Consider the following 72,089-nt stretch of genomic DNA (forward strand, 5'->3'; position numbering starts at 1 on the left):
TCTCTGATGTGGAAGGTGAAAAGAGAGACTTTCTCGTGGAAGGGAATGGTTCTGTATGCCTTCTCTCACCTTCCACTTATTCCAAAACTCCTCTCCAAGATTCAGCAGTATTCTCCAAAAATCTTGCTATTTACTCACTTTTGGCCACAGCAGTATTGGTTCCCTCTTCATCTCCACTTAGCCAATTGCCATCACCACAAGTTACCTTATAGGGCAGACCTACTCACACAAGACAAGGGATCTCTCATCCATCCTCCCTTGTCCACTCTTTGGCTAACTCTGTGGGTGATAGGATTTTGATTCCACGTAAACATCTTTTTCCCAAGGATGTGCTTAGGATCCTGCAGGAGGCCAGGAAGCCGAATACCAGGAAATTCTACTTATCTAAATGGAAGAGGTTTTCAATTTGATGATGTTCAAGAAACCTAGATTCACTTACTTTAGATGTTCCTTTGGTTCTGTCTTGTTTGTGTGAATTGCTCAATGTTGGTTTGGCCTACTCTTTGGTTAAGGCTCATTTATCAGCTATTTCTACTTGTTTGCCTTTTTCTCCTCCTCTAGCTTCTACATTTGAAGCTAAACAGTTTCTTAAAGACCTCCCAGGAAGCCGGTTTCCCCCTCCCTGGAATCTTAATTTTTTTTTGGAGAAATTGACGCTGGTTCCGTTTGAGCCTGCTGCTTCAGCATTGTTCCTGGATTCTTCTGTTGGACATTACTTCTACCAGATGATTGTCTGAGCTTTAGGCTCTTATGACTTGCCCCCATTTTCATATTTTTCATAAGGACAGAGTGTCCTTGCATTAATTCTTTATGCCTAAGATGGTGAATGAGTTGTCCTTGAATCACTCTATTCAACTGCCTACCTTTTTCCCTTTTCCACAGCCTTCTAGTGAGAAGGGTTCTTCACACCTTAGATGTGCATAGACAACTCATATTTTACTTGGATAAAACTATTAGATGATAGTCTGATCAGTTTTTTTCTTTTCACCAGAGGTTTTTAGGGGTGGCTGTTTCCAAGCAGACTATTTCTTCTTGGATTTCTAAAGCTATTTTTGTTATGTTCATCATGGTAAAAGCCTTTCTCATTCTGTTAAGGCTCATTCCACCAGAGCTGTTGCTTCCTCTGGTGCTTTTTTCAAGGGGTTAGACACTAACTCCATCCCTGAAGCAGCCACTTGGACATCAGTGCGGGCTTTCAACAAACATTACAAGCTGGATGCAGTATCTAGAACTAGGGCTGGTTTTGTAAGGGCCATTTTGCATGGGTTCATTGAGAGCTCTGCTGGTCCTCCTTTCACCCCCCTGGGTTCTTGGCATGCTCCCATTTCTTTAAGAATACTGCAGTAGTGAGTGGAAGGACCATAGTACAGGTGTGTAAAATCTTACCATAATGGTAGATATCCTTCTCTTCAGTGGTGCAGTATTCACTCCCACCCTTCACCCCTCGGTACATTTCCTTTCTTCTGGATGTATTGCTAAGATCTTCCTTCCTTGGACTGGTGTTCCTGCTGGGGCTCTCTTTTCTGAGGCGAGTCCATCCTGGCATCCCTTTTATGCCCTATGCTACAGGAGAAATGTACTAATGGCATACAGCATACTCTACAGCAACCTAAAGGCTTTGGTATACTGGCTGGGTTTTGGTTTGCCTTGTGGGCTATATCCCATGTGTTAAGAATATTGCAGCAGTGAAGAGGACATCTACCATTATGGTAAGGTTTTACACAACTGTACTTTCTTATACACTGGCATGAGTATGCTTATTCTCCAGTCATCTGGGATATGCTTTTCTTTCCATACTGCTATGAGTACACTCAGGAACTATTTCTCCCCATCTCACCCATCATCTTTATTATATCTGCTGTGACCTTATCTGAGTCTGTTGCTTTTCCTGACTTCATTTTTCTTAGTGCTGTTCTTTCTTCTAGGGTGAGCTGCTCCTCTTCTCTCATTGTAAGCTGTGTCTGGGGCAGTATAGCTTTTGTGGGGTTTTCTTCATTCAGAAGCTGCTGGAAAGTCCTCCTTTGATGTCCCAGGGACTGATGAGCATAAGGGTGTCTGACTATCTTCTTTATCTTTCTGTCTTTGCCTTGCAACCTGATATAGTTTCTTTGTGCCACCTACTGAGTCACTTTCCAGAAGCTGGTAGAGTGCCTCTGATACCAAACTCTTTGCTGTTGCAACTCCTTTCTTAGCCAGACAGTATTCCTTCCTAGTCTAGTCTGTTTTTTCTATCTCCCACTTTTTTCTACACTTCTCCTCTCTTTTGATGACTTCCTGGAATTCTGCATTCCACTGGCACCTTTCTTTATGTACTGTGTTTCCGTACCTGGGTCGGTCACATATCTGTTCTGTAGTTCTCACACATGCTGGTTTGAGGCACTGCCATTCTTCAGCTCCACCTATTTACTACTCCGCTTGCCATGTTAGAGCCCTGAGTAATTCATTGAACTGTTGTACTGTCTCTCTAGTCAACTTCCATTTTTTCAGCCTAGTCTCTGTTGACCTTAGAGCCTTGTCTGAGCACTGATTGTGGTAACCAGTGGTTAATACTGTGGGATGACTTTACAATCACTGATACTTCTTCAGTGCCCTTTCCTTACTAGGAGGAAGTCTACCTGAGTTTGCACGTTGGTCACTCTTGTATGTGATCTTGTGACTCTCTCTTTCTGAGCCATGTGTTGGCTACTATCAAGCCATTTGTCAGAAGTCTAGAATGGCCTCTCCTTCATTATTCCTGTTACCCCATCCATGTGGACTCATGCAGTCTTCATATCCTGTTCTGTCTGTCCCAATATGTGCATTCAAGTCACCCATTATCAACACCAGGTCATGTTGTTCTGCTTTATCTAGCAGATCCTGCAACTGCTGTCTGAGTGTACTCTTACTATCCCTGTGCGGCATAGGCTGAGATTATGAATACTACCGTATCATTAGGCTCGAGTCCAATTGCCATGAGTCTGTCACTAATTCTGATGATCCTCACTGCTTTCTGAAGCCTCTCTCTCTCTCACCACAATTCTCACACCATTTCTAGCCTGCCCTCCTGAGTAGTAGACTCTGGATCCCGAGCCCAAGTGGCTTTGCTACACTGCCTGTCAGTCTGGTCTCTTGGCTACATGGGATGTCCAGCCTCCTCCGTACCATCATGTTATCTACTTCCATGCTCTGTCCATTCAACATACCTACATTGAGTGTACCAATTCTTAGTTCATATTTGGCAGGTTAATTGGTTTTATGTCCAGCTTTTGCTCAACAAGGCTCTCACAGGTAACCCAGGCTTGGCAACTGGCCAGACAGTAGTTTATTGGACCAGGGCTGCTTGGACCAGGGCTGCTGAGCTTTATGGCGGGCACACACTGGCAAGTAGAGGCACATAACCACTAGCATGGGTCTCTGGCATGGGTTGGAGTAGGCTGGGTCCTCAACCCACTTATCACCAGCAAATGCCCATGCTCATTTGGCAACATTAGTCAACAAGGCCGAATCACCTAGAACCATTTTTACACCAAGTGGCTAGCCCTGCCATGGTGTGCAGTCTGTGATCTGTGTTCTCCTGTCATGAGGATGCTGTGCACCACAGTAGATGCCCAAAGCGGTTGACCTGTACAACTCATCCCCCTGTAGGGCACCATGTAGAGCTGCTGCTGCTGCTGCCCAGAGCTCCATTCTTTGCTGAGTATGAGATGAAAAAAACAGCATGCTTTTCAGAGGTGGGAGGAGCCCCACAGAGACACAGGGAGAACATGCAAACACCAGCCAGGCATTGGCCGGAGGTCAGGATTGAACCTTGTGCATGGTTGGCGAAGACCTTAACCATTATGTCAACTAGTACTAAAAATCTGTGGAATTTTTAAAAAGCAAAAACATGAGGCTAAAATACTCCCCAAACACATTCAGCTTGTTTAAAGTGTTGGGGGGGGGGGGTTTGCAGGATTTAGAAATGTGTGCCTCCTTCGAGGCTTCTGTTTTAAAAGACGTAATCAACTGAATTTGAGAAACTCAAAGCTACTCCCAGCCCTGAGGCTTTTCCATTAATTTCTGTCATCTTGTCTGAGCCTTTGAAGACCAAAAGAAAGCAAATTGCTTCTGAGCAGGAGGTTTCTACCCCCAGCAAGTAGCAGCATCTAGGAGTTTCTTCCCTTCCTTGCTGGTATTTCTCTCTCTATGGACATCAGACACAAATCCACTAGTATTTTATCAGTCGCTTCTGCACCAGAAATGAAAACACATAGACTGTGTTCTGTTTAGTCTAAGGAAGTCCTTTACCATTGGTTTAGATTATAACTAAATGCGGGAAGACGTCTTGTCATTGCAGCGAATGTGGTTCCCAATTCTTCGCCCCCTGTTAACATTGGGATGAGAAGAGCTCCTTGTATTACATTTTGTTTCTGTTGTTGGACTCTGGGTAAACCTTGCTGATCTTGTCAAGGTTGACTATAGTCTCGTGACATGGGTTCTCTGTCTTCAACCTTCCAAATGTTGGCCACACCATCAGAGTTGCTGAGCGTGAGTGCTTCAAGGCTAAAGAAGCCTTTGGTGTTGAGGGTCAACCTCTTGGAGCTGATGCAGATCTTAGTGATTCAATCTCTGGAGTTGACTTTTCATCACCTGAAGTTGATATCCTTAAGTTTGATGCTAACACCACTCATGTTTTGGCAGTTGAAGGTTGAGACCTCAGCAGTCCTTGATGCTGTTGGTGAGGCAGTAGGACTTTATATCTCTTCCAGTTTATTTATCCATCCACCCTTTGCTGACCTCTGATCATATAGGCCTCCTTGCATACATCCCCAACCCAGCTTTGATTGTGACCTTTGGCACCTTGGGATCTCTGTTACCTTTTTTGATGGCTATTCCACCTCACCCCCATATAGGATGTCCAGACTGTGGATCCTGCTTCTTGGACATGTTCTTTCTTATTCACCTTGGGGAGGATGAGCACAAGACATAGCATGTGAATTCACCCCTTTAATCCCTCACACCAGCTGTCAGTGAAGAAAAAGAAATGAAATTCCCTGCTGAGGATCATAAATTTGGTGAGTTCCTTGAAATGATGTGGATCCAGGCAGGGTGGACTCCTGAGTGTGTTCCTCTGTCAGAGCTTATGCTGGAGGAGGCTTTAAATCTTGGGTAGTCTCTGCATCAGATAAGGTGGCAGAACAAGCAGGGGTACTGCAGTCCTCCTGTGGGGCCCTCAAGTATAATCCTTGAGGACTTGCCCAGCTGCCATCAGGATGTTTCTTCCTCTGTTTATTCTAGTGAATGGTCATCACAGGACAAGTGGATGATTGTTACATCCAAAAAATGTTCTATTCCCTTGATATCCCCATGCAGCCCATGTATTCTGCCTTTTCCTGATATTTCACCCCATCAGAGAGTTGTAGTTAGAAGGGAGATGTTAAGCCTGTCCATAAAAAGAGCTGTCCAGGAAATCCCACCACAACATTGAGAGCCAGGCTTTTCTTTGTTCCCAAAAAGCAAAGGATTTCAGGCCCATAATGGATCTTGGTGGCATAAAGTAATGCATTCCAAAAGACTCCATTGATGGTTTCGGCACAGTCTGTTCATTCATGTTTACAGCAAGAGTGGGTGTGCTCTTTTGACCTCTAAGACACCTAATTCCATCTAAAAATGACAACAGAATCTTTGAGGTTCCTGCCCTTTTGTATAGGGGCCATTTTCTACTAGTTTCATGCTTTTCCATTTGGACTCGCCTCTTCCATGTCATGTTATTCAAATGTGTGACAGTTGTTACAGTTTATCTCAGGCTGATGGGAATCTTAGATTTCCAATATTTGTATAATGGTTCCTGATAGCTGCAACTATGGTGAATCATTTGGTAGTCAGGAACTACCCTTCTTCCTCGTTTTAGTCCTTAAGAATCATGGTGAACCCAGCAAAGTCCTAGCTGTACCGTATGCAGTTTATAACATTCATCATATGTACACCAGACACTGTCTTGTCCAACCTTCTTCCCTCCTGACTGGATATTTTCTTTTCAATAGATAGTAACATGGAAAATTGAAAACCAATTGTTCTAGCATGTCTGTCTTAGGGTCCTAGTTTTGATGGCTACTTCAGTTTGTACGATAGCCAGTGCATGCTTTTACATGAGGGTGTTGCAGTGGACTGTGAGGATTCAGTGGAACCACGTTGTATTCCTTTTGGATTCAGAATTTCCAAATACAAGGGCCATATCCAGTGGTAAATTCAGTATGCCAGTTTGTTTCTGAGCAAGCCCTTTTCTAGCCCCCATTCCAGTTACGACAGTTATTACAGGGTGGGGTGGCATTTCTAAAAGCAGATGGTCCAAGTAAACTGATCACAGTTGGAGGCCTCACAGCAGATCAGTGTTTTTGAAATGATGATGGTATCAAGCATTACAATACTCCTGCCAGGTGGTATTGCTATTCACACTAACAGCATTGTTTTGGTTCTTCCACAAGCAGTGGGAAACTTATTCCAGTCCCTTCTGTCTGGAAGCCATAAAAATGAAGAATGGTCCTTTGCAACCAAATGGTTTGAGTGCAAGTCACATTTCAGCCCTGGCCAGTTCTTTACTGGATAGGCTCAGTCCTTGTTTTCTGATGCCTCAAGTGTTATCTCAAACTACCAGTAGTCAGAACTCTATTTAGGTGTTGGCAAAGAAGCCTTGCAACAATCTTTTTGCATCTAAAAGCAGCTCCAATTACAGCAACTTATTTTCTATTATTCCTCCCTTAGGAGCTTGCTCTAGACATGCAGTTGTCCTGAAATGGCCTCTGACTCTCCTTTATATTTCCCATGTTCCTAAAGAAAACTAAACTGATGACGTCATCCTGATTGGCTCCCTTTTGGCCTTGACAAGTCAAGATATCCTTCCATATCACTGTTACAGTATTCTTCACTGAAGGGATCTCCTGCTAAGGATAGCACAACATCCATCCAGTATACCAAAGTCTTTAGATCTTATAGGCACTGTATGTCACATATATGGTCTTTGTGTAGGGCATGAAAGTGGCATGAATGTGAATACTCAGAACTATTTTGCTGCCAGTACAAATGCCATTATCAAACGTTGGTCTATACACCCTTCTGTTGCATTAACCAACCCATTTTCAGATAAGTACCCTGTTGGGATTTATTTTTTTTTCCATTTTGTTGCTTGCTTGTATTCATGTCATCCAAGAAGGGAAGATATCTGTGTGGGAGGTACATTCCCCATAAAGACCATCACAGCCAGTGTCTTTTTTGCCTAGGTGCTATCCAGAACCATATGAAGTGCTTTGTCTATCAAAGGTTTGTCCCTAAGACCAATGGTAGTCACTTATCTTCTCTCTCTCTCTCCGTATACCTCGAGAACCAACATCTTAAATTGTTGGCTTAGGGTGCTGTGGCAGAATCTTCCCATCCCAAAGGACAGCCGTCTTCTAAGAAGAAGGTCAAGAAAGTGTAGGCCTGATCCTTTTGCTGTTCTGCCTTCATTGGACTTCTCCGTACAAGGTAGTGAAGGTGTCTAGGCATATTTCTCCTGCTAAGTCTACTCAGACTGCTAAATCTCAAAAACCTTCCTATCAGGTCAAAATATCTCTATATGACATTTTGCCTCCACTCTCCCCCTTGTCCAGGTCCATTTTGTCCCTCTGCCTTTCTCTGTCCCACCCAAATTGGCAATTGATCACCTCAGATTTTTGGGTACTATCATTTTTCAGGGATATTTTATGATATTGAAGTCCCTTCTCCCTTTTCAGGAATTCTGAAACTCCTCCAGATGAGCTCCTAATTTCCCAGACGTTTTGCAGTTCCCTTTTGGATCAAGGCACCATTTAGCCTGTTCCACCCACCCAAGTGGGAAGAGGTTTTTACTCCAGGATGTTTTTTGTTCCCCTGAAGGAGGGAACTTTGTAGACCAGTTCTGAACCTTTCTCTATTCAACGCATTCCTCAAGGTCCCTTCTTTCAAGATGCTTTCTCTTTGGTCCTTTTTTTCTTTCCTTCCTCAGGCCTTATTGGTCTCTCTCTCTCTATCTCAGAGATGGGCTTACTTCATATCCCCATTCACCCTCTGTTCAGGAATTTTTCTGTTTCTTTCTCTCATTTCGTTCTCACCTTTTCCCTTTGGCCTTTTTACTGCCCCACGTGTATTCACAAAATACCTTGCTCCTGTCATTGCTTTTTGCGGGCTTTGAGTGGTACAGATATTCCTCTATCTAGATGACTTGCTTTTTTAGGATGTTTCTCCTGACAGTCTCCTTGTAAGATCTCTACTTTACCATTTTTCTTTTACAAAGTTTGGGGTTCATCATCAATCTCAAAAAGTCTGTCCTTATGCCCTCCCAAGATATTTTTCTTGGTTGCAGGATTCAGACCATTCCCGTATGGGTTTCTCTTCCTGCTGCAAAGATTTTGTCTTTGGCAACATTCTTCCATTCTCTTCTTTCTCTGTCCTCCATCATAACCAGAGAATTTCTCAGGGTTCTGGGGTTTATGGCCTCCACTATCCCCATAATAACTCTAATCAGGCTCCATGTGAGAAAGCTGCAATAATACCTCAAATCAGTATGGCTTCAACATTGCCACCTTCTGGAGTTCTCTCTTCCTTTCCTTCCTTGTCTCACTCTATTGTTGGATTTACTAATTTTTTCTCAATCTGGTCAGGGTGTAGTTCACACCATACAGTTCACGGATGCCTCAGATCTGGTGGCGTCGTATTTGTGTTCCTCTGAAAGTCTGGAGTCTCTACTTCTGGCTTCACAGGCCTTTTCATTCCTTTTTTCTCCCTGTGCCCCTGAAAATCTTCACAGACAATAACTGGTGATGTAGTATGTCAGCCAGCATGGGGGTACGAGGTCATACCTTCTCTGCAGACTAGCTCTTCAGGTCTGGAATTTGGCTATCAGTTATCAGGTGTTTCTTCAGGTAGTTTACATTCCTTCAGAGCACAATCTGGTGGCAGACTCTGAGCAAGTCCAGAATATAGGCTCACAAATGGATGCTTCACAGAGCTGTGTTTCTGGACATAGTCCATTGGTGGGGTATTCCTCAGGTAGATCTTTTTGCCCCCCCCCTCCCCCTGGACAGATGACTTCCTCTATTCTGTTTGAGAGTACCAAGTCCTCTGACATGGAAAGTGGGCTCACTGTCTCTTCCTTGGAAGGGAATGTTTATTTGCTTTTCCTGCCCTTCCTCTTATTCTAAGAGTTCTGCACAAGATAAGGCAGGACTTCCAAAACCTTATTGATGACTACCTTATGGCTCAGACAGCACTGGTTCCCCCCATTCTTTTTCATCTGGCCAGGGGGAATCACCACAAATTATCTCAACGAGTGGATTTTCTTACACAAGACTTATCCATCCTCACCTGTCCACTTTTCAGGTGACACTGTGGATAATAGGTATTTGATCCCCTTTAGGCAACTCTTTTCTAAGGATGTGTCTGGGTTCTGCAGGAGGCCAGGAAACCCACTACCAGAAAATCATACATGTCTATAAATGGAAAAGATATTCTGTTTGATACCTCTCATCAGTATCCCTTTTCATTCCGGGGTTCCCTTGGTTGTATGATCTGCTCCATACTGGCTTGGCATATTCAGTTAAAGTTCACCTGTCAGCAATCTTTGTCTGCCTTTGAACTCCCTTTGTCCAATCAGTTTGAGGTCAAGCAATTTCTTAAAGGTGTCTTTCATGTCAGGCACATGAAAGAGCCTATTCCACCTTTTTGGGGCCTCAATTTTTTAATCAAAAAATGGACTCTGGCTCCTTGTAACCTGTTAGTTTAACTTCCTTCAGCTTTGTACTTGGAAGACTGTTCTGCTCTTGCCTCTTACTTCTGCCATTACAGTGTCTGATCCTCAGGCTCTTGTGGTCATTCATCCTTTTTTAATTTTTCTCTCAGGTTGTCTCTTCGTATTAATCTTTCTTTTATACCAAAGGTGGTTAATGAGTTGTCCCTTAATCCGACTTCCTTCATTTTTCCTTCTCCACAGTCTGCTGGTGAGAAGGTTCTTCACAACTTGGGCCTCCATAGACAGCTCGGATATTATTGGATAAAACAAAGGTTATTCACAAGTGTGAGCACTTTTTTTCCATCCCAGAACTTTGAGTTTGGCTATTTCCAAGCAAATAATTTCCTCCTGGATCTCTAAGCCCATTTCCTTTTATTGTTCATTTCATGGCAAATGTCTTTCATCATCTGTAAAGGCACACACTCTACAAGGGTGGTTGCCTCTTCTGGTGCCTTTTTTCAAGGGTGTGGACACCGATTCCAAACCTGAGTCTGATACTTGCTCCTCTGTTTATACTTTTACTAAGCATTATAAATTACATATTTCCAGGGCCATGGCAGGTTTTGCCAGGCTATTCTGCATGGATTTGTAGAGGGCTGTTCTTGTCCCTTCCTCCCTCCAATCTTCCTCTTAGCTCTTGTATTCTTCCCTTCAGTGAAGAATACTGTAACAGTGATATGGAAGGACATAGTACAGTTGTGTAAAATATTACCGTAACAGTTGATGTCCTCCTCTTCACTGTTGCTGTATTCAGTCCCTCCCCATGCCCTTGTGGTTTTGTTAGCCTCCTGGCTGAGGGACTCTTGCTTCTTTTTCTTTAAGATTTTTTTCTTCTGGATGTGCACATTCTCCTTTGTCCCTGGGGCAATTTAGTTCTGAGAATTTGTGTCCATACATCAACTTTATGCCCTATGTGGGGAGCATGTGGGTGACATACAGCAACTATGAGATTTAAATGATTTGGTGTACTGGCCTGGCTTTGGGCTATCATTTGGAAGGAGATCCCTTCAGTGAAGAATACTGTAACAGTGAAGAGAGGGACATCTACTGTTATGGTAAGATTCTACACAACTGTACTTTCCCATTGCTGTAGTCTCATCTCCTGGCCCAGCTACCACATCTGAAAATTTCAAGCCACTTGTCTCTCACCTGTTTGGCAAGCCATGCCTCATCCTTCATTCCCTCTGCCTAACTGCTTGGGTTCTCCCTTTCCAGTGATGGTCAGGAATCCTACTTAACCAGGTAGGCAGTGTAAATCCTGTCTTTTGCCAAATAACCTGGTACAAGAAAGACACACAGAAGTACATGTTTCTCCACTTTGGCACTGGCAAAGAGTATATATGTGTCGTTTTTTGGCTGTGGGCTCAGCTGTTTTGACTGTCATTCCAATATTTTTAACTTTGGCCATTGTTATTCTGTTTAGGTTTATTTGTCAGTAATGTCAGACTTTGATCAAAGAGCCAATTCTCTTTCTTTGGCTTCATTAAACGTCTGTAAAACAATTCTTAAAAGCACTTTTATTTCCACTTAAGGATGTTGTAGTCATGGGATTTTTGCCCTGGACAGTTTAAGCAAACCTCTTTTTTTTAGCAGATTTGAGAATTCTTTCTTGGAAGACCTTAATAATCTTCATAGTCAGTGTTGCAGTCATGGCTTTTGTGTCCATACATCACCAGGCCATGTAGAAGCCCATGACTGGCCTGATTTCCAGAGTCTTTGCATCATCCCTAGACAAACGGATATCTGAAGACTGACATCTGGATGTCAGAGTATAAGAAGAATGTCCACCAACACCACCTTCAGTTCTTTCTACCTGTGCAGTGATGCACTTCATGTGTGTTAAGAACACTTGCAGTCCATTGGTTGTTTTTTTTTTTGTTTCATTGTCTCCCCCTTCCTGTCAGAGAAGTACCCCATTGGGGATTTTCCAGTACTAATTTAATGTTTAAAAAGGTCAATAGTTGCTTGAAGTGTGGGAAGCAAATCTGATTTGCACTCATTTTGTCTGTTCTGCTTGGGGCATCAGCACATCTCTAATTTTCCTGACACTGCAAAATTCCAAGCTAAACCCCACAAACATAGGGCCAAGGTATTAGCCTCCCATACTGAATCCTTATCTTTGGTTACCCTGATGGCTTTGTGACCCACAGCTACCACAGGGACTTTGCAAACACCAGCTTCTGCTAGCATCATTCCGAAGAAACAAAGTCCAAATTACCAAGGATCTTGACATTTCCAAGAAAGCTCTGGCTCTAGTCCCTATGTCAACAAATGACCAAGGTGAGGGCACCTTTGCAGCCCCCTGGTCCAGCATCGCCTAAACCTTTTGGTGCAACCCCATCAGAAGGTCACCATGTTTTCTAGCCTACTATCACTGTTAACATGTCACAGATGTCAGTCTGGTCTGAGGTTGTTCAGCAGGCCTCAGCTTCTGACATCATGTTGTGGATGCTGAGGGAGGCACCCTGTCTGCCTCTGCTACCAGAATCTTAACCAAAGCCATGGTCAGATGACCATAACCTTAGGCCATCCCTTCTAAATGGACACCTAAACCAAAGCAAACCATTTGCTTTTCTTTCCCTTCGCCTTTAGCTACTACTTCTCAAGCTGAAGCCCCAAACGACCTGAAAATAGCTTAGGAATTCATGACATGCCCCCCTGCTTATATGTAGGGTAGGTTTGTGTTGTGTTTGTTTGTTGTAGTGTGGGGAGGAAGGTGTATGTGTGTTTGTGTGGCAAAGGGTGTATTTAAAAGGCGCACTTTTGGGTTTTTGGTATTTTTAATTTTTGGCTTTATAGTCTCGAGATATGACATTTGAGATTTCAGTACTTCGAGATTATAAAGTGAATCCCTTCAAAGACATCATCCAGTACTACATGTACAGGAGGATATAGCCAGTGACCTGGGGGAAGGCAAACTTACCAGTTCCCTGCAATGGCTCTGAGCTTGTGAGAACTGTTAACATTCCCAGTTGAAAGCCTCTTTCATTCTGTGCAAGGTATTACCGAAAAAAATTCCTCAGGGAGGAGGCAGAAGACAGGGTGTCATCAGTCTTAATCCGGATAAGTTTGTAGTGGCAGGTGCCCAGATGATGCCTCGTCTTTTGAGCCTGACTAATCAGCTTCTACCTGAAAGACCACCTGACTGTGTCTTTTGGATGGGGGAGGCTTCAATAGCAGAAATATTGGAGGGCTCTCTGGATTTCATCCCTGTTACTTAGTATAACTCCAAGGTTGCAGTAAAAGGACAAAGACACTAAACCCACCACTACACACACTACATTCCCCTCGCACAAACCCACATCACATACTTACACACTTACACTCTTACCTACACACCGTAACCTACAACTTCCCAACACACTAACATACACTAAAATCCCTACCCAAAACCCTTAACATATAAACACTTACCTGAATCTCCAGCTATCCATTAACACAGCGCACCACCACAACCACTGATTCGACTTTTCTGGATTCGGTTATGTGGACTTTTGCACTACTGGGCTTTCAATATTTTAGTCTCAAGATACTGAAATTCGAGATTTCAGTATTTTGAGAATGTGAAGTGCACCCCTTTGAAGATATTGCTTTACATCCCAATTCTTTACCACCTGTTCCTAGGAAACCAGACAGGTTTTACAGAATGTTTGAATCTCGCAAACACCTTTACAAAAATTCCAAGGCTGACCCATCAGTAATCTGCAAAATCCACAAAAGGTGCACCTAAGAGACCAACTAGACACACCTTACCCTAATGATAGGGAAAGAAGGCTGTTAGATTTGTGAAAAAAGCCTCCTTGTGGAAAAAGCTTCATCATGGCAAGAGACCCAGACACCCCAGGAGGAGGCAACCAGAACAGTTCCACAGAACAAAGCTCTCCAAATAGCCCACTAAGAGACCAACTGTGCCTTTCTTCAACCCCAGCCTCCTGTACCCTTACCCACCCTCCCCTCCAAACCACTGACTGTAAGACTGTCCTTCCTACATCAATGAAAAACCACCTGGGACCAATGGGTGCTCAACATTATAGAAGGGTATTACTACATCCAGTTCAGTGAAATCTCACCCCTCTTGGGCATTCCAAAACCAACAAAAGAGCAGAAAAGCCTCTTGCCATCTATCCTCAGTAAACTACTTCACTAAGGATCTATTGAGCCTGTCCCTCCTGGTCAGGAGGGAAAAGGCTTCTACTCAAGGATTTTTCTAGTTCCAAGAAAGGAGGGCACCTAGAGGACCATCTTGGACCTTTCAAAACTAAACAAGTTTCTCCATGTACCAAAGTTCAAAATGCTTACTTTGGAAAAATGACTTCCTATGATCTTCCAAGATGCCTTTGTGGTCACTTCAGACCCAAGAGATGCTTACCTCCATGTCCCCATAGCAGAAAGTCCCAGGAAATACCTAAGACTTGTAGCAACAGGCTCTCAATTCCAGTTATGTGCTTTACCATTTGGGCTGTCCACTGTTCCCAGGGTTTCACCAAATGATTAGCTCCTCTGATAGGACATTGGGGAATCCTGGGAATGTATATTTATCCCTATTTAGATGATTGTCTCATTCAGGGAAAATCCACAACAAAGACCCTAGGTGCCTTGCAGATCACCATAGGCTGCTTTCAGAAGGTAGGTCTCACCTTAAATCTTGAAATGTCACAAACACTGCCTCAAACAAGGATCCTCTTTATGGGAGCCAACATAGATTCAGCTAAACAGAAAGTCTTCCTTCCCCAAGACAAGATATCTTTCCTGACAAACTACCTGACCAGCCTATTTCCAAAACACCACATCTCAGAAAGGGAATTTCTGAGAATTCTGGGTTACATGGTAATCTGCATTATCATGATCCTGTTTGCAAAGTTACACATGAGAAAACTTCAATGGTTCCTATAAATGCTTGTAACAGTAGTCTCAACTCACCTCTCCTTACATGCCTGAAGAAGGAGCTCCTGTGTTGGAAGAATACCCATATTGCAGATCCTATTGGCCATTTTCTGTTTACCAGAATCAATTAAGACTATTACCATGGACAGTTCAGACATAGCTTGAGGTGCTGCCCACTTAGGTTCCCTGAATGTGCAGAGCATCTCGACATTACATTAAAGAAAACTGCATATAAATCCAAAGAAACTACTAGCAGTCTACTTGGCCATAAAGGCTTCTCAGCAAAATTTAAACCCAGGGACCTTGCAGAACTGGACAGTGATGTGATACATAAACAAGATAATACCCTGTCCCACCCTTTGTGCAATATCACAAGGAAGATTCAGATGCTGTCTCAAATAGGAATAACTCATAGCATCTTGTATTCCGGGTCAGAACAATAGCTTGACAGTTTGTCTAAGCATGGACCTTCTAGACCCCAGTGAATGGACTCTGAAGAGAGAGGTGCTCCTGGACCTAACTCTACAATGGGGGGCCCCTCAATAGACCTATTCAAGTCTTACCAGAACAGAAAACTACAGAAGTTCTACTCTAGAAGTCAACAGACAGGACTTGAAAAATAGATGCTCTCTTTTTCACTTGGACAGATGTTTCCTGTATGTATTCCCACCATTGCCTGTGCTCTCCAGGGTACTGATAAGTCAGGGTGGATAGACCCAGCATGATCCTAGTTGCCTCTTCTGGCTGAGGTAACACTCCTTCTCCCTTCTGTTGACCCTCAGTGATGGGAGATTCTGCTCCTTACCAAAAGAAGTAGATTTCAGCCAAGCCAAGGGATCCGTCTTTCATCCTTACCTAGCCAGACTCAGATCAACAGCCTGGAGGATTGGGTTTTGATGCCAAGGAATGCTTCTTGTCCGATGGATGTGCTTTTCATTCTAAGGCAACAAGGCAACCCAATATCAGAAAAAATCATATGGCAAAATGGAAGAGATTTCTCATCTGGTGCCACATCAAGAACACCAACTCTAAGGCAGACATCAACTCAGCCTTGGAGACCCTTTCAGGCCTGTTTAAATGAGAACTTTTCTACTCCAGTATTAAGCTGCCATCTCAGCTTGTCTGGACAGTGCTTCACCTATATTCTCACACTCCCACATGAAGCTTTTCCTTAAAGGGGTAATTCAATTGAGACCATCCAGAAGAAACCCCGTTTCTGCCTGGGATCTAAATCACCTTGCCACCCTTTTGAGCCTGCCCCAACTGCTTCTCTAAATATGCTCACTTGGAAGACCACTTTCCTTATAGCTGTCACATCAGCAAGGAGGGTCTCAGAGCTACAAACCCTCATGTGTAAAGAGCCTTTCACTGTCTGTCACAGGGATATGGGTAACCCTTAGAACAAATCCATCTCTTAGGCCTACAATGGTATCTGAAGTTACACTAAACCAGGCTATCCACCTGCTAGTCTTCCCAAATCTGTAGATCGAGCTATTCATCCCCTGTATGTGCCTAGGCAGATAAGGGATTATCTAGACAAGACAAAAAAACCCTAATAGAGCAGAGCAATTACTGGTGGCTTTCACAGAAGGTAAACAGAGCAGGCCCATCTCCAAACCATTTCAAAATAGCCAGCTGCATCAAGTTTTGTTACTCCCACCATGGAAAATTTCCACTTGAGCATATTAAACCCCATTCCACCAAGCATTGGGTAACTACCACTGCTTTCTTCAAAGGAGTTGCTACCCATGCCATCCTAGAGAAAGTCACAAAGAACTCCATGCACACCTTCATAAAACACTATAGCCTAGGAAATGTCACCAGGGTTAGAGCAGGTTTCACTACTGCCATCTTGGTCATACAGATGATCACTCACCCAGCTGTTGGTTTTGAGTCCTGCCAAACATCAGTAATGTATCACTGACTAAGAAGAACATAATAGAGTTGTATTCTAATGGATCATAATTGTAAATGTTTGAGTAGATCAATGTTGCAGTACCTAACACCCACCCTCCAACCCCTGTATCTGCTGACAACTTTACACCCTCTTGCTGGGTGCAAGGGATAGAGGACTTCTCTGAAGATAGTATCATCTCCAACTGTACCTCCTTTGATTTTCCTCCTCCTCAGTCAAATTCAGACAACTGGGTAGGTTGTGCTGTCAGGCATCAGACTGCTTCTTCATTGCTTAGAAAGACCTGAACATGGCACCAATGAATACTGTTATTTTACCCTGATATCTAAATGTCTGTCTTTGGATGTCTGTCAGCTAGGAATGATACAATGTCTGCTGAAATTGGGCTCTGTCACTAGCTTATGCAGGGCAGGAAGACCCAAGAATCAGTACTACAACATTGATCCACATGAACATCTACAATTATGGCAAGTGGAACACAACAGATGTCTTTCTATTCACTTGCAGCAGTATTCTTAACCTGAGGGATCTCCCACCTGAAGGTAACCAGACGTCAGCCGGTATACAAAAGTCTTATACTACTGTAGGGTACATGGGATTTCACATGTAGGCTGTTGTTGGACATAGGAAATAAAAATAATATACACACATACCATTCTCAGAACTTTTCTGCTACCAATCAGAATGTCATTCCGAACATCAGTGTTTGCAGTTTCAGCGTTTTGCTAGATAAGTGCCCTGTTGGGGAATATTTTCTCTTACTACTGGGTTGGTTATGTCATCCAAGAAGGGCAAATTCCACATAAAGATAGCCGTTCTCAGTGTCTCTTCTGTTTAGGCCCTAACCATGACCACAAGTCCTGTAGCATTTGCCAGTTCTCCGTTCCTAAGACCCTTAGAACTAGGCTTTCCTCTCTTGCTATTTATTTAGCAAACCAGCTCCTTAAGCTGTTAGCTAAGCATTTAGAGGGTGCCTCGGGGTTCGACCCTGAGCCAGTGAAGCACAAGGCCAAGAAACCTTGGGCTGTAGCTTCCGCTGCACCTCCACTATCAGATGCTTCTCCCAAGGTGCTTGTCAACCCAGAGGCTCATCTGATGTCAGGCACAAGTTCACAGGCTGAACCCAGTTCTGAGGCCGCTTTGACTTCAGCCACAAGCACATCTGTGGAAGTCAACCAGACATCTGATCAGGATGTTGTGGAGGAACCTAGGCTCAAAGGCACAGAGGGTCTTAGGGGGGTACCTCACACTCAAGCAAGAGAATAGATACAGTCAGACACTTTTGAATCTAGCCTTTTGTCTGGTCCTCCGATGTTGCATAGGATCATTTCTCCTGCAAAGAAAAAACATAAACATTTGTCCCCTATCGGAGAGGCCCCTACAGATTAGCAACCCTTTTCTCAAAGCTTGTTTCAGGCCTTCATGGCACTCAATCCACTCTCTTCTCAGCCTTCTCCTACAACTCCTCCCCAACCTTCTCAAAAAAGGATTAAGGACAATGATTCATCTGATGAATTTTCCTCCGATTGAGAGCAATCTTTGGATTATTCTGCACAAATCCCCTCTCCCCAGGAATATTTTTCCCTTGAAGAGTCGGTTGCTGCTGACTCCCCTGTGGAAGTGATTTCTTTTGGTGAGACTCTTCTGAAAATGGGAGAACACTTTAAGTGGGATACTTCCCAAATTTCTGATGTCCAGAAAATATACTATCAACTTCTACAAGTTGATGTTTCTGGCCCCTCTGCAGTTCCACCTGTGCATCCTGCATTTCTGGATGCCTTTCACAATGTTTCACAAACCCAAAACTCCAAGACCCCAGCCCCCAAGAAGCCAGACTGCTTCTACAAGGTCCCGGAGGATTGTAAATTCCTCTTTAGGTACCCTGCTGCTGACCCAGCAGTCATTTCTGTAGATACAGATAAACTTTCTAGGTGCTTCCATCCTCCAATCTTCTTCCATCAGACAGAGTAGAAGCCTTGAGAGACTAGGTAAAAAGGCCTACACATCAGCTACCTTGGACCTCAGGGCCATCAGTTATCGGACACCCATGACTAAGTACTCCTTAGAGCTTTTGTCTCAGGCATCTAGTGCCACAGCAGACCTTCCAGATTCAGAAGGAAAAGCCTTGGCTCTATCTATCCTGGGAGCTTCCTCCCAGGTGGCTAAACATTCCTTTAAGTACAGCTGTGATGCTGCAGAGCTTGTGCCAGGGCAGCTACTACTGGTTCAGTGCTTAGAAGATTTTCCTGCCTCAGGTTGCAGCCCCTCCAGGATGACTTTAAATCAAAATTAATGGATGCACCATTAGACAATTCAGCCTTATTTGGTAAGGCAGCAGCCTCTCAAGTCCGTGCAGGAAAAAAAAAACAAGGAACTCAAGTTGAAACACATCTTGGTTTCTCCTGTGCCCAAGTTTCATAGGAATTTCCCATCTATGCTTGTTTTCATCCATAGCCGCACTTAACACCCCTCCAGTAAATCTAGAGGAGGCAAGAGACAACAAAAGCCTAGGAGTTCTCAGCCCTCCTCACAACAAAGGCAGTCCTTTCGTGATAAAGCAGGGAGTCTATGACTACCCTGCAGATGCCTTTTTTTTTTTTACCTCTTCCCCTTTCAAACACTCAGGGTCTGAGAAAACATGGTTTGGCACTCCACCCCACCTTCATGGGCAACCCCCATGAGAGCAGTCACCCCTCTTCTCAAAACTCCCTTGGAAGCTTTATCACAGGGCTCCATTCAAAAGGTTTCTCAAACCACAAGAGGGAAAGGCTTCTATTCAAGAATGTTCTTAGTCCCCAGAAAGGATGGCCCTTGGAGACCAATCCTGGATTTATCCCATCTCAACACCTTCTTAAAGGTTCCTACCTTCAGAATGTTGACACTCCAAACTCTTTTCTCCCTTAAACTTCCACAAGGATATGTGGCATCTCTAGATATAAAAGATGCTTACCTTCATATTCCCATTAACCCCATGTTCAGGAAATTCTTACCTTTTTGTGGGTTCCTGGCATTTTCAATTCTCTGCCTTGCCCTTTTGTTCTTTCTACAACACTGAGGGTATACACAAAATGCCTGGCTCCAGTGATTGCACACTGCAGACTTTTGGGCATCCAGATTTTTCCATACCTGGATGACTGCTGTTCCAGGCCCCAGCTTTCCCACACTCTACTCCAAAACGTGGAGACCACCATTTCCCTCCTCAGAAAACTGGGATTCGCCATCAACTACAGGAAGATGGTCCACACCTCTTCACAGGACCACATTTTCTTGGGTTGTCGAATCCAGACAGATGATATGAGAGGGTCACTTCCACCTCATAAGGTGCAGGACCTTCGGTCCTTCTTTCAACCCTTCTCCTCTTGCCTCACATCCCGGCCAGGGAATTCCTCACTGTGCTGGGATCCATGGTTTCAACCATTCCCATGATACTGATAGCAAATCTCCACATGAGAAAATTCTAGTGGTTCCTCAGATCGATATGGACCCAGCATTCTCACCCACTAAAATACAAAGTGCCCCCTCATTCCATGCCTAAAGAGGGAACTGCTCTGGTGGATCCAACAGATAGACCTAAATGCAGGTCTACCCCTGCATCCTCTCACACCAGTCCTGGAACTCTGCACAGATGCATCAGACATGGGCTGGAGAGTGGCCTTGGGCAAATTCAGAGTTCAGAGAATTTGACTCCTTCCCAAATATCATAACATATCAACATCAGAGAAATGCAAGCATTGCTACTAGCTCTACAAGCATTTCAACTTCTACTTTGCCTCGGTCCTCTATAACTGTTCATAGACAACGCAACAGTCCTGGCTCTTCTGGTATGGAAATTTCTTGCCCAGTACCACATGACTATTCAGACAGTGTACATTCCATCCAACCAGAATCTCGTGGCAGACTCCTTAAGCAGGTCCCCTGATTCAATCCCATGAATGGATGCTTTATAGGGATATGTTCTTGGGCATACTCCACCAATGGTGTATACCTCAAATAGACTTACCCCCCCCCCCCCCCCGAATGGACAACTTCCAAAATTTTGTGCCAGAGTCACAATTCCTCTGGTTTGGAAGGTAGATGCCCCCTCCTTCTCTTGGAAGGGGATGTTTCTGTATGTATTCCCTCCCCTTCCTCTAATACCAAAGGTCCTGTTCAAGATTTGACAGGACTAACCAAAACTCTTGCTGGTGACTCCCTTTTGGCCAAGACACCATTGGTTCCCTCTCCTTCTACATTTAGCTTAGGGCCATCACCCTAAGTTACTCTACAGAGTGGACCTACTCACATAGAACAAAGGATCCCTAATACACCCACACCTGTCAACGCTACAGCTGACAGTGTGGGTGATAAGATTCTAATCCCCTTCAGACACCTATTCTCGGAGGGCATGCTCAGGGTTTTGCAGGAGGCCAGGAAACCAAATACCAGAAAAATCTTATGTTTCCAAGTAGAAAAGATTTTCACTCTGGTGTCTGTCTAAGAACCAAGACCCACTGACATTGGGAATTGCAGGGGTTCTGTCTTACTTTTGTGAATTGCTCTCCGCTTGCCTGGATTACTCTTCTGTCAAAGCCCCACATCAGCTATTTCTGCTTGTCTGCCTCTTTTTCTCCCTCTAGCATCTAGATTTGAGGTGAAACAATTCCTTAAGGGCATCCTTCACATCGGACCTGTCAGGAAACCTATTTCTCCTCCTTGGGACCTTAATTTTGCTCTATAAAAGTTGACCTTGGCCCCTTCTAAGCTTGCATCTTTGGCCTCCCTCAAACACTGCTCTTGGAAATCTGTTTTACTAGTGGCTTTGACCTCATCCAGAAGCATGTTGGAGCTTCAAGCCCTTATGGCGGCCCCCTACTTGGTATTTCATAAGGATAGGGTATCCTTGAGAACAAATTCTTCCTTTATGCCAAAAGTGGTTAATGAATGATCCTTAACCAATACATTCAATTTACCTACCTTCTTCCCTTCTCAACAAAACCCCATTGATAAGGTTCATAGGTAGGTACTGGGCTATCTGCCCAAAGGCGTTTATAAGCCTAGCCAGAATGTGTTGGCTTTCGCCGCCCCCTTAGATTGGTTCCCTGTGCCTCTGTCCAGCAGAGCCACTGAAGTGATCCCTGGGGTAAACTTTGTTTCCCATCCACTCGTCAAGGTTTCTTTTTAAGAGTGTTAGCGAGGAGCTCTGCCTAATGTAGATTGGAATCTTGTTCCAAAGCATGGGAAGTCTTTGGGACAGGAATCTATCCCTCCAGCATGTCCTATTTATTGTTGTGGTGATTTTTAGATCCCTGTGGCTCAAGGGGATAAGGTTTTCTTTAGGTGGAGCATGTCCATCAATTCTGGGTTGGACATGACCTTGTATGTCAGGCAGAGATCACCTCTGAGTAGGCAGTATGTAACCGAGTACAGCTGGAGTTTCTTTAGTTGAGCTGCATTGGGCATCTGTTTGAGGCCAATGATCCTCTTGGCGAGGTACTTCTGTGGTCTTTCCAGCTGTTGCAGGTATCTTGTCAGGTACTACACTCTTTGGATGTACACAGATGAGTTAGGTTTTACCTGGACAAGACTCCTATGGTGACCATCAATCCCAAGACAAGAACTTGAATTTATCTGTTTACACGGTTCAAGATAAATTGGCTTTCTGCACCCAGAGTCTGAATTCTATGCTATCTAAAGTGTGCAGGTTGTTGAATTTAAGGACAGTTAATCTTGGTGGTTTAAACACACTGGCAGTTAACTGCACGGACTGTAACAGTTCACCAACTTGCATGGTTAATCCAACACATGGACAGGATTGAAAATGGAACTCACTGGTCTTTCGTAAACATTTACCAATGGATACATTTGGGAGAGGTTTCAACACTGAAGGGACTAAATGGATTCTAAACCATGATTCATTTACAGCAACAGAAGGTATCAGTACTGACATCAGTGATTGTATTTGCAATGTTACAAACCCATTTGTCTGCAAAGATATTTCAAATATTTCTGTTAGCTCTTGCAGAAATTATGCTTTTTCACTTGAAAAAATGGTCCTAAAATTTAAAAATTACAATACGACGTACATTATTTAAATGAGTGTATTAAAAGGGAAGAAGTTCCTTTTGGTTTAAAGATGACTAAATTTCCCAATGGTGTTTTACCTCGTGACAGTTTAAGGAACTTGATAAACTATTTAACAATACAGGTATTGCCATTATGAAATTCCTGGTGGAGGAGTATATACAACAAAAATTAGGAAACTAGAGTCTGATATTTTGACACTGAATGAAAGTGTCATTAAACATGCTGATTTTAGTTGTTTCAGTAGTTTCTGTTACTGCATTAGTGCCAAGGTATCAAGAATGGTGTCCACTATTATTAATTGTAAACAGAAAAAACTATTGAGAGACCCAGCAGCATCTAATTCCTCCACTGCATATGTTCATAAAAAGCAGCTCAGGAAAATGGCAACTTATAACTAAGACCAACAACAAGGGAAATTTTGTTAAATTTAATAGTAACAAAGAGGATGGAAACATCAATTATCAGACTTTTGCAGGACCACAAACCAACATTTCCAACAATCGTAATGATCTTCCACCAATTCTGTCACCAGCCCCTTTGGTCTCAGATCCCCCGCACGTAACATGGACAACACCAAGCAGCAACTGGTGTTGAGGCAAGGGGAGAAAAAGATGATAAATGGAAATATTGCGAATTTAAGTATTTTTTTTTCATTAAATATATTTCTATGTTAAATAAGGGTTCATGTTTATACCAACTTAAAAAGCAAACCCCACAAAAGTGCTCATTGACTTGAAACTGTACATGCGTAAACTTAACTTGAAGTATTTGTTGAGCAACATTTCTTTTTCAAGAAACACCAATTGTACAGTCCCCCCACAGGAGCACTTACAATCCTACCTTTCATAATGTGTCTGTTAACAATCTACAATGTGGCTTAAATTAAAAAAAAAAAAAAAAAGTTTTGCAACCTCTCAATTCGAGAAAGGGAAGCCTGGTGGGATCTCTCATCTGAAAAATCAATATGTATTATGAAGGCTGATAAAAGTGGGACTGTGGTTATCATGAGCACAGACTTGTACAATCAAGCCATGGATAATCTTTTGGCTGACCAAAATTGTTATGAGGAGGTCTCCAAGGCTAATGCTGACACATTTTCGTGATGTGGATGCCGATCTTTTTGACTTATGTCAGAATGGGATACATGATGAAATTTACTGGTTTCTTAAAGTAGAGGAGCCAAAATGGAGTGTCTATTTAGCATCCACAAGTTGCATAAAAATTCATTGAATCCACCTTTATAAAACAGAGCCTGCATCCATTTATTTAGATCTACTTTTAAATCCTTGGGTGCAGAAATCTGAATCTTACCTAAAAGACTTATGGCATCTTTTAGAGCTTTTAAGAGACATTGACATGATAGATGCATCTTATGCCTTTGGATGTCATTTCTTTATACACCTGTACAGATCAAAGGACAGTTGCTGAATGTCAGACATTACCTGTCAAAGTTTACCAGCATTAATGCCAATGCTGTTAATACCATCTGTTTTTATTGGATTTTGCCAAAACCGCTCATAGTATTGTTTTCACTAAAACATTATTTAGATTTAAGTTTGAACATCAACAACACTGGTCAAATTGAAAGTAAGGTACACAGCAAGGAGACCTTCATTACCAATTACGTACACTATCAAAGTTTACACCCACATCATATGAAAAAAATGTGTGAAAGGGAAGTTAATAAGGTTAGGTAGAATGATTAGCACAGAAACTATTTTTAGGTCAGATGTAGATTATTTCAAACATTTATTTTTGGAAAAGGGATATTCTTTGAATTTTTTGTCAGAGATTATTGAAGAGGTTTTTAATCTTAGACACGATAAAGCTATACCCATTTTAAGAGCCATTAGTCTTAGCCCACAAGGTTTAAACAGTGATGTAATGTGATGTGACCAAAAACTTAGCAATTTCATTCTCTTTATTTCATAAATCAACAAAACTTCATTAGAAATAAAACTTTACATCCCAAGTTGAATTTAAAAAGACTATTAATTATGAAACTGTTAATACTTCTGCAGATTTTAGAAGTGCTTTTCCTTTACTCATTATTACATATGTGGGTATCATTAACTACACAATTAATAATTGGAAAATAATTATGGACAAAATTGTGGGTGATAGTCTGACTTTTACTTTCAAAAGGTCTATCAAGGTAATGTCTTTAATTTTTTCAAACATTTAGGTCTTTCTTTTAAACAAGAATGGTGTTGGTGCATTTAAATGTGGCAGATCTAAGTATTACCGCTTTATAGCAAACTGCTCTAGTATCTACACTGAAGCCATTAACAAGACCATAGTAGCAAAAGAAAGATTTAGCAGTGAGTCTAAAGGGGTTTGTATATATTGCTCATTGTGAAACTTGTCCTAGGTATTATATTGGGAAAACTTTACTTAAGTTAAATAAGAGAGTATACGAGCATACATTGACCATCCATAAAAAAAAGATTTGAACAATGCTTTGGCTAAGCATTCCACTACCTGTAAAGATTTCAGAAATTTTTTTTTTTTTTGTACTTGAAGTGAATTTAAATAATCTAATCAATAGTCATAATGTATTGGTGGAATGCTGTGAAGCGGCGTGGCAACTATGTTTTGCAATCTGATACAAAAACAAGGACTGAATGAGGATATAAATTTAAAATATCTCCTTTTAGCACAGAGACTGTAGGTTTTTATAGAATATTCACTTTATAATGAAGTTTAATTAATTATTGTTGTTTTTATTAAAAAAAAAAAAAATCAGAGTAACATTTTTTTCTTTTTCCAAAAAAAAAAAAAATAGTTTTACAAAAAGTGTTTACTCCCTTTTTTAAATGGATTAGATACTTGATTTGGTATTAATATTCATGAGTTGAACTACTGGCTTTTATTATTCATCCTAAAATCACTTGCCTTGTAAACAGTCTTTTTAAATTCAGCTTGGGATGTAAACTTTTATTTCTGATGAAGTTTTGTTGATTTATCTAATAAACAGAACAAAAGTGCTAATTTTTGGTCACCGTGCATTGCCTTCCTTTTTGGATTATTTGTTGTTACTTTGAGATTGTTTTTATCGTTTGATTAATGAGTTATCCCTTAACCAATCCATTCAATTACCTACTTTCTTCTCTTCTCCACAAAACCACAGTGAGAAGGTACTACATGCCTTAGATGTACACAGGCAACTTAGGTTTTGCTTGCACAAGACTAAAGCTATCAGGTAATCTGATCATCTGTTTGTAAACTTCCAGCCTAGGACTCTGGGTTTACCCATTTCCAAGCAAACTCTTCTTGGATTTCAAAGACTATCTGCCTTTGTTACACTCTCCATCTCTCCATGGAAAAGAGCCTCTCTTCACCTGTGAAGGCCCACTTTACCAGGGCTGTGGCTTCCTCCAAGGCATTCTTCAAGGGCTTAGATAACAGCGCCACCTTGAAGCAGCCACTTGATCCTCTATCCATACCTTTACCGAATACTACAAACTGAATGGCATTTTCAGATCCAGAGCCAGATTTGCTAAAGCCATTTTACATGGCTTCATTGAGAGCTCCTCTGCTTCTTCTTTCTTGAGCTTCGGCACTCTCCCTCATGTTAAGAATAATGCAGCAAATGAAGAGAAGGACATAGAATGGTTGAGTAAAATCTTACCATAACCATAGATGTCCTTCTCTTCACTGCTGCAGTATTCTATCCCTCCCTCCTTACCCCCCTGGTCTGTTTTCCTTGGATGTACTGACCTTTTAAATCCTTAGTCTGGGATTCCTCCTGGGGCATTTAGTTCTGAGGATGGTACATGCGTATGCCGCTTTTATGGTCTACATCTGACAGCAGCCTATGTGCAGTGTCCCACATACTCTACAGTAGTGTAAGACTTTTGTATACTGGCCGACAGTGGGTCACCTTTAGGTGGGAGATTCCTCAGGTTAAGAATACTGCAGCAGTGATATGGTTATGGTAAGATTTTACCCAACTTTTCTTTCTTCTTATAGCCATCACATCTGACATGAGAATATTAGAGCTGCATGCATTTTCTGTTAGTTATTCATATTACACAAAGGCAGTGTCATGAAGACTAGTTCCTAATTCATGCCAAAAGTTGTTACTGAAATTAATTTTACTCTCAATTAATTTGTCAGCATGTTTTTTTCAAACTATTTTAGTAACACACAGTATCTGTTAGATTGTATAGATGTTCACAGGCAGTTCAGATTTTATTTGGAAAGAACCATTGTTTTTTTTGTTTTGTTTTTTTTAAAGTTTGCAATACATCAAAACAATTAAGTTTCTCAATTATTTGTCTTTTATTCCAAAATCAGTGGGCAAAAAGGCATCAAAATGAATCTTGTTTAAGTGGCTAACTAAAGAGTTGCAATGAAAAAATACTGTAAATCTGTGGCTGGTGTACACAGAGCTGCAACTACTTCACAGTCCATTTTCAGAAATGCATCTTTGGATATTTTTGCAATGATGATATGCACATCACTGAATACTTTTACAAGACACCTATAGATCTAAGTCTTTCTTGTACACCATCATTGTTTGTGACATCCTTCCATGAGGATCCAATCAAGAGTATTATCTTGTGTCTCTGTTCTACTGATCAAGAAGATGGGCCGTAAAAGTTACATGCTTACTGTAACAGATGATGTACTGACTGAAATCAGTGGCCTTCCATAAGCCATATTTCTGATGTATGACCTCACCCCGTTAGTGTAGGGGTACATAAGCAGATGTGTGAGCATAATTCCACAGGCTATCTTGCCTCCAACCCAAAAGCAGGTCTCACATTTGGCCACATAATCTTTGTGTGATCGTTTGCACCATAGCATTCTTGAGTTCGGATAAGTGCCTCATTGTGGAACCTTCCTTTCTTGTTTATACTGTTTATCTGTGATTTTGTTAGATGTCAGCTAAGAGAGGAAAGTGTGAGTGCGGTAGGCAGATAGCCTACAAAGACCTTCATTTTCAGTGCCTTTTCTGCTTAGGCACAGAGTGCAACTACAAATCATGTTCTATCTTGCCAGTATTTTGTGCCCAAGACTTTGCAATCCCATTTGTCTTCATTTAATAAATTCCTAGAAACCCAGCATCTGAAGTGCTTGGCCTAGTCTAAGATGGTAGACATTCCCCAGTCCTGACATACTTTCCGCTCCAGAGAAAAAAACTGAAGAGGCCCAGGCCTGATGTTTAGTGTGCCCAATCAGATTCCAACATACCCTTTGAGGTTGCAGAACCCACGGTACATCCATTTCTTCCTCAGCCACTCACGACTGTGACCCCGTTGGAGGCTGGTAAGGTGCCTGAGGACTGTGCATCTGAAGTGACTGCTATGGGGAAGGGGAACTGTGGATTGTTATCTCTTGAGAGCTTGGAAAGTAATCCTCAGATTTTAGTATGGGAAGTGATCTCGGGTTTGTTGATTGAGGTACATCAGGGGTTGGAGCCTCCATACTTCGTCTATGCAGATGTCATCCCTAAGAAAAAAACAGAACACCAAGCATGTCCCCTTCTGCAAACTTCTACTTTTTTCAAGGCCTTTTTAAGGCCAATATGGCCCTTAAAGCTCCTTCCCTTTCAGCCCCTCCATCCACTCCACAGAAGGTTTCTGTGCAGACTTCCTCTGAGGATGAGGCCTTCAACTTGTATAATCATTTTTAGCATATTCCTCTCAAATTCACTCATCTGGACAGGTGCCTCAGATGATAAGCACTCCCTATCCCCAGATTCCCCTGTGTAGGTTGCCTCCTTTGGACAGACCATTGTGAATATGATGAAACACTTTGAGTGGGAGTCAAAACAAATATCTGATGTCCAGAAAAGTTACTTCAGACTTTTAGAAGAGGGGACTCCAGACCATTATCCTGTCACTGCAGTCCTGGAGGCCTTTCTTAATGCTTTTGAATCTACATCATTTTCTCTAGACTCTCAGCCTCCAGCTCCCAAGAGGTCTGATAGGTTCTGCAAGGTTTCAGATGAACTTAAGTTTTTGTTTAAAAATCCTGTAGCCAACTCTTCTGCTATCTCATTATCCTCAAATAATTCTAAGATACCAAATACCAGCTCCTTACCCTCAAACAAGGCAGTAGAACCATGGACGAGTGAGGAAAAAAGGTATATGTTTCTTCTACTCTGGTTTTCCATGCGATCAATTACTATAGACGCAGATGACCAAATACCTTTTATTCTTGACTATCTGAATAATGTTATTGACATGGTAGTGTCAGGCTCCAAACAACAGATTTTGTTTTTAGTAAATCAAGCACCCAGGTGGCCAGACAGTATAAAATCCAGGTATAATGCTGTTGAGGCATCTTGCAAAGCAGCGGCTACTGGTTCAGTTATTAGGAGATAACAGTATACCTCTCTACCAAATGCTGCCTTCTTCCTTAAGCTTGGTAGATCTTATCACTTTCTAAATGTTTTATTGTGTATTGCTAGCTGTGTTTAGGGTACCATCCTGAGCAGACATCACAGATCTGGAGCCCAGCATTATGGAAAAAGGGAGAAAGGTTTACTAGCCTGGGAAAGTTTCATTCAGCCAAGCTAAGATCTGCTAGCCTTCATACTACTGGTAAAGAGGATGGAACTACTATTCTATAGCTATTCACACAGTAAGTGTGTAACTTTCATTTATATTCCATAACAGGTCAAATTAATGACCTGAAAATGTTGCACAGTACTGTAGGATCTGTAGATGCAATTGCCTTTTAAATTAAGCTGTCAGTTTCAAAGCACTAGTAGGTACCACATATAAAAGATCAGCAAATTGAATTACTGCTTATAGTAATCCTTAGATCGTTTGTACTGTTTCGAAAGGGAATGTTCAGCCAAGCTCCTTTTAATGTAACTTTACCAAAGTATGCAATCTTTAGACATGTAACTAAAAGTGAGTCCTGCCTTTCTAGCTTAAGTGTTGACTTCACTCGGGTACAGATTAATATTCATATAGTCTTTTCCAGAAGATTAGAGTCAGTCTTACATCCACCAACATGTTTGTAGATCTAAGTTCTTGAGGTTTTTGAAAAAGATTAAAATAAATAAGTAATATTGGGTCTAGCACCAAACCCAGTGGTATAACAGATGGAAATGGTACCTAGAGTTCTGACTGTACCAGCACGGTGACCTTTAACTCTTTTCATTGAGCTAGTTTACAAACTAGTACATTGTAAGCCCACTGACAACCACCATTTTGCAAAAGCAGATTGTGATGGAGTCAAATGCTTTAGCTAAATCCAAAAATATTCCCACAACAGATGAGCTTTTCAATCACATATTTTAAATTGAAAATAACGTGTCCAGGCAGATAGTCTGGACCCATGCTACATGTTCTGATCTTACTCAGGGCCTTATTAACTGTTGAAAACCACCAAAAGAAGAGTAATGAAAACCAAACTACTCAGCCAGGAAAAAAGCTGCACCACGATCTGTATTTGTAGAACTTTTTAATAAAAAACTCTTGACGCCTCGGCACAAACCAGCCTTCCAGGAGTAATAGTATAATCACCATACAATACTTCTATATATATTACATATAATTACACTTAATTGAATCACTTAATTAATTACATTTAAAAAAAAACTTTTAAAGGAAAACCTTCCAATTACATTCATTATTCAAACCAGATGGAAACAATGTGTTAAATTTCAAAATATACAATGTTTCTTTGTACAATAATTTATTTTTTTACAATCCCCTCAATCCCATCTGAAATCTGTTCTAGAATACAAGCTTTTAAAACAGAAGGATCATTATTATGCCTAAGAATAAAATGTAGGCCAACAGGGCTTATAAGGTTCTTATTTCTAATGTCCCTAGCATGTTCTTGAAGTCTCAGCTTAAAAATTCTCTGTTTCCCCTATGTAAAATAAATCACAAGGGCATGACAAGGCATATACTACTGATTTAGTGGTACAAGAATATACAGATGTTGGATAAAATTAGATTTTATTAATTTTGTCAAAAGATCTAATAATATTAGAACAAACTGAACACCTTCCACACGGGAAGGTACTACAACTGGCGGGATGTATATAAAGAAGAGAATTTTTAAGCTGAGACTTCAAGAACATGCTAGGGACATTAGAAATAAGAACTTTATAATCCCTGTTGCCCTACATTTTAATCTTAGCCATAATAATGATCCTTCTGTTTTAAAAGCTTGTATTCTAGAACAGATTTCAGATGAGGTTGAGGGGATTGTAAAAAATGTATTATTGTACAAAGAAACATTGTATATTTTGAAATTTAACACATTGTTTCCATCCGGTTTGAATAATGAATGTAATTGGAAGGTTTTCCTTTAAAAGTTTTTTTTAATGGTGATTAGTTATTTAATTGATTCAATTAAGTGTAATTGTATGTAATGTATATAGAAGTATTGTATGGTGATTATACTATTACTCCTGGAAGGCTGGTTTGTGCCGTGGCGCCAGCGTTTTTTATTAAAAAGTTCTACAAATACAGATCATGGTGCAGCTTTTTCCTGGCTGAGTAGTTTGGTTTTCATTACTCTTCTTTTGGTGGTTTTCTGGTGTATATACGGCTAGTGAATCTTTATAGCAGCTACCACGCATTTTCCAAGAGGATTCATCGGTTTCTGCTTCCTTTTGGCTGTCTGGTTTGTCTACTGGGGATCGTTCCATGAAAGCTACAGTAGCTACTTCAAATAATGGCTCTATTAAGTCTTGGGAATGTCTCCTGAAAGAAGGGAGAATGAAGAGATCTTCTAACCCATTTCAAGAGGTGGGTAAGGCAGATTCTGTACATCTTTCTACGGCAGACCTTACTCATTTAGACTCACTGGAACAGCTGCTATTTAAAGAAAATGCCTTACACTATAACATACTGGGTTTACAGATATCTTGATATTGATGTAACTCCTCGGGGTTTGAGATTTGTAAAAAACCCCACAACAGCTTTTGATATCTCTGACCCAGTAGAAGCTGATTTCGAAAAAAGGTGGATCTCTACGTTCCATAGATGTGTGAGGGAATGGTTATTGATTTTGGTGGAAAGAGACAGCCTTAAACAACGTAAGGTGAAGGAGGATATTGCGATTACTTGTGGTACACTATCTGGACAGTTAGTTTCTCCCAGTTTGAACATTTACTCTGTTCCTTAAATGTAAAAATAGAAGAAACGTTCAATGATACCATAAAAAGAAAAATTAATAAACTGCAGTGGGACATCCGAGACTATGATTCTGGTATGGCTTTCAAGAAAGCTGCCAATCAGGACCAATCCGGAAGACATAAAAACATTTCCGGCAAATTTAGAAAATGACAGAATGTTTAGTTTGCATCAACGGATGGTGCAAGCAATTACGCTGGTTCTGATGCTGACAACAGTGACTATCCACCTCTACCAGCACCAAAACAACCATCTTATTTGAACAATAATTTTCGTGGCCAAAGTAAACAACAAGGGAAGCAGAATAATGGATATAAACGTTGTTTTGACGGAAACAGAGATGGACAATAATTCCGACAACAGAGTAAGATGACTAAATATTGATTTTGAAAAAATTTGTAGTGTTATTAGACAAGCAAATGCATGTGAAACGCACAGTTCGGTTTTGAATCTGTCTGGGCTGGACTTAAGTGATACGGAAATGTCTGTTCTGCAATATGGGCTTAAGTTCATTCCTACTGCATTTAGTTAATAATTATGAATCTGATACTAATTGTGAAAATGTGAATGAGTTAATGGATATGTCTATCAGTGAAGAGGATGAAACAGAGTTCTTTTTTTCTTGTAATTCCACTGATTCTATAGATAATTTTAATGCATATTGTACATTGGATACAGGAAATGTTTCTTATAAAAGTACTTTTATCCCCCTGGGACTTTTTGAAATTGAATTTCTTTATAAATGTGGTTTCTTTAAGAATTTTGTAGTTCTTTATTGTAGGTACATAGATGACTTGATTTTTTTATGTAAAGGAGGTGCTGATTTAGCTCTTCTTTTTATTAATGGTTTGAATGTTAATCGATTCCAGTTAGAATTTGATGGTTTACAAATGGGGAAATCAGTGAACTACTTAGATGTAAAATTAGAAATAAGGGGGATTCTATAGTTACTGGTATACATAGGAAATGTACTAGTGATGTTTGTATTCTTGAAAGTAAGAGTTGCCACCCCCCATATACCATACAAGCTTTACCCTATAATGAATTATCGAGGGTGAGCACATTATGCAATGATGTTAACATCTTAGAGAAAGAAATTTTAAATACGTGTGTTGCCTTCAAACAAAGAGGGTATGATGAAATGTTAATTATTAATTCTGTACAAAAATTGCTGAATTATTATTCACTTTGCATTAATTTTCCTGTGGAGAGAATTATTGAAAATAGAAATAGAGATGTAGTACAAGGTAATAGAAAGGTGTACTTTGTAACTGTGTACAACGTCAGAAAATTATAGATATTATCAGCCTTATTTAATTAATAACAGGGAAGGTGTGAAGAACCTATATAAGGTTCCACTTATTTCATACAAAAGAAGTAGGAACATTAAAGATATGGTAATACATAATACCTTTATGCAACCTGGTGATAAGATACATATACATCCTGCCAGTTGTGGTACCTTCCCGTGTGGAAGGTGTTCAGTTTATCCTAATAATATTAGATCTTTTGACAAAATAATAAAATCAAGAAATAAGAAACTTATAAGCCCTGTTGGCCTACATTTTAATCTTAGCCATAATAATGATCCTTCTGTTTTAAAAGCTTGTATTCTTGAACAGATTTCAGATGAGGTTGAGGGGATTGCAAAAAAGAAATTATTGTACAAAGAAACATTGTATATTATAGCAATAACCCATGCCTGGGTGTGGGTAATGCTGGATTTATCCACGGTTGGTGTGGTTTGGTCATGAGTGCAAAGCCCGAGTGGCCAAACAAAGCCAACCGTGGGTAAATCCAGCATTACCCACACCCAGAAGTGGGTTATTGCTATTATACAATGACATTATTTAAGAAAAAAAAAAATTACTTTTCTTAAATAATGGCATTGTATAATGCCTCCTTGGTGCCCTTCCGCAGCTGTCTGGTATTCTGCAGCAGTTCTGATGTACTGCACATGCATATGCCTATGCAGTGCATCAGAGATGTGGGCAAAAGCAACGGAGAAAGCAAGATCACCGTTGCTTTTTACAAACTGTTTCGCTATGTTAAATGGGTTTAAGATAGTGAGACAGCTTTAAAAAAGCAACGGAGAATCTCTTGTTGCTTTTTTTAAAGCTGTCTCGCTATGTTAAACCCATTTAACATAGCGAGACAGTTTTGAAAAAAGCAACGGAGAAAGCAAGATCTCCATTGCTTTTTACAAACTGTCTCGTTATGTTAAAGGAGTTTAATATAGCGAGACAGCTTTAAAAAAAGCAATGGAGAATCTACGTTGTTTTTATTAAAGTTGTCTCGCTATGTTAAACTCGTTTAACATAGCGAGACAGTGTGAACAACGGAGATCTTGCATTCTCCGTTGCTGTAAAAAAGAGTTATAGTAATGGAAAAAGTCCGGACGACCGGACCTTTTTCCATTACTATAACTGTGAGTTACAACGTGCACGCTGACCAATCAGCGTGCACATTTTTTAATATTAATGGGGGGTCGTTGTATAATTTGAAATTTAACACATTATTTCCATCCAGTTTGAATGATGAATGTAATTGGAAGGTTTTCCTTTAAAAGTTGTTTTAAAATTGTGATTGTTTAATTGATTCAAGTAAGTGTAATTGTATGTAATATATATAGAAGTATTGTATGGTGATTATACTATTACTTCTGGAAGGCTGGTTTGTGCCGAGGCGCCAGAGTTTTTTATTAAAATGTTCTACAAATACAGATTATGGTGCAGCTTTTTTCCTGCCTTATTACCTGTTGCACTTGTACATTAATTTAGAATCTTATTCAAATGTCCAAAAAAATTTGCTGCATGCACTGGTACTGAAGAAAGACAAATAGCTATTTAATATACAAGCCTTTCTAAGCAGAGACTTAATATGAAAACTGTTGCCCATTCTTGACATATCTGAACAAAGTCAAGTAAATGGTTAAGATTATTTTTCTAAGATGCCTTATACAATTTGATAGAACCTACAAGTTTCTTAAGTTATTTGATAAACAAGAATATTTTCTGTAAACCCTAAATATTTTTTTCTGTACTAATTGTTAACCACTTGATCTGATATCCTTTTCATTCATTCTATAACTGACAGGTTTGGATCCAAGATTCAGATCTGACTCGGACGCTTCTACCAGCTCATCAAATCCAAGAACTTTAGGGCTCCTCCCTTTACTTAAAATGTCCTGCCAACCTAACATACATCAGATCTCGTTTTCCACCATTAGCTTCAGATGCAAATCCCTTTGCTCTCAGGCTTTTGATTGTAACATTTTTCAAGTTTTTCATTACCTGTTTGGTCATTAGTTTATAATTCTTCTGTTCATATTTTACTTTTTCTTCCTCCCATAATCTTTAAGCTAAATATAGCTGTTTTCTGATTCATTTTGGCTGCAGTTTTTCGGTACCTTTACCAGTACCATTCTTGGTATTTCTTCTTCACTCTTCATAGTATTTCTGCCTACCACTGTTGGTAGTTTCTCTCCTTTCCTTCCCTTTTCTCTAGTAAGAAAAAAAACTTTCTATTATTACAGTTATTAACATTTTTTCTACATAGTTTCTTAGTGGTATTTTGTTGTTGTAGTGTGGTGTTTTATCATGGCTGACAAGCCTATGAAAGTCAAAAAATGTGTTACCTTTGGGCATAAGCTTCCCAACTCCGATGTCCACAAAGAATGCATGTACTACCTACGTCCCACACACCTTGAAGCAGATTATTTGCTCTGCTCTGGCTTCAATTCTGGGGCTTTAACTGATCGAAGAAACAAACTGTTTTTTTAAAGCCCTCCTTCCATCTGCCTCTACATTCTCTGTCGCTGCTGCTCAAATCTCTACCAAAAAGTCTGACAAAAGTAAATCTGAGTCTATGCCAAAAGAAAAGGAGTCCTGTAAGAGGCCTCCTGACCATTCTTCGATGTCATCTCCTTCAATGGAGCCTACTACAATAGTGCATAAAAGTCAGATAGGTCTGTCTTGGATCCAACCGTTTTGAAATCCAGGTCTCCAGTGATGTATTCCCCACCACTTCTCTCAGATCCAATTTCATCTAGGCTCCCTTCTCATTTCCTGGAGCGATCTCCACAAAGACACTTGAGACGTCCATCCACCATGTCATCTCTTAGGTCTTCCAGAAGCTTTTTGAAAGCCAATGTGGGTAGGATGATGAAGAAATTTCTCAGAGCACAGATTCAGATATGGGTTCTCCGGGCTCTGACTCCCACTGGATCTGCAAGCTGTCCTTTGTCCACTTCTCCTTGGTATCTCCTTCTCAGATCCGACCCACTGTTTCAGAGTCCTTGGATCCAAGATCTCTGGGGGTGTCTTCAGTGGATCTGAAAATGATCTGAAGTCCTATTCCCATGTTGCAGTATTCATAACATAGGAGATTCCCTGCCTAGGCAACCCAAACATCCAGCCAGTATACAAAAAATGTAAACTAATGCAAGGTACGTGCAACATTGCACATAGGATAGCAGCCAACATAGGCCACAAAAGAGATGTTTGCACCAACCATCCTCAGAACTTCTCTGCCACCAGTCTAAAGACCATCTTCTCAGCACAAATTGAATCTCCCTTGGGTTATGGTTCCCGTGAAGTAGATTCAAATGGTGGTGACTCCCCTGAGGAAGACATTCTTTTGGGGAGACAATTTCCAAGAATAAGAGATTTTTTTCAAATGGGAAAGTTCACAAGTTTCAAAAGTACAGAAGAGGTACTACAACCTCTTACAGATGGATTCGCCTTCCCCTTCTGCTATTCCACCTGTATTGCCTGCCTTCCAGGAGGCTTTCCTTTCAGCTTCCAAAAGCCCTGACACAACCTCCTGCCCCAATAAGGCAGGATAGGTTTTACAACGTCCCTGAAGACAGCAAATATCTTTTCAAATGTTCTCCTGCAGATCCTGCTGAAATCTCAGTGTCTGTAGATAGGCCTTCCAGGTGTCTGCCTTCCACTCCTCTCCTTCCTTCTGGTAATGACAGTGAGATAATGAAGAGGCTAGGTAAAAAAGTCTACACATCCTCTACTTTGGCATTCAGGAGCGTTCAGGAACATTAAATACCTAACTCATATGTCTAAGTATATTTTGGCCCTGCTTTTTCAGGCTTCACAGTTGCTGACAGACCTTCCAGACTCTGGAGCTAAGGCACAATTTTCTTCCCTTTTGACAGCCTCTTCCCAAGTTACTCATCACTCCATAAAGTACTGTTATGATGCAGCTGAGGTATTTGCCTGATCAGCTGCTTCTGGATCTATCCTTAGGAGATATTCTTGGTTAAGATTACAGCCCCTGCTTCATGATATCAAGACAAAACTTATGGATGCACCTCTTGACAATTCTGCTCTTTTGGTGCTAATGCTGCTGTCCTTTCAAATTCCTTCAAGAAAAGGAAGAGAGTTACAGGAACTTAAGCATATTTTTGTGTCCCCATTTCCTAAGTATCATACAAATTACCCTTCCAAACTACATTTTGTGAGGAAGAAAACCTGTACCCCTCCTTCCTCTTCCAAGAAAAGGATGTGCAGGCAGAGCTCTTCCAGAACTCAACCAGACACTGCTCAAAAGCCCCCCTTTCCTGACAAACCAGGTAGTCTGTGACTACCTGCCCAGGCTTTCCAGTATTCCTCTTTCCCATCACCCTTCTCAGTTTCTTTCCATATGGATAAACATAACCAAAGACAAATGGGTCCAGTAGTCCAAAATGGTTACTACATGGTTTGGAAATCCATCCCTCCTTTCATGGGCATCCCTCAACTCCCTCGAGACCTGCTTCTTCATTTTCCTCAGGTGCTTAAAGACCTGATCTCCCAGGGGACCATTCAGGAAGTTCCTTCTCTGCAAAGAGGAAAAGGGTTTTATTTCAGGGTGTTTCTAGTCCCCAGAAAAGATTGTCCATGGAGATGCATCTTAGACCTGTCTCAACTCAACCTTTTTCTACAGGATCCTACCTTCAGGATGTTCACCCTCCAAACCTTGTTCCCTCTCCTGCTACTTCAGGCTTTCCTGGTTTCTCTAGATATCAAAGCTGCATATCTTCATATTACATTTCACTTTTTGTTCAGGAAAGTCTTATGCTTTTCTGTTGCTTCATCTCATTTTCAGTTTTATACTTTGTCCTTTGGACTCTCCATGGCTCCAAGGGTATTCACAAAATGCGTGGCTCCTGTCATTACCTTTTGCAAACTTCACAGAATTCTCATTTACCCTTCTTGGATGACCTCCTTATTCAAGCAGACCATCCAGACACTCTGCTAAAGAATCTTCAAACTACCATCTTCTTGCTTCAAAGCCTGGGATTCAGTGTCAACTACAACAAGTCCTCCCTCAACCCTTCTCAGGATCAGGTTTTCCTGGGTTGCAGAATAATGACAGACCTTATGATAGCTTTTCTGCCCCTGCAAAAAAATGAAATCTCTTCTGATCTGTTTTCAACAGTTGCTCCCTCTAACTTCATTGACAGCCAGAGTTTTTCTCAGAATGCTAGGGTTCGTGGCATTATTCCCATGTTACCCTTAGCCAGACTTCACATGCAAAAATTCCAGTGGTATCTAAAATCTCTCTGGTCCCAGCATGCTCATACCCTGGTGTTTGTTCTCCCTCTTCTCCCTTGTCTGAAGAAAGAATTACAGTGGTGGATTCAATAAATGTCTCTGAATCCAGGCCTTCCTCTACAGAATCTTCACCCTGTGCAAGAGCTGTTTACAGATGCTTCAGACCTGGGGTGGGGAGTGACATTGGGAAACTTTAAAGTTCAAGACATGTGGCCTCCCTCTATAAGGAAACAACATATCAACATCAAAGAGATGAGGGGGCTTTGATTCTTGCTATACAAGCTTTCCACTTTGCTCTTCACCCAGATCCCCTGAAACTGTTCACAGACACCACAGTCCTTTGTATGTGAACAAACAGGGGTGACGAAGTTTTACCTGCTTTGCAGGCTGGCCCCTCAGGCTTGGTAGATTGCTTCTCAAGCAAATGTCACTTTAGTAGCTGTTTACATTCCTTCAGCTCAAAATGTTCTTGCAGACACTTTAAGCAGGTCCATGACACAAGCCCAAGAATGGATGCTTCACAGGGATGTATTTCTGGACATTCTCCACTGGTGGAGTACTCCTCATATAGATCTGTTTGCCTTCCCTTTGAACAGACAACTTCCAAAATTTTGTGCCAGAGTCTCAGAGCCTCTGGTATGGAAGGTGGACACACACTCATTCTCATGGAAGAGGATGTTTCTTTATGCATCCCCCCACTTCCCACTCATCCAGAAGGTTCTGCTGAAAATTCAGCAGGACAAACCAAAAATCTTGTTGGTGACCCCCTTTTGGCCAAGAGAGCACTGGTTCACTCCTCTTCTGCTACTAGCCAAGGGCAATCATCACAAGTTACCTCACAGGGTGAATCTTCTCACACAAGACAAGGAATCTCTTATTCACCCACATCTAACAACCCCGAATCTGACTCTGTGGGTGATAGGCTTCTGATCCCTTTTTGACTCTTTTTTTTTTTTTTTTCTGAGGACATGCTTCTAGTCCTGCAGGAGGCCAGGAAACCCAGTACCAGGGGATCCTACTTGTCCAAAATGAAGAGGTTCTCTGATGTCTTAAGAATCAGATTCATTTTCAGTGGACATTGCCCTAGTTCTGTCTTATTTGTGTGAGCTGATTAAGGCTGGATTGGGTAATTCTTTTGTTAAAGCCCACTTATCGGCCATTTCTGCCTCTATCTCCGACTTTAGGTTCTAGGCTAGAGATTAAGCTTTTTCTTAAGGGCGTCCTTTATATCAGACCTTCCAGAAAACCTGTACCTCCCCCCTGGAATTTGAATTTTGTACTGGAAAAGCTTACTCAGGCTCCCTTTGAACCTGAAGTCTCAGCTTCTTTGAAGCATTGCATATTTCACAGGGAAGACTATTTTGTTGGTAGTCATCACTTCTGCTAGAAGAGTCTCCAAAGATCAAGCCTTAATGGTTTCTAAATCTTTTCTCATTTTCCACAAAGATAGGGTCTCTCTCTCCGCACTAACCCCTCCTTCATGCCTAAAGTGGTTAATGATTTGTCCCTTAACCAGTCTATTCATTTACCTACTTTCTTTTCTTCCTCTCAAAATTCTAGTGAAAGGCTGCTGCATACCATGGATATACCTAGACAAGACCAAGTCTATTAGGAAATCAGAGCAACTGTTTGTTTCTTTAATCCCATGGTGCTGGGAAAGCCTGTGTCTAAACAGACTATTTTTACTTTGATCTCTAAGGCTATTTCCTTCTGTTATGTTTTCAATGGCAAAACTCTCTCTCTCTCTCTTTCAGTAAAAGCTATTTCCACTAAGGCTGTAGCTTCATCTGAGGCAGCTACATGATCTGTCCACAATCTCACCAAGCATTACAAGCTGGATACTATCTCCAGATCCAGAGTAGGCTTTGTCAGGGCAATCCTACATGGCTTCACGGAGACTTCCTCTGCTCCAACCTCCCTTTCCCTTTCATGAGCTTTGGTACTCTCCCATGTTATGAATACTGCAACATGGGAATAGAAGGACATAGCATAGTTGTGTAAAATCTTACCATAGCCACAGATGACTTTCACTTCCTTGTTGCAGTATTCTCTCCCGCCCTCCTTTCCCCTTGGTTCATGCTTTTCTTTGGATAATATTTTGCTTCTGCCTCATATCCTTGGGCTGGTGTTCTGACTGGAGCATTCTGTTCTGAGGATGGTACTTGCAGACATCATTTTTGTAGCCTACGTTGGCTGCTAGCCTATGTGCAATGTCACACGTACCTTGCATAATTTAAATATTTTGTATACTGGCTGGACGGTCATGTTGCCTAATAATTATGGTAAGATTTTACACAACTGTTCTTCTACTCTGATGGTCCCCCCTGAGCCGACCATCACTGAGCCTTTCAGAGCCAAAACATCAGTGATGGATCGGGGGGTTGCAGACAGTTCCAAAGCTGTTGGAGCCATCTCTTCCCTTCAGGGGCTTGGCACTGGACATACTTCTCAACTGTCCAGATTTTTGCTCATATTTTCAACATTTTTGGTTTTCTGGATTTTTGTGTCAAATCAGTGAGGATTAAATTCACTAAATAATGACAGAAATTTGAGTTTTAGACTTTGTATCATTCAGGAAATTCATGGCAACATAATACCTTTTCATATAGCAACTTTCTAAGTTTATAAGAGCAATATTTAAAATATGTCCCTATTTTTGGAGTGTTGTCCCCCCATTATTTTTAGCTGTATCCAGATTTTTTGTACTAAGAGATTGACAGCAATGGGACTGGATAGTTTGGGTCTGACTCCCTCCTCAAGTGGAGTGTTGGTGAGGTTGCAAGAGCCAACAGTTTGATAGATTTTGGCTCTGGTGCCATCGACTTCTATGTCCCCTAGGTGTTCTGTCTTTAAGGTTGTAGAGAGATCTTTCTCCTTGGCTAGAGAAGAGACATCCTTGCCCCCCCTCAGATCATACAACCCTGCCTCATCCAGTTCTTTACTCTGACCCTCATCCATCCTTTCCACTAGGACAGCTAATCTGAATTAGTCTCCAACCAGTCCATCAGGACATCATCATCTCTTCCAATACAACCCCAGAGCACACCACTGAAGCAGTCCCTCAAAAGAGAACATCTAAGAGGATGCACTTAGACTCCTCCTAGGAATCTCTGACAGAAGGCACCGATTTTGATGAGGGGGAGGGGTCCCCCAGATCACCACCAGAAGAAGTCTCCTTTGGAGACATTGTGGGGCTCCTGAAATAAAAAGGTGGTTGGTCCTCTGACACCCCCTCCCAGGAGGAATTGGAATCTGGAGGCTTTCAGGTCTGGCCCATCTACTTCTTGGGTGACCCCCCTCCCCCCTGGCTGATTAGCTCATTGCCTTGTCTCTTGCTGGACATGGAAAGAGATGGACACTGTTGAGCCAATATGGCAAAGACCAGACAGATTTTTAGCCCCCTCTAAAGACCACACACACTGGAGAAAGGGAATCTCAATCAATGCTAAGGTTGTGGGTGCAGCTACAAGGAAAGTACAGGCAGAACAGAATTCTTCTGTCCATCCTCCTAACAGAGATTCAAGGGCTTTGGACAGATTTGGGAAGTGTGTGTGTGTACACTTCAGCAAACTTTGCACTTGGGTTGCTGAATTATTTGACACATTTTAGAAGATTGCAAAGAGATCTGACACAGGAGCCTACCAAATCTCTTTCTGTGTCCATGTCATCTGAGGATGGAAACAGAATCTCCCCAGAACTGGTCACCCTCCAATCCATCTTGAATGCATCCATGAGATGGACTTCCCATGCTTCTGAAGGTATCTCACGGGCTGTGGGTTCAGAAATAGCCATCAGGAGACATGCCTGGATGCACTTATGTGATTTTTGTGGAGCCCTTTAAGTCTTCATTCGTCAATGTGTCATTTGATGGATCTTCTCTGTTCAGCCCCAAAGTTAAAGATGTACTCTCCAGATGTGAACAAGAGGGAAAGACCCTGTCTGCCATGGGTGTACATTTTTCATCCCCTCAAAGACATTTTCCTAGGAATCAGTGAGGAGGTAGAAAAATATGGTTCAGGATATCCCAAGGTCATTTCCAAACATCACGTGGAGATAGTTCCCCCATGGGCAGAGGGGGGAACTCCAATGGAAGACTCTGCCCTCATGGCAGAGGTGGCCCACAGAACCAGGGCTTCAGGGATTCCTTCTGAGATAAGCCTTATCAGAGGTCCTTAAAGGAGGCCTGAATGTTCAGCTCTGGAGGCAGTCAGGAGACACTTGTCTCTGCACCAGAGAACCTAGCTATCATTACAGAAGATTTGTGGGTGCACATAATCCTATCCAGAGGTTATACCAGGCCATCTTCTCTAGCCCCTCCCACCAATGTGAAGAAAATCCCTGATGTTCCACCCAGTCAGAGGAAAGCAACATCACTATAAATAAAAAGCTGCTAGAAAGAAAAAAGAGTCATGTAAGACATCTCCCAGACCATAGAGGGACCAGAACTTACCAAAGATTCTTCTTGGTGCCAAAAAGACAGGGGACTTGAGACCAATTCTGGATCTCAGCAAATTAAATCAGTTTGTACAGTATTCAAAGTTTAGATGGTCACATTTCTGTCTATTTTACCTCTGCTGTGAAGGAATGATTGGATGTACTTGACAGACCTTCAAGATACGTACTATCATATCAAAATGAACAGGCACTCCAGAAGATACCTGCGCTTCCGACTGGGAGATGGCCATTACCAGTTCAGAGCCCTGCACTTTGGTCATACCACAGCCCCCAGGGTGTTCATCAAATGCATGGCAATGGTGGTTGCTCACTTGAGATTGCTGGGATTTCTGGGTATTTCCATATTTAGATGACTGGCTCCTAACTGCTCTGACCAGGCATCGATTTTGACATGTAAGGGACTTCTTTCTCCAGTTGTGCTTTCATCTGGGAATCATGGTCAATTACAACAAATATCAGCTCACACCTACAGAGTCTGGAGTTCATATGTGCTTGTCTGGACACAGTCAGATAGCCTCTCTTCCCTCTACTCAAATACATAGAAGGAGGTCACAAGTCAATAAAATTATTTAAAGTTCTTCTCTTCCAACTGGATTAATATTACAAGCATTGAGATCCATGGTAACAGTTATGTTCCTCTGTCCAGGTTCCACATATGGATACTTCAATGGACTCTGTCAACTTAGTGGGCCATTTTTCAACATCATTTAACCGCTCTAGTCAAGATCTCACAAGAAGTTATCATCTTTGGTGGATTCATTCAAACCAGCTCTGTGAAGGCCATCCATTTGTTCTTCCCCTGCTCAAGGCCATGGTGATCATGGATGCCTCCCAGTTGTGGGGTGGGGGCACTACTTGGCAAGGACAGTCCAAGCCGTGTGGTCCCCCGAAGAAGTAAAGATCCATATCAATCTCCTGGAGATGATAGCGGTCCCCCTGGCATTGCAGGCCTTCCAAGACATTCTTCCATCTAGGGCAATTGCCATACAGGCAGAAAATATGTCAGCGGTCTGGTACATCAACAAATGTGGGGGAAACTAGATCATACCATCTTTGTCAAAAAGCTATGACAGTTTGGCAATGGTCAATCTCTTCCCATTACTTTCACAATGCACTTTCTGGGGAAATCCACCGTGATTGCAAACAAACTGAGCAGGACCATTCTTATGCATCATGACTGGTCTCTCAGTGTCAAAGTGGTCCATCATATTTTCTTATCTTCTCAAACTGCTTCTACTAGAAATATTTACAAGAGTAAATGGAAAAGATTTGATCTGATGTTGTTAATCTTCACCTAATCCTTGACGGTGGGTATGGTTTCGAACCTTCTGAACAGACTCTGCCGTTTTTTTTCAGCTCATGCTCTCCAAACTCTTGAACCAGGCTCTACCCATAATGCTCCTCACAGAGATTACCTCATATCTCATTTGCCACTTCGGAGACCAGACGTGTTCCTTCATATCTCTTGAGCTTTGGCAGTTATTGTAAGTGTTATTTCGATTTTCTGTTTCAAATCTCTTCTACTACCTATCACCTTTTAGTAATTCTACCCGCTCCTTCTTTCTACTGAATTTCTTACAATCTTTATTACTGAACGGTAAAGTTCTTTAATTACCATAGTGGTAATCCTTCTCTTTAAAATACCATTTGAGGTATTCTAGGTTACCATTGTTGGTATTTTTCTTTTTCTTCTTTCCTATTGTTAAAAAAATAACTCTCTATTTCTTTCCTTATCGCGAATAATGGCAAACCAAAACAATCCTCTTCTAAACCTTCAAAGGGTGCCTCAGGATTTAAGAGGTGCAAAAAATGTGAAGGCAAAATGCCCAATTCTGATGGGCACACTTTGTATGTTTATTGTTTGGGCAAAATTCATCTTCAAGAATATTGTGCGATTTGCCACGGTTTCTCCTCTCGCACTTTAATGGAGAGGAAAAACCAGCTTTTGTTGAGAGGCCTATTGAAATCTTCCTTTGATGAGGCCATTTCTGGTTCTAAAGAGAAAACTGGGGAAGCGGGAACTTCTTCCCACAGTTCAAAGAAAAGATCGTCTTCGGTTCCAAGTTCTTCGGAACCAAGTAAGAAAATACCAAAAATTTCATCGGCACCAAAAAGGTCTTCAGGTCCGGGAGACCTGATAAAAACCTCAAAATTGACTTCAGAGCAGATGGATGTTTCGGTATCGGTTCCAACTGAACACTTAGTACTGGAGACATCAGAAGTCCCCACGCTCCTACGAACCATGTATTCCCCGACTGTGGACCCCTTCAGAGACACCCCTTTTGTGGAGGTCAGACCATCTAGGTTTCCTTCCACTTAGTGAGGTCTACTAAGATTTTATCTGAACAGGACATTATGAGGTTAGTGGATCAGCTTCTTGTGGCAAGAGGACTGCCCTCAGTCCCGAGCCAATCCAGCGTTGAGACTACACATCCTATGACACCTACCTACACTCCTCCTCCAACTCTACAAGTGCCTTTGGAGTCCTCAGTTCCGACAATCCCGGCTCCGACTGAGTCAATTCCAAGAGCATGTCCATCTTCAGTTCCAACAACTGCCTTGAGTTTCTCTCAGAGCTCCCGGGGATGGGACTCACTGGTCGATTCCGAGATGCATGGTACCCTTTCACTCCATCTTAGCCATCCATGCCTTTTGGAGCATCGGCCCTTGTAGTTCAGACCCAGGCTCCTGATATGGGGGCGGTCTCCTTGGTGCTGGGTATGACCCCGGTTCAAGAGCAGTCATTTTCGGTTCCAGGTTCCCATCCCTCTACGGGGGGACCTGCTTTCTGTATTATGGAGAAGGCTTTTTTGGTCAGGGATTCCCAGTCTTTGCCTTCCATGTCGGGACAGATTTCTTCCCCTTCCTCTTGACCGAAGCTACCACTGACCTCATCCCCCAGACAGGGGGCGCTAAAGTCCCAGTTGACTCCCACCTTCGAGGTCTTCTCTTCGGTAACTTTCCTGGAACATCTTCTCGAGGAAGTCCCTGTGAAGAAGTGCAAGAGGAAGCACCTCAACTCCCTGGAAAAGTCTTACACTGAAGATACTGACTTCGATGAAGGGGAAGGCTTCCCTTGGTCTCCCCCTGAAGATGTTTCCTTCAGGGGCATCCTTGAAATCCTTAAACAGAGGGGATGGCTGGTTGTCCACCCAGCCTTCCTCAGAGGATTCAGTATACCTGGAGGCTTTTCATGCCCAACCCTACACTTCTTGGATTTGTCCGCCCACTGATGATCTCATCAAACTGATTGCTCAGCAGGCATGGAAGATGCCCGATGCCACACAGTCAATCCCAAAGAGGCCCGATCGTGTATTGTCTGCACCTAAACAGGAACCACATTGGTGAAAAGGAATCCCTGTTGACGCCGTGGTGGTAGCTGCAGCCACCAAGAGAGAACTCGGAGAAGAGAGTCATACTATCCATCCTCCTAACAAGTAGTCTAGGACGTTGGATGGATTTGAGAAGCATGTGCTTCAGTGACCTTTGCTCTGAGGTCCTTGTATTATGTGCCACATTTTACCAGATTACAGAGAGATTTGATTAAGGAGCTTTCAAATACTCTTGTCAGGCAATAGCTGAGGAGGTTCGAGATACCACTTCCTCCTAACTTGCAACCCTAGAATTGATTTCTAATTCATCCATGAGGCTCATAGCACATTAGCACATGCAGCTGAAGGGACGTCCGAGCGGCGGGTTCAGGTATAGCCATCAGAAGGCACTCCTGGATGAGCTTATGCGACTTTGTGGAGCCATTAAAAGTGCCATTTGTCAATGCTCCCTTTGACAGATCAACCCTTTTCGGCCCAAAAGTTAAAGAAACTGTAGCCAGAAGTGAGCAGGATGGTAAGACCCTATCTGCCATAGGCATATGTTTCTGCACCCCTTAGTAACCTTACTCAAGAAATCAAAGGAGTGAGAAACTATGGTTTAACTCATTCCCTCCTGTACAACTCTTTTGAGTGTGTACCTTTAACTCCTAGTGGGTATGGCCTGAGCCTTTAAAAATGAAGTTATCACCTTACAATTCCAACAAATACTCATTGACAGAGGTCAAATATCAATGCAATTATGTTTGCATACCTCGTATGTAGCCTGGTTTTGGAATTATTAATGCAATTATGAACAAGTAATATTTGACGCCTAGAGGAGCAGTAGGAGTTTACTGCAGATACACCTGGAGGCGTCATTCAGATGTAATGAGTTAAGAAATCCAAAGGGCCTTTCTACGACTCACGAGGCAAAGATTTCCCCTGGGGCAGAGGGGGAAACAATGGAAGATGCCGCCCTAGAGGCAGGAATGGACCGCAGAATCAGAGGTCCAGAGAATCTTTCTCTGGTACTTCCTATCAGCATCCTTGAATGGATGCCTGATTGCCGTCCTCTGGTGACAGTCAGGGGATGATTATTCCTGCACCTACCAGCCTGGCAGTTGATAACTTCGGATAAATGGGTGCACGGAATAAAATCCAGAAGTTGCCAGATCCCATTATTTATAACCCCCAAACCATAGAAAAAAACTCCCAGATGTATCACCCAATAAAAGGGAGGCAGCAGTCTTAGAAATCAAAAAACTGCTCGAAAAAAAGAGTCATCCAAGAAGTCCCACCAGACCAAGCAGGATCCGGAATTTACTCAAGATTCTTTTTAGTGCCAAAGAAAACCGGGGACTGGAGAACAATTTTGGATCTCATCCGATTCAACAAATCGGTCCACCAAACCAAGTTCTGGATGGTCTTGGTAGAAGCCATACTTCCCTTCTTGGAAAAAGGCAACTGGATGTGCTCTATAGACCTCAAGGATGCTTATTATCACATAAAGATGGACAAAAGCTCCAGAAAGTTTTTACACTTCCAGTTAGGAGCTAGTCATTATCAGTTCAGAGCACTACCCTTTGGACTCACCACAGCTCCCAGGGTGTTTACCAAATGCATGGCAGTGCATGCAGCACACCTCAGACTGCAGGGATTTTGGGGTCTTTTCATACCTCGGTGACTGGCTCCTCACTACTACCACCAGGCATCACTTAGAACAGGCAAGAGACTACACCATGTCTGTCTGCACATCTATAGGCATTTCTATAAATCTCAAAAAATCCAACCTGCAACCCACCCAACAACTAGATTTCATAGGTGCTTATCTAAACACTGTCTCAGGAATAGCTTCCCTTCCTCCAGAGAGACTACTAAGCATCAGGGCTCTAGTCAGACAGATCCTCCAAAGCAACAAAGTCCCAGCAACAGTGATACATCAAACCTTAGGTTCAATGGCTGTCTCAATTACCCTAGTTCCTCTAGAAAGGTTTCATACGCGAATACTACAATGGTCACTAGCAACCCAATGGTCGCTAATTTACCAACCAATGTCTTACCAAAGCTTGATAACCGATCATTGCAAACAAGACCTCAAATGGTGGCTTCTCTCCAGTCAGATTCCTCTGGGCCGACCATTTATTCTTCCCTGACCCCAAGGCATAGTGACCACAGATGCTTCCCAGAAAGGGTGGGGGGGAGGCATTATCTGGGAAAGACAGTTCAAGACACATGGTCTCAACTAAAGGCCAACTTGCACATCAGTGTTCTAGAGATGAGGGCAGTGCTGTTAGCATTGCAGGATAACCTCCCTCTAGGGACAGTTGCAATTCAGACAGACAATATGTCAGTAGTCTGGTACATCAACAAACAAGGGGGAACCAAATCGTGCCCACTATGTCGAGAGGCACTCAGAGTTTGGCAATGGGTGATTTCTTCCAACCTCATTCTGAATAGCAACACGCATTCTGGGAAGTTCCAATGTGATACATGCGGACAAATTGAGCAGGACTATTCCATTGCTTCACGAGTGGTTTCTGAATCCTATAGTGGCGGACAGGATCTTCCACCAATTGGGCCAACCTTGCTGCAATCTATTCACTTCTCCCTTCAACAACAAATGCAGAAGTTACTTTGCCCTAATCTCCCCACCAGGTGAATCACCCAGGTATGCTTTTCTTCACAATTGGCCTTGCGGTCTGTTGTATGCCTTTCCCCCCCATTCCTCTGATTTCACAATTCCTGAAGAAAGACAAAAAGACAAAGAATACCATAATCCTCATTGTCCCATTCTGGCCTAAACAAGTTGGTTTCCCTTCCTTTGGCCTCTTCTATTACAGAAACCATGACGTCTGGACCCAGGTCCGGATCTGCTAACTCATCCAGAGGGCATAGTTCACCCAAATTTATAGCACCTCAAGTTGACTGTATGGTATCTCCAATTCCCATGATTGCCAGGCATCCCTCCCTTTCATCGCCCATACAATGCATTATTATTGCACATCACAAGCCTACGACTAGGAAATTTTACCTGTGCAAATGGAAAAGATTTACCATATGGGCTTTGGATAAAGGACTTGATCCCTTTACTGCTCCAATCAAACACATCCTAGACTTCTTAAATACCCTCTTTGAATCTGGTTCCTCTGCTTCCACTGTAAAGGTTCACCTAGCAGCAATTTCAAATTTTCATACTGGTTGCAACAAGTTGTCAATAATGTCTCATAAACTTTCCAAAGCATTCTTGAAAGGTTTGTTCTTACTGAGACCCGCCCCCGTTAAAGAACCAGTCCCTCCATGGGATTTGACTACAGTTTTCCAAGCATTAACACAAACCCCCTTTTTGAATCGGCAGCATCTTGTCATTTGAAATATTTATATTAGAAGATTTTATTTCTGGTAGCAATCACTTCTACAAGGAGAGTTTCTGAGTTACAGGCCTTATCATGCAGATCACCCTACCTAATCTTCCATAAAGGCAGAGTCCAACTAGGAAGAAATCCCCCCTTTCTTCCAAAAGTAGTTTCTGATTCCAATATCAATCAGACTTTACAGCTGCCAACTTTACTTCCTAAATTTTCCAATAAAGGAGAATATGCATTTCATTTACTAGATGTACACAGACAATTCCATTTTTATCTCCACAAAACTAAAGAGTTCCAAAAATGTGACCAGTTATTTGTAGCTTTCTCTTCTTTACGAATGGGTTGTGCAGTTATCAAAGTTATCTTAGCCAAATGGTTGAGAGACCATCACCTTCATTTATCAATCACAAGGACTTCATCTTCCCAAAACAATTAAAGGCCACTCTACAAGGGCTATTGCCACGTCAGCGTTATTTCCTGTAAGAGCTTCACTGGATGACGTTTGTGCGGCAGCCACATGGTATTCTCACCATACTTTTATTGCACATTATAAATTAGACCAGGTCTCAAGGGGTCGAGCATTCTTTGGCTCTATGGTGCTTCAGAATATTCCCCATTAGACCTCTCAAGGTAAATAAGTAGCTGGGGAGTCTGTCCCACCATCAAGGATTAGGTGAAGATAAACAACATCAGATAAAGAAGTTATGTCTTACCATAACATTCCATCTGTGTTATTCGTCTTCACCAATCCTTGACATACCCACCCACCTTCCCCCATCCTAAGGCTCTTAGTAGACCTCTCCAGTTCTGATCCAGTTTCTCATCAGGAACTCATAAATGGTGTTGTTCTATCTGTATATATGTATATATATATATATATATATATATATGTATATAAATAAAAATCCTGATTTCCTGGCTGTATTCTGCTATAAGCAAACTCGATCTGAGGTAATCTCTCTGTGAGGAGTATTATAGGTAGAGCCTGGCTTGAGAGTTTGGAGAGCACAAGTTGAAAAAAAAAACGGCTGAGTCGGTTTCGAGGGTTCGGAACCGAACCCACTATCAACGATTGGTGAAGAACAACAACACAGATGGAACATTATGGTAATACATAACTCCTTTTTTTCTGGGCCCTTAGCAAGGACCTGGATCCTTTTTCAGCACTGGTACCATCTATCCTTGAATTTTTAGCTTTAATTTTCAGTGAAGGGGCTAGCTTTTCAACTATTAAAGTTCAATTGGCTGCTACTTCTAATTTCCATCTGGGTGAAAATAACTCTACCTTAGCCTTTTCTAAATAATGTAGAGCCTTTATCAAGGGAGCCTTTTTGCTTAGACCTCCATTAAAGGATCCTACTCCTCTTTGGATTTAACTATCATAGTATCATATGAGATTACTAGGCTATCGACCCAGAGATCATTTTAAGCCTAGCCATTTCATCCCAATGTAATACCTTGAAAATGCTAGTCAATGCCCAAGATTGCATTTTGTGATGACTGCCCATGTCCAGGAGGATAGTGGGTGCTATTCCCAGTAAAACTTTCCTGTGCCCCATCCACTCATCTAGGTTCCTTTTGAACAGTGTCATAGAGGTGCTCTGTTTCACATGAACTGGTAGCCTGTTCCAAACACATGGCAGGCGGTGGGAAATAAATCTCTCACTCCAGCATGTCCTATTTAAGTCAGAGGCCATATTCAGGTCCCTGGAATGGGTAGCCCAAGTCTCGTTTGATTTACTGATATGCAGCAAGTTCATTAGGTTTGGCTCTTGGATTACTCTGTAGGCCAGGCATAAGTCTCCCCTAAGAAGTCTATACAACATGGAGTACAGTGACAAGGACTTTAGTCACTCTGTGTAAGGCACATGCTGGAGCCCCTTGATCTTCTTTGTTAGAAACCTTTGAAGTCTCTCCAGTTGCTGCAGGTGCTTTGTACAGTACATGCCGAACGGGGCATTTTACTCAATTATGGGCCGGATTAGTGCCGAGTATAGAGGGGTTATGACCTCTTTTGCTCTCAAGGCAATGCCTTTATTAATCAAGTCTAATCATGCCTCAGACCGTAGCACAAGCTCCCTCTAACCTTCAGCCAAAGCAGATCTTAAATTTTTGTCTTGGAAAACCATTTTTCTGGTCACTATCACATCAGCTATGTGAGTATCTGAACTCCAGACTCTATGTTTTAAACCTCCTTATCTGTTTTTTCACAAAGACAGGGTGGAAGGTGACTGGCTGAAGGAAAAGAAAAAAAAATAACAGAGAAACTGGCTAGGACATAATGTTCCCTGAAAATAATTAGAAGTTTTCCCAGGTGTGACAGCTTTAAAGATAATACAAAACCAGTTAGACTTGAAGTAAACTTCTCTCAGTTTTTTTAATGCATTGGGGACACCCTTCTCTCTTTTCCTTTGTCCAGTTTTGAAAAATGTAGACACTGCAATGAAAAAAAGAATGAGGGGGGGAGGAGATGGGGAGAGCACTAGGGTCTGGTTAACAAAGTATGACAAAATAAAAATCAGTGTGCTTTTTCCTATGCTTGCATAGGGAAATGACTGGGTAAAAAACATAGGCATTATCCAGTAACAAGTTTATTACAGAGCATGTAAATGAAAACATAGCTACTGAGTGGGATAAAATTAAAGTGGAGTTTAAAACTAGGTTGAAAATAAAAGAAAGGGAGATAAGGCTAAACAGTAACAAGAATTATTTAGAGGGATTGACAAATGTTAAAGTATTGCAAAATAGGGGAAATCTCTCAGAACAAGAAAAGGAACAACTGCAGAATGCTAAACAGAAAATAAGGGACTACCTCGATGATATGCATGAGTTTAGAAAGATTGCTGTTAAGCAACTGTTTTTTGATAATAATTCTAGAGCATAAAAACTTTTAGCACAACAGCTCAGGCAACAAAAAGTGGAAAGGACAATCATCAAGCTTAGGGAGCCTATAACAAGGAAGATAAGAGACCCTGTAGAAGTATTAGAAATATTTTGGAAATTTTATGAAAATTTGTTTAGAGCAGAGAAATATGGAAATCAAGAAAAGGTACAAATGGAAATGTTTATGGAAGAATTAAATATGCCAAAGTTAGAGGTAGATGAGGCTCAATTACTAACAGTTAGGATAGGAAGGGATGAGATAAAAATAGCTATGTATAACCAATCTACAGGAAAGTCCCCAGGAATAGATGGTATTCCTGTGGAAGTTTGGAAGTTCGAAGGGAAAAACTGATAAAGATCTGGAAGGTTTTGTTTAACAGTATTTTAAGAGGAGGAGAAGTTCCAGCATCCTGGGAGAAGTCAGTGGTAACGGTAATACCTAAAGAGGGTAAAGATCCATCGGATCCAGCTTCATACAGGCCCATTTCATTACTAAACCATAATTATAATGTGTTTATGTCTATAATGGCTAAAAGAATGGCAAAAGTGATACCAAAATTGATACATATGGATCAGTGTGGTTTTGTGGAGGGGGAGGCAAACATTTGACAATATTAACAGAACACTGATGATCCAGAGGAAAGCAGAATGTAAGAAAGTACCACTTTTATTGGTGAGTCTTGATGCAGAGAAAGCATTTGACAAAGTAGACTGGGACTTCATCAGCAGGCCAATGTAATCATTTGCTTTCCCTGAAACAATTATAAGGTTGATTAGAAGAATATATGAGGGATTGGAGGCACAAATTAAAGTGAGTGGGGTCCTCCCCGATCATTTCTGCTTGAGTAGAGGAACCAGGCAGGGTTGTCTGCTTTCCCCTTTGTTGTTTGCATTATATTTAGAACCACTGGCAAAGAAAATAAGGGACTCAGAAATTCAAGGATATAATTAGTATGGTAGTCAGGAAAAGCTGGCTCTATTTGCAGGTGATATTATTCTGTACATGACAAAACCAGAAAGAGACATTACAGTGTTGTGGAACAGTTTAAGACAGTTTCAAATCTTCTCAGGATACAAAATTAATGAAGCTAAAACAAAGACAGTAGGGGTAAATTATGTACCCACCTATGAATTGGTCCAACAATATCCATATTTATGGGGACATGATAAAAAGAAGTATTTAGGAGTATGGATTAGAAATGACTCTGTGGTGGCAGCTAAGGATATGTGGGACGAGACTAACAGAAGATAATACAAAAATTGAGAAACTGGAAGTTTTGTTATATGGATATGGATATTAAGGTACAAGCCATTAAAATGTTTTTAGTCCCTTTAGTCTTATACACAGGTCAGGCATACTTTTATCAACCTGAGGAGAAATCGTGGACAGCAATTAAAAAGAGTTGAAAGATTTTATCTGGGAAGGGAAGACAGCAAGAGTCAAGTGGGATAAGATGTTTCTACCAATAGAACAAAGTGGACTAGGATTACCTAATTTGAGAGGATATTTACAGCTAAGGCTCTTATACATAGCACAGGCAGAAAACTATAATTCAAGGTGGAAAGGGATGATGATGACGCAGGGAGGAAGCTCAAGAAATAAGGAGAGATTGGGATTTTGGATGCAGACTCTTAAGGAGAACAACCAAAATCATGCAGAGTTTTATATTCATAAAATAGCAGGGAGTATTCTAAGAACCAAACCAGTACGAGAATGGAGAAAAGAGATTTTGCTGATAGGGTTGACTGTGGTCAGGGATACAAATAACAGGCAAGAGGGGGCTGGAATTTATTGGAGAAAATTGACAAAGGAACCAAGGTATTGGGAACAAATATCTTGAAAGGGAAAGGTAATAGAATGGGAAGAGGCCAAAAATCTATTTGGACTACAGATTAGAGACTGCCTTCCCTATCAAGGATTGATATCAGAGTATAGGCAAAGGGAAAGAAATAGGGGGCTACTAAATGAAAGACCAGCACTAGTAGAGTTTTTAGTAGAATGTAGAACAGAAGCTGCCGTTAAAAAGGGAATAATTAGTAAAGCATATAAAATACTGCATGATAATCACAAGAATCAATCAGAGGAGCATAGAAAGAATTGGGAAGAGAGACTGGATAAGCAATTCACAAAGAGACAATGGGGGATATATGTATATTTCCCAAATATGCAACAAAATCTAGAAGATTTAGGATCTTTGCCTGGAAATGTTTACATGGGTATTTTTATACCCCAAGTAGATTCCAAATTTTTCCTCAGGTGGATAGCAAATGCTGGAGGTGTGGTGGGCAAGAAAGAGGTAGCTGGGAACATATTTTTTGAAAGTGTGATGAGCTAGCAGACTTTTGGGATTCCCTGCAGGCTGCTCTGTTGGAGATGCTGGGTGGGTGGATTGGACTGACTGGGGAGATGATCTTTTTGAGTTATGCTACAGAATCAGAATTGCCTAGACATAGTAAAGCCTTGCTGAGTCTAATTATGGTGGCTGCCAAAAAAACAATTACTAGAAAATGGAAATCAAAGTCTAGACTAACTTTACTAGATGTAGTGAATATCATAACTAAGATAAAACAACTGTAATTGGGATCTTTATAAAAGGGAAGGCGCAAACTACATAGAAAAAAATGGGAATTGTGAGAAAAGTATATGCAGAGCAGGAATGAAGTTTAAGTGGCAGGATTTGAATAAGCTATATAATGCTTAACTTTCAATGATTAGAATGTTTATAAGTGATTAGTAATGTTTACAACTACAGTTGTTTCAATGGTGTCTGTGATGTAAACTGTTTACAACTAAAGTGAAAAAAAAAGATAGGGTGTCCTTGCAAACAAATCTATCTTTCTTGCCTATGGTAAATTCTGAGTCCAACTTAAACCAGGTCATTAATCTACCAACTTTCTTTCCTAACTTTTCAAATAAAGGAGAGTATATGCCCACCTTTTGATGTGCATGGACAACTTCACTTTATCTCCACAGAACCAAAGATGTCATGAAATCTGACCAGTTATTTGTTTCCTTTTCTCCTAAAAGATTGGGCAAACCAGTATCCAAGTTGCATTTGGCAAAATGGTTAACTGAATGCATCTCCTTTGTTTATAGTAAAAAATGTTTATCCTTGCCCAAGCCTCCTAGAGCTCATTTCATGAGATCTATGGCAGTTGCTTCAGCCTTTTGGTCAAGGGCTTTCTTAAATGACATTTGTGCAGCTGTAAATTGGACTACTTCTCACACCTTTATTGCTCATTACAAATTATATTTAATTTCCAGGAATAGAGTCCCCTTTGGCTCTGCAGTACTCTGGAATATCCTTCCATGAGGGCCACTCAAAGTTCCAGTAGTTGGGGACTCTGTCCCATCAGTTTGAAGAATGAATGAAAAGGACATCAAAAAGAAAATTATTTACTCACTATAATGTTCCATCTGTGTAGTCCATTTTCATTCTTCCTCAACTTCCTGCCCGCCTGCACCCTTCCTTTGCTGCTGGAAAGATCTATGAGTTGTACAGGAACCTTTGTTCCTTGTTTAAGCTCCAACTTCCTCTTTCCTTTCTGCCTTTGTTAATTTGTGTAATAGGCTGTCCTTTTATGTCTAGGGACAGCAAACTCAATCTGAGGTATGTTAGGTTGGTGGGGCATGGTGGGTAAAGGGAGGATTTCAAGAGTTTGTAGATCTAATGACCTGGTAGATGCAGCCAAGTCAGAGCCAAGTCTTGGATCTGAACCCATCAGCTGATGAAGAATGAAAATGGACAACACAAATGGAACGTTATGGTGAGTACATAACTTTTTTTTGCACCATGGTGGACTTTTTTTTCTTTTTTTTTTTTTGTTACACTTAAACTCTATCGCAAATGGTTGTAAACATCATACACAATCTTCTCAGATATCTCCAGGCCTCTTGTTCAGTTTGAATTCTGCATACTTTGGAGCAGTCCATATCAAAGGTCCATACTAATTTATTTTATTTATCTAGTGGACCTTTTGTAGCCTACCCTAGCCAATGATCCTATCCGTTACAAAACATGAATTAATACAAGACTCAAACTTGTCTTAGTCCCTTTCCATAAGAGCTAGAGGGGTCAGACTAGTGGTGTACTTAAGATTGTCCATCCAGTTGTCCAGGTTACATTTACAAATGGTCATGGAGCTACTCTGCTTAACCTCTAAAGGGAGTCTATTCCATAAAAGAGGTATTCTCTTTGAAAGGTATCTATCCTGCCAACAGTTCTTAGTTGTGTTTCAGTGAAAGTTTTGGCCTTTTGAGCAGGTGTTTAGGGTAGTATTAGTTTTCTGGATGTGTAGGAGGTTACATAAGGTGGGATGTTTTGAGGCTCTGTAGGCAAGGAGGCCATCTTCTTTCAATAGTTGGTAGGAAATGGAAAAGAGTGAAAGGGCTTTAAGCAGTCAAGGTAACTCAAGGAGGACATACCCTTGATTTTTTGATAAAGAAACACTGCGGTGTCTTGACCAGGGTCATATTCTTAGCTAAATGCATATCAAAGGGGGTATTATATTCGATTATTGCTCTGATAATGGAGAAGTAGAGTGGAAAATTACTTCTTTGGATCTAGAAAATATGCCCCTGGTTATTAGTCTGACTGTATAGAAGGATTTCCTAATAAAGTGGTTACATGGGTTCAAAGGATAGTTCATTGTTAATGAAAGTGCCCAAGTCCCTAATGAAAGTCAGTTTTTGGGTGTCAACTATATGATAAAATTAGGAATGCCCAGGTTTGCCTAAGGACATAGTGCTATATTTTATAGCATTTAGTCTGAGGCTGTGTTCCAAGCACCACTTGTTAGCATGAGTTAGGTCCTCCCAGGGAATATATAGGCCATCTGGGGTATTTATGACAGCTCCAAGTTGACACTCATCATCAAACTTCATCAGCCACAGAACTTTGATGTCTGCTTTAACATCAGAAAAGCTGATACCAAAGCAGAGTGGTCGCAGAACCAATCCCTGAGGGACACTGTTGGTAATCACTCTTTTAGATGATAATGTGCCTGCAACACTAACAGATTGCATTATGTTGGTGAGCTAGTTCTGGCTCCCTATTGAAATGTCAGGACTCGAAATGCCAAGTCTCGACTTGCAAAAATATAGGAGAAGATCGAATATCAAACATCGCTCTTTAAATTTCATTTTTGAAAGGGGGAAAGCCCACCCTTGCACCCCTGATGTGGAAGCAAACACCCCACACCCCCCAAACTTATATATACCAACTCCAGAATGACCATACATTGGAGAAAATGGAATATTCAATGAAATAGCAATCTTGGACTTGGTATATTTAATTCTGGATTTTTTATACGTTAGTCTCCACATTATGAGACTTGCTCATGTGGGTCCCAATATTTAAAATTGTTACCACTAGTTTGCTGTCCAGTGGGTAACATGGGGGTTTACATTTAATTGGATTAGATTATCAATGATAACCAACTGTGAAATGGCATCAAAGGCTTCGGCCTAGTCCAGGAATGCCTTGAAAAATGATTTACCTGAGTATAATGCCTTAGTGATTTGTACAAAAAAGTCCACCAGATTCAAGAGACTGGATCTGCCTTTAACAATCCCATATTGGTTCAGGTCTAGGTTTTGAAGGCAGCCTCTGTCTTTGTTTATGAGGTCCACAATGATTCACTCAATTGCTTTAGAGATAAAAATAATGAGGCTCATTGGTGGATTTACCGAAGGGGCTAGAGGAGCTAAAGCTCCTCTATTAGCAGTACCAGCAGCAGGGTTATGACAAAAGCTGTTTTCAAGTCTTGATTTGGTTGCATCCAAATTAAGACTAAAAATCTGTATATTACCATACCGCCAAAAGCTGTTGTGAGCTGAGCCAGATCCAGCATTAGGCGATGGTGGCTACAGGGGCCCACTCTGACCAGGAGGCTTCAACACATATTTGAAAAAAAAAAGTACTTCTTAGCACCAAACTGAAAATGAAAGCTCGTGCTATGCTTAATCCCAGCAACACTCACAATGTAGAATCCAAGAAAAACAGAAAAAACGTTGCTGGAAACTGCTGGTTTAAAACCTGGAGTTTAATAACAACACAACACAATACAGCTCGTAGTTAGTGCTTTCGGGTCAAAACCCTTCTTCAGACTAAGAACATACAAACACAAACATATTTAAAACACTCCTCAACCAATCAAAATTCAATAAAAAGCCCGCCTTTTCTTAAGGGCTGGCTTAAGGGGCACTGCTTCATTTAATCCTGGGAACCTGTGTGCAGCTAGCTCTAGGATCCATTTAGACTCCACCCATTCAGTGGTTTGCTTAATGTCACCACCTCTATTATTCAAGACTACATTCTGTATAACCCTAAAACTGAATTGATGTGTGGAATGATTCTGTACATGTCTATATAGGGCATTATGTTCATCCAAATTTCTAATTGATGACATATGTTGTAAAATTCTGACCTTGAGCATGTTATTGGTCTTGCCCACATAATAACACGAACAGGAGTCACAGTTCGCCAAATACACAACGTCTGTTGTCCTACAAGTTGCTCTCCCTTTTAACTGAAATCTCCTCCCACTTACCGGATGAGTGAAAACCACATCTCTGTTAATATGGACACAAGCCTTGCAATGACCACATGGTACCGTGCCCATGGTTAGTGGCAGAGCTTTTGTGATATTGGCTACCCTCTCTTTACACAACATGTCCTTTAAATTTCTATTCCTCCTCTATCCAAATTGTGGGTTACTACCTACAATGTCCCTCAGGCAGTCATCACTGGTGATGATATTCCAGTTCTGGTTGATATGTCACAAACACCCTTTACATTACTTCCATAAGTTAACATAAACCTTTGTCTTGTTCGTGTACATACAGCAGATGTATCTTTCCTCTCATTCTGCCTAGACACATTAATCCAAGGCTTATATTTGTCCCTTCTGTGTGTCCTACCCTTCTTCACTACCCTTTCTATCAAACCATCATTGTAACCTCTATCCTGAAAATTTTTTCTCAACTTTATTATCTCTTGATCAAACTGTTCATCTTCCATACTCAACCTAGAGGTCCTACTGACCTGACCCTGTACTATGTTAGGGAACATGAAACGAGGGTGATCCTTTCTGAACAACTCAGAACTAAAACCATTCGCAGTGAATCTAACCCTGACATCCAGAAAGTCTATTTGATCACTGGAACTGTTGATACTAAACTTCAAAAATGAGGTTGTCGAATGAAGAAAATCTATGAAATGTGTCAACTGTGTGCTACTCCCTCTCCACAAGATAAAAATATCATCCACAAAACGTAGATATATTCCTATATACCTGTACCATTCCTCGTTCTCTAATACATGCTGTTTTTCCCAATGCGATAGAACTAAATTCACATAAGTATTCGCACAGGGGGTGCCCATGGCTACCCCCTGTGCCTGTCTGTTTGTAGAATTAATGCCCATGAAAACATTATTGTCCAAAACTAATGCTAGTAGATCTTTTATTAGGTCAAGTTTCATCCCATTGACCCCAAACGTACTTAGCAGTTCCCCCACGGCTGTGGAACTGGAATATCATCACCAGTGATGACTGCCTGAGGGACATTGTAGGTAGTAACCCACAATTTGGATACAGGAGGAATAGAAATTTAAAGGACATGTTGTGTAAAGAGAGGGTAGCCAATATCACAAAAGCTCTGCCACTAACCATGGGCACGGTACCATGTGGTCATTGCAAGGCTTGTGCCCATATTAACAGAGATGTGGTTTTCACTCATCCGGTAAGTGGGAGGAGATTTCAGTTAAAAGGGAGAGCAACTTGTAGGACAACAGACGTTGTGTATTTGGCGAACTGTGACTCCTGTTTGTGTTATTATGTGGGCAAGACCAATAACATGCTCAAGGTCAGAATTTTACAACATATGTCATCAATTAGAAATTTGGATGAACATAATGCCCTATATAGACATGTACAGAATCATTCCACACATCAATTCAGTTTTAGGGTTATACAGAATGTAGTCTTGAATAATAGAGGTGGTGACATTAAGCAAACCACTGAATGAGTGGAGTCTAAATGGATCCTAGAGCTAGCTGCACACAGGTTCCCAGGATTAAATGAAGCAGTGCCCCTTAAGCCAGCCCTTAAGAAAAGGCGGGCTTTTTATTGAATTTTGATTGGTTGAGGAGTGTTTTAAATATGTTTGTGTTTGTATGTTCTTAGTCTGAAGAAGGGTTTTGACCAAAGCTTAACTACGAGCTGTATTGTGTTGTGTTGTTATTAAACTCCAGGTTTTAAACCAGCAGTTTCCAGCAACGTTTTTTCTGTTTGTCTTAGCACCAAAGCATGTTCTCCTTTAAGGAGGACCATGCATGCGTCACATGCACGCACGCACACACACACATACACACACGCCAACACAAATGTAAACACATTACACACTTGTGCGCGGAATTTAAAGTAGGCATTTCGGAATGAATATCTGTGTGCGCGTATGTGTGTGTGTGTGAGTGAATGAGTGAGTGTTCGTGTGTACAAGCAAGCGAGCAGAGAGAAGTCAGGTAGGTGTGTGTGTGAGACAGAGCAGAGAGAAGGTGTGTGTGTGTGTGTGTGTGTGTGTGTGTGTGTGTGTGTGTGTGTGTGTGTGTGTGTGTGTGTGTGTGTGTGTGAGACAGAGCAGAGAGGTGTGTGTGTATGTGTGTGTGTGAGAGAGCAGAGAGAAGGTGTGTGTGTGTGTGTGTGTGTGTGTGTGTGTGTGTGTGTGTGTGTGTGTGTGAGAGACAGAGCGAGTGTGTGTGTGTGTGTGTGTGTGTGTGTGTGTGTGTGTGTGTGTGAGAGACAGAGCAGAGAGAAGGTGTGTGTGTGTGTGTGTGTGTGTGTGTGTGTGTGTGTGTGTGTGTGTGAGACAGAGCAGAGAGAAGGTGTGTGTGTGACAGACAGAGCAGAGAGAAGGTGCGTGTGTGTGTGAGAAAGAGCAGAGAGAAAGTGTGTGTGTGTGTGTGTGTGTGTGTGTGTGTGTGTGTGTGTGTGTGTGTGTGTGTGTGTGTGTGAGAGAGAGAGAGTGTGTGTGTGTGTGTGTGTGTGTGTGTGTGTGTGTGTGAGACAGAGCAGAGAGAAGGTATGTGTGTGTGTGTGTGTGTGTGTGTGTGTGTGTGTGTGTGTGTGTGTGTGTGTGTGTGTGTAAGAGACCGAGCAGAGAGAAGGTGTGTGTGTGTGTGTGTGTGTGTGTGTGTGTGTGTGTGTGTGTGTGCGTGTGTGCAGGTGTGTGTGTGTGTGTGTGTGTGTGTGTGTGTGTGTGTGTGTGTGTGTGTGTGTGTGTGAGAGAGAGAGAGAGCAGAGAGAAGGTAGGGGTGTGTGTGTGTGTCTGTCTGTGTATTTAACATACCTCTGAACTGTGCAGATTTAGCCTCATAATTTTCATCTGTTTCTTATAAAATTTGTGGTTTTCTAGCAAAGAGGACTGAAGTCACTAAATAATGACATATATATCAGTTTCAGAGTTCATATCCTTCTGAAAATGCATGCTAATGCAAATCCTGTTATTCTAGCAACTTTCCAAGTTAAAATGAGAAATATTTAAAATCTATCTCTATTTTTGTGCTATTTTATTCCCCTTATTTTTGGCTTTGTCCATTTCTTGCACTAAGAGGTTGAGAGGTATGCATATCTCTCAATTGTCCAGATTTTTGTCTCATATTTTTGGCCTGTTCCTCATAAAATTTGTGGTCTTCTGGTAAATCACTGTGGATTGAAATAACTAAATAATGTAATACAGTTGAGTTTCAGACTTAATTCCTTTCAGAAAATGCATGCTAAGTCAAATGTTGTTATTCTAGCAACTTTCTAAGTCTATAAGAGCAATATTTAACATATGTCCCTATTTTGGGGCCTTTGTCCTCCCATTATTTTAGGCTTTGTTCAGATTTCTTGTACTAACATATTGAGAGGTATGGAGGTATGGTATGTAATGCCCTAGTTGGGGGAAGGGGGGCAGGTTAGTCAATTAACTTGATCAGGCTTGACCATGTAACTTGGTTCCAGGAGGCAAGAACCTGAATCCTCTATACCAACTAACAGACTGATGAAGGAATTGTGAGCGTCTCTGTAGACAAGAGCCTGAATCCTCCACACCAACTACCAGACTGCTGATGAAATTGTGAGTTTGAGTATCAGTACATTTTCAGGGAATTATGCGTTTCAGTGCATTTTCAAGGGATTATAGGTTCATAGGTTCATACTAGGCTATCTGCCCAAGGGCATTTTTAAGCCTAGCCAGAGTTTTGTGGCTTTCGCCACCCCTTTAGTTTGGAGGATACTATGCCCATTATTTTGCTGTGCCTCTGTCAAGCAGTGACACTGAAATAATCCCTGGGGTATATCTGCGATCTCCCATCCATTGGTCAAGATTTCTCTTGAACAAAGCCAGCGAGGTGCTCTGCCTCACATGTACTGGGATTTTGTTCCACAGCATAGGGAGTCTCTGGGTGATGAATCTGTCCCTCCAGCACGTCCTATTAATAACCGTGTCAAGGTTTAAGTCTCCCGCCCTTGTAGTTCTGAGGGATCTAGATTTTTTTAGGTGAAGCATGTTCATCAATTCTGGGTTGGACATGGCCTTGTATGTCAGGCACAGGTCACCTCTGAGCAGACGGTAAGCGACTGAGTAGAGCTGAAGTTCCTTCAGTCGGGCAGCATAGGACATATTTTTGAGACCCTTTATCCTTTTGGTGAGGAACTTTTGGGGCCTTTCCAGTTGCTGCAGGTGTCGTGTCAGATACATTCCGAATGGGGCATTGTACTCAATCATTGGCCTGATGAGTGATGAGTACAGGGGGACGATGACTTCCCTTGATCTAGATGTGAATCCCTTCCTGATCAGGTGGGCAATGTAGAAGGTCTTCCTAACTACTTCCTAACTAACTTCCTATGAGTTTCAGTACATTATCATGGAATTGTAAGTTTAAGGAAAGAGAGGTTTACTGTTGCTCATGCTGTCTGTTTTCAATGTGCAGCTAATGGTTTTGTTTAGCAAATGGCAGTCACTGTTTGTAGTGTAGAATTTGAAAATAGTGTTAGTAGCACAATTGCCTTTGGTGCAGAAGGCTGTGGATTCTACTCCCACAACATGTATATGGAGTGCTGATATTGGAGTGCCCTTTTGATTACTGATTATTTGGTACATTTTAAGGGGGGGATAGGGGTTCTGCACTCCTGAGTGTGTCCTCCTTTGTATGAGATGCCTAGTAACTATGAACTTGTTATCAGCTTGTTAGTCAATCCCTATTGCAATATTACCAGCTTACCATTTTTTTAACTTACCATAGGCAATTAATTTTTCAAGGGCAGCAGGCACTAAATTTGTAGATGAAATACTGAAATATCAATTTGTTTCCCAGTAACAACCTCTTTACTAGTTACAGATCTCTTTAATGTGGAATTGTTCGGATGACTTTTACTTCTGCAGACATTGTGCTTATAGACTGATATTGGTGGATTGTAATGGCAGAAGCTTGAGTGTTGCTTGTGTGGTCAGGATAAAACAGACAAATATTCATGGGCTCTGCTCAAGCACTTATTACACATAAACACATCATAAATGAGGCTTTGTAACTTAAACTTATAAACAGACTGACTGACTACCACACATACATGTTAACACTCCGGCTGTTCTCTCAAAATGGCCCTGCTGACTGGATATGCCCTGTATTTATATGCACGTGCCTACATCTGGAAATGCTTCTTAAAGGTACATACACACACTCTGATCTACATCCTCCCTAATAGTCCTTACATGAAAATGAAATGACAGTATTCAATGACATGCAATTTACAGAACTAGTTGTTTGACATGCAATCATACAAAATTATACACATATAAAACAACTATATCCAAGCTGTTGTGTATTTTACACTAGGTCTATAACTACTATCTGAATGTGTAACATAAAAGTCAGAATATAATCTAGCTATGGGGACTGCCTTCAAGGAGTGTTCAACTTTGAGGACATCTGGGACATTATCAGGAATGGGAATGGATCCTGTGACACATTCTTCAGTATGAACATTGTCTAGGTTGCTCTGAGATCTAGAGTCTGTATCACAGGTACAATGCTGCAATATCATTTCTGTTACAGGAAGATTATGCCTGTGGTTCCCCTGTACTCTGTACCCTCAGATTCCACTAAGTAGGATGTCAGCTCGGTACATATACCTCTGAGTTGACCGATTCAATCAAAGCCTTTCGCTGTTTGCATCCTCACTGTCTCTCCTTCTTTTAACGGATGAAGAAATCTGCTCATTTTATCATAGCTGGACTTCTGAGAAGAATGCTTCTTAGAAAGTTGGGCTTGGATTGCACTGTTGTTTTTAACATTAAGCACCAACAAACTAGAACTGATAGGCAAGGTTGTTCTGGATTGTCTAGATAGATGTCTCTGAGCAGGCGAGCCTAGTTGGCTGTCACGGGATATATTTCTGAGACTGAGTAAATTCAAAAAGATATCTGTATTGTCACACTTTGACTTCTTCAGTAATTGCTTTGCACTCTGTAATGCATGTTTAGCAAGTCCATTTGACTGAGGATATTCAGGACTGCTAGTAATATGGATAAAGTCACACTCTTTAGCAAATCTCTGAAGCAATTGACTGGTAAACTGAGAACCATTGTCAGAAATAACTTTGTGTGGACTACCATGGACTGAGAAATGACGTTTCATCTTAGTAATAGCACTGGGCATTAGGTTAGGTAGTAAATCGATCTCAAACCCGTTTGATTAATTGTCTGCCAACACTAAGTAATGTTGACTGTTCCACTTAAATATGTCAGTTGCTACTGTTGACCAAGGTAGTTCAGGAATTTAGCTTAGCTGAAGTGGCTCATTTTGCAAATGTGGCTTAGTACTGTTGCACACTGATCAAGAACAAAGCACTTTATCAATGTCTTTCAATAGAGAAAGCCAAAATACTGGTCCTCTCACCCTTCTTTTGGTAGAATCAGAACCAGGGAAGCCACGATGCAAAATCTGTGTATTGATCTGAATGTATTCAGGTTGCAAGGAAATAGATTATCAAATGCTCTCTGGTGTTCTAACCATGACCATGCAACATTTTTGTGTGTCAGCTCTCTCAAAGGTGCTAACTCACTAAAGTCAGGGATAAATTTGCCAAAATAGTTAATCATACCAAGAAAATGCTGTAGAGCTTGGACATTGTCTGGAGTTGGCATCTCACGAATGGCTGCTTGCTTGAAAGGATCTGGTTGTAAGCCTGTACTGGTAAATAAATGACCTCTGTAAGTAACTTCTGGTAGTCTGAATTAGAACTTCAGAGGAATGAGCTTTAAACTGACTTCACGTGCTATGTCCAGAACTTTCCTGAGGTTTCTGTCATGCTCTGCTTCACCATTGCCAGAAAACCAGTAAATCATCAACTATTATAGCACACGGTTTACTATCAAAATGTTGAGGAACAAAATAAATCCCATTCAGAACACCTAGAAATAATAGCAAAATGAAAAACATTCAACAGATAATGTCGAATCAGCTAAACGAATTCAGCAGATTCGACATTATCATCAGGGATAAATTTGCCAAAATAGTTAATCATACCAAATAATGCTGTAGACCTTGGACATTGTCTGGAGTTGGCATCTCATGAATGGCTGCTTGCTTGAAAGGATCTGGTTGTAAGCCTGTACTGGTAAATAAATTACCTATGTAAGTAACTTCTGGTAGTCTGAATTTGCACTTCAGAGGATTGAGCTTTAAACTGACTTCACGTGCTATGTCCAGAACTTTCCTGAGGTTTCTGTCATGCTCTGCTTCACCATTACCAGAAAACCAGTAAATCATCAACTATTATAGGTTCATAGGTTCATACTAGGCTATCTGCCCTGGGGCAATTATAAGCCTAGCCCGATTCTGTATGGCTTACGCCACCCCTTGATTTGAGTATACTGTGCCCTTTTTAAGGTTTAGTTTACTGTGCCTGTGTCTAATAGTGACACGGGAGTAATCCCTGGGACAAACCTACGATCCCCCATCCACCTATCGAGATTCTTCTTGAAGAGATTCAATGAGGTGCTCTGCCTCACATGAACTGGAATTCTATTCCAGAGCGAAGGGAGCCTCTGGGTTATGAACCTGTCCCTCCAGCAAGTTCTATTTATTTCTGTGCTGAGGTTCAAGTCCCTCGAGCGTGTGGCTCTAAGGGATTTAGATTTACTGAGGTGGAGCATGTCCATTAATTCTGGATTTGACATAGCTTTGTATGTCAGGCATAGATCACCTCGAAGTATGCAACTGAGTAGAGCTTGAGGTTTTTCTAACCGAGCAGCATATGGCATCTGTTTGAGACCTTTGATCTTGGTGAGATACTTTTGGGGTCTTTCTAATTGCTGCAGGTGTCAGGTAAGGTACATCCCAAAAGGGGCATTGTATTCTATGATGGGCCTGATGAGGGATGACTAAAGGGGCACGATTACCTCTCTTGATCTAGATGTGAAACCCTTCGTGATGAGGTGGGCTATGTAGAAGGTCTTTCTAACCACTTTGGCAATGTGGTTTTCAAAGGAGAGATTGCTATCAACTTGGGTCTCCAGGTCTCTAATAACTTTCTCTGTACTTAATGGGTTTCCACCTATGTGGTAATTTGTGGGCACATTGTTTTTGCCAAAGGGTATGACTATACATTTTTTGGCATTTAGCTTTAAACCATGGCGCTGGCACCAGTTATCTGTCTCTGTGAGACCTTTTTGAAGGATGTTTGTGTCAGCTGGAGAGTTGATTATGGCGCCCAGTTTGCAGTCGTCTGCGAACTTGGTGAGCCATAGTCCTCCCACGTTTGCCTGTACCTCAGAAAAGTATATACCGAACAAGAGTGGTCCCAGGACAGAACCCTGTGGGACGCCACTTGTGACCAATTTTGAGTCTGACATGGCTCCAGCAACTCTCACTCTGTGGATTCTATCTTTGAGCCAGTTTGCGACCCATCTTGTGACATAGGGGTTTATATTTAAGTTGGATAGCTTATCTATGATGCCCGAGTGGGGTATTGTGTCAAATGCCTTTGCAAGGTCCAGATAGGCTGTGTGGACTACCTTCCCTTCATCTATGGCTTTGGTGACTGTTTCGAAGAAGTCAACCAGGTTCAAAAGGCAGGATCTGCCCTTGACAAAGCCGAACTGGGTAGGATCTAGTGTCTGTAGGTCCCTAATGTCTTTGTTTATGAACTCCATGATGATCCTCTCCATAGCCTTGCAGACTAAGCTAGTCAGGCTTATGGGGCGATAGTTTCCAGGGTCCGTAGAGGCTCCACCTTTGTGGAGTAGGACCACTGTTGCTGTACGCCATTCTGTGGGCACATATCCTGTAGTGAGGCTGAGATTGTATAGCTGTTTTATTTGAGGGATTAGTTCCTCTTGGAGTTCATGTAAGACGCAACCTGGGACGCCATCTGGTCCCATGGAAGCAGTGTTTTTTGCTTTGGAGAGGGCAGCCTTCACCTGAGCATCAGAGATGTTTGGGAGGCAGCCCTCTGCCGGGATAGATACTTGCTCTTGAGGGGGGGAGTTTGCACTGAACCTGTCTGCCAGGATATTGGTGATGTCTGTGGGTTCAGTGTATTTTTTGTCGTTTAGAATCAACTCAGAACAAGTCTGGGAGTTGCATCCCAGGTTTCTAACATAACTGAAAAAAGCCTTATGATTGTCTTTGGTGTCCTGTGCAATTTTTCTCTTGGAGGATTTTATGAGGGATCGTAATTTTTTGCTAGTACTGATCAGAGATGCCTTCCCTATTAGGGATTTTGCTCTATCATGTAGTAGCTTCCTCCTTCTGTTGTACAGTTTATTTATGGCAGGGGTCCACCAGACTGGACGCCTGCCTTTGGATGATTGGGTCTTGGTTTTGTTTGGGATAGCATGATCCATGCATTCCTGGAGATGTCCGTAGAATGCATTTATATAGGATTCTGCAGTTTGGGCCATAGTTACCACTGGCCCTGGGGCCTTGAAGGATTCCACTTTGGTTTTGAGAAGTGAGAAGTTCGCTTTTGAGAAGTTTTTCACTTTGGTTTTCTGGGCTGGGGGTGGGGTCGGGATGTGGACATCCAGTGAAATTAATTTATGTTCTGATCTTACCAATGAGGGATATACTTCTGGTGTGGAGCATAGAGTCCCCATGTTGGTAATGATCAGGTCTAGTATGTTGTCCCCTCTTGTGGGAGTGGTGACTAGTTGTTCCATAGCATTTGAGTTTATAATTTCCAGGAACCTTTGGGCTAAGGTGCTGGGGCTTGAGTAGTGCTCCCAGTCAATGTTTGGGTAGTTGAAGTTGCCCAATATAATGGTGTTCGGAGAGATCTTCATGTTCTCTAATGTTTTCAGGAAAGCCGAGTGGGATTCCTGACTTTGAGAGGGTGGTCTGTAGGATGCTATAAACTGAAAAGCAGTCTTGCCCACTGTTAGTTGCACATGGATGGTCTCCGATACCGTGCAATGCCACTAACCTGGAGGTGTGGATATCCTTGATAAATATGGAAACTCCCCCTCCTTTTGTGGTTCAGTCTGGGTTTTGGGGCCGAAAAGCATGATATGAGGTATGGCCTGCTAGTGCTGGGGTGCTCTCTGGAGCCTTGAACCAGGTTTCTGTCACTGCACAGATATCGATGTTCTCCATACTGAGGAGAGCTTCGAGTGCATGCATTTTGAGGTTAAGACTTCTGGCGTTTAGCAGCATTACCCTTAGTTTCTTGTTCCTTGTGCTGTCTATGGGGGTGGGTTTGACTTTTGAGCCTTGCCTAAAAAGGCACTATGGGGTGGCAAGAGCCTTTGCCAATATCCGAAAGCCCAGTGGTGACAGGTGCAAGCCGTCCCTAGCGAAGCAACGTGGCTTGTCGAGCATGTCATCCCAGGCTGACAGACACTGGATCCCCTTTGAATGACACCAAAATTTTAGCCAATTGTTAAAATCGATCATTTTGTCTTTGTACTGTGGCATTATTCTAGGTGAGGGTAAGATGCTGCTCAAGGTCAGGGTCATACCAGCCTGGGCTACATGATCAGAGAGCTCCTCTATGTCTCTTTTCATGTAGTCCAGGGAGGTACGTCTCAGGTCATTCACACCAGCATGTACAATGACTGAGTCATATTTGCATTTGCTTTGGAGTGACCTGAGTGCTTGCGTTATGTGGTGGATCCTAGCACCCGACAGGCAGCTCACCGTGACCTTCTCTTTATTCAGCCTGGTGAGCGGGACGTCAGTGTGTCTGACAGTAGAGTCACCTATTACAAGAGTATCAGGTGTATTATTCAGCCTTAAGGGCTGTGGCTGCTTAGCACACTGACTTTGTGGGCTATGTGTTGTGCGTGTTTTGTTTTGAGGTAGCGTTTGCTTGGATGTCTGCTTTGGAGGTCTCTGTTGCTTAGGTAGATTTTTATTTAGAGCCTCCGAGTATGTTTTTGTGTATTTATGTGTTTGATTCGCTGATGTGGTGGGACTATGTGATACTGGAATTGTGTTGTGTGAGGTTACTTTCTCCTCCTGACTGGTTACACCAGTTTTGAGATGAGAGAGCTCAGCCTCCAGTTTGGCTAAATAGTTGCATCTCTCACATATATTTGAACCTGTTTGGATGACGAGAGGGTTGTCCGTGTACATGAGACAGTTGTAACATTGCCCCAAAATTCCCAGATTCACCAGCTGGACTGGAGAGGAAACCACTGACTGACCTTTGGACATGCTAGAGTAATATAGGGAAACTGAATTTAAGATGGACCAATAGAGGACAGGGTAATCGTAGAGAGTATAAGAGTAAGTAGTGCTTATGGTTTAATAGTGCTAACTTGAAGGATTACTTAATTGGACCAGTGAAGGGCCTTAGAATGAGACTATGGTGTTTAAATTGAGAGATAGAGCAGTTCTAAGGGAAAAAGTGAAGAGCAGACTTTGTGGAGCTAGGAATAGTTTAAACCCAATTAGGTGGCGCTGCCGGCTGTTGCGCTATGCACAAAAACGCGTAAAACCGCGCAAAAGAGGGTTTTAAGTGAGGAAGATGAAGGAGTTTTGGAATTGACCCAAAATGGCCAATAAAACTACAGTTTCAAGTCAGTAACCACTCCCACAGGGGCAGGCAGGCTGCTCAATGTTTTTCACTGCCACTGATCAACAGAGAGACTTCCCTTTAGTCCAAGCAAAAAATGGCCTCACAGAAACTTACAAACAGTTCAAGAACAGCAAGCCTGTAACTGAACTTTTTTAAATCTCAGAAAAGTGGGAAAAAAGCAAGATTTTTTTTGTTTTTTTTGTTTTAGCACACGGTTTACTATCAAAATGTTGAGGAACAAAATAAATCCCATTCAGAACACCTAGAAATTATAGCAAAATGAAAAACATTCAACAGATAATGTCGAATCAGCTAAACGAATTCAGCAGATTCGACATTATCATCAAACACATCATGTGATGTCCATATAGGAGCACAGTTAAGCTAAACTCCTACAACTTACATCACATTTTTGCAGGGGGGAAAGCCCCCCTGCACCCCCACACCCCTTGCTAACTATATATTCCAACTCCAAGATCGCACTAGAGTGAGGAAAGGGATGAGTTTCCCAAACCACACTGAACCGCAATCTGTGTACAGTACTTTGAGTTTATATCAGCAAATGCACAGTGCATTCGCTGATATGAACTTTCAAACATGGAGATGTTCAGCAACATGGAAAATTGAACATCCATGTTTCAAGTTTTCCATCTGCAGAGCATCTCTGTTCGCAATTTTGATAGTAAACCATAGCACATGGGTATCCTGAAAAAATTTGCTCCATTGCACGCTGAAAGACTCCACTGGCAGAATGTATTCCAAAAGGCATCCTGAGGAATCTCTATCTACCAAATGGGTACTGAATGTAGTTAGTAGTGAAGATTTGTGATCAAGCATCACTTGCCAAAATGAACTCTGCATCTAAGACAGAAAAAAAGTGGCATTTGGCATGAAGTTCGCAATCTCCTCAAATGTACACATTGGATAATGAGATGTTTTTAATGCCTTGTTCAAGTCTCTTGGGTCAGTGCATATTCTGATTTCATCTGAATTTTTCTTATGAGTAGCTACCACGGACAACACCCACCCAGTTGGTTCTGTGACTGGACAAATCACACACTGCTGCACCATTTTGTCTAGCTTGACCTTGACTTTGTCCTGCATAGCTATTGGAAGTCTTCTTGCTAGTCTGACCACTGGACTGACCTCTGCACAACTGGAAGTTTGCCTAGCTTGTCGAACACATCAGCATACTCTGAGAAAATAGTATCACTGAAGCTGGAACTGGGACATGTGCTTACATGATGTACTTCTTTGGTAAAAGAAAGTAGTTTCATTCTTAAACTATCTCTGAGACCTAATAATGACTGCATAGATCTTCGGACTACATAAAATTGCAAGCTGTAACTGTTCCCAACCGAATAGCATGAAAACATTACTGAGCATTCAGTTTGAATCTCTTCACCTCCATATGCAACAAGCTTCACGCAGCTGGCCAAATTAAGTTGCTCACCATCTCCCACTTTAACAAATGTTCCTGCTGACATTACATTACTCTTTGAACCAGTGTCTCCCTTGATCTCTGTGGGTTTACCATTGATCAGGACAGTACAAAATACTTCATTCTTTGCCAACAAATCTACTGCGATAACCTTTAAACCAACCACTGATACACCATCTACATAGAAAGTAGGGTTGCAGCTCTCTACATGATCAACTTGCTTTCTTAATAACTGAATGAGGCTTGCTTGATTTACAAAACTTTTGAAAATTATTCCATTTT

This window comes from Protopterus annectens, chromosome 2.part1 (genome assembly GCF_019279795.1).
Source record: "Protopterus annectens isolate FY-2018-M chromosome 2.part1, PAN1.0, whole genome shotgun sequence".
Lineage (NCBI taxonomy): Eukaryota > Metazoa > Chordata > Ceratodontiformes > Protopteridae > Protopterus > Protopterus annectens.